Below are 72,089 nucleotides of genomic sequence, written 5' to 3'. Positions count from 1 at the left end.
TTGCTGCTGTTTAATTTGGGGAACCACCACCTTTTTAATGTTACCGGTCTTTCCTAACCACAAAAACAAGCCCTTAGAACAATCGCCAACGTTTCCCGAGATACTCCTACAGAACCGAGTTTTCATATACTGAATGTAATTCTTATCCAGCAGCTGTACAAATGTAAAGTCCATGCAGGAGTGCAGCTACAAATCCAGTATTTTCCGTCAAGGAAAAGTACTAACTTGAACAGAAGTCTCACAACTTTGGCACGGGTACTAAAAATCATATCATTCCGCGCACCGGAACAAATTAAGGAACTAGAAAGAGCAATAATTTTAACTTGCCACTACTCTTAAACAAAATTGATTATTTACAGTATAAAGATTACATTTGTATAGCCTGTAATGCACAACAGTGTTAAAAGTACGACCCACCAGAAAATTTAACGTCATAGTTTTCAGCGGTGCTATTGCCAGGTGAAAATCATCCCCGGTCAAGCGGGCACATTGTTGAACAATGGACGATCCGTGCGGTAGTAACAGCGCGCACTCAAAGAGGCTACAGATGACCTCCTTCGACTGAAGTCTCTCGATCATACTATCAAGGGGCTTTACCTTCGACGTGAGGGCGCGGTGATATCATCCCCTAGCAATGCGGCTGACGGATGGAGCTCGCGGTGGCTCTCGGAGCGCTACGCGCGCGCTCTCCATAGGTCTGCCGCGTTACTAAGGTGTGACGCACCTTGCGCGAAAAATCCTATCCGGAGTCTCCCCAGGGCCGCAGGTGACAGATTGGGCTATGAATGGCCTTTGGCTTTTATGACGTGATGAGGCGAGGCTCTTGGAACCCCAGTCAGACACCATAGAAGCCATAGTGCGTGTGGCTTTGCTAATGCGGGGCTTTGTATCTATGCCGAATGGTCTTGCGCATATGTTAGCGTGAGACAGTACGTGAATGAGCGTATGTGAGATAAAAATAATTACTGATTAAGCTAGTAGCAAAATTCGAGTATGATAACGAAGGTCAATTGAAGCTATGACGCACAGGAACCATTACCGCGATGCAAGATCGTACGCTTAAAGACTGAGCTTAAGCACTCCAGTTTTCTTTCACGTGTTGGCTGTTTTCGCACGAATATTCACGCGAAGAGTGAACATTGGTGCAAATATTCTATTCTATCGCTACTGGATGCGCATTCGATTCAGTTTTACTTGCGCTATTCGTATTCTGTTCTGGTTTTGGACAAAGCACCATTCGCTCAACGGTAGTGCAAAATGTTTCAGAGGCACAGCGTCATCTTTAGTAGCGCCCTTGTCCCGGAAGGCTCTATTCAACTACTTGGGGTCATTGGTTTAACGTTTATATAACGGCTTTCGCACGCGTTTGTTCATCGCAGACGTGCAGGTGACCGCGCTGCTGGTTAGCCCGACCTTCCGACAGCAGACCTTGCTCATCTTCGCATACTGGTTCATCACGTTCGGCGTTTTCAGCAGACTCGCAACGAACTCCAGCCCGGAAGCACGCATCGTGCTGGTACTGCTCAAGCTTCCCAGCGTCGTGGTGAACGTGCTCATCATCACGCATGTCGGGCGGCGCAAGACGCTCGTCCTCAGCATGATCGTCCTGGCCCTCGGGGCCGGTGTACTGGCCACAGCGCACGTTCTGCGCAATGCCAGCCATATCATAACGGGCCTCGTGATACTATGGGTGCAGTTCGACCTCTGCGTCCTCACTTTGTTCATACTGCCAGCCGAGCTGTATCCGACCGTGGTTCGTGGAACTGGCCTGTCCTTCTGCTACACCTGCGGGCGCATGGCCTCGTTCTTGAGTTCGTTCCTTAACGACACCCTCTCGGCAAACATGATGGGCATGCTGTACGCTGTGGCAGCGTCGCTGTTGCTCTCCTTAGCGCTGATGGCAATGGGGCTGCCGGAAACCACGGAGATGCAGCCGATCAAAACGATGAAGGGCTTTGTGGCGAAGAAGTGGGCTCTTCACTCTTCCTTGAGGGTCGCGCGAAGAGGGAGCAAGCGCAAGGTATCCGGATATTATGACAGCAGCCGCATTGTGTCCAAGCTGGCGGCTCGAAGAGAAATCTAAAATGCGCACTGACTGGTGGTGAGGGGGGGAGGGGTATCGTATGGCATTTTGGGAGTAACTGTGTACTCATGCCCCGTTTACTTTGGTTCCATTATTGACTATTTTGTGGCTTCCCTCAGTAAGCGAGTATCATTTCGTTCGCAGCGTCGATGAGTAATTATGCATGTCATATTTTCACGAACTGCTAACGATTCATTGTACGACAGATATTGGTTCGTGCTGCGCCCATAACTGGTTCACAACCACTGCCACTCAAAACCATTCATTAATTTTCTTGCTCGATTAAGGTTGTTCCAAAAATTCTCCTCTTAGTGTTCTGGCACGTAACGGCCTCCGATGCTGCGTGCCAAAAGCTATAATACAAAGAAAGGAAGGACACCCTATTTATATCATGCAAGAACTGCCTAACTTCTCTTTAGCCATGCACTAGCGATGCAGAGGGGCTCCTAGACCACGCCTTTTTAGCAGTGATCAATGCACAGAATGTGTTGTGGGTGCATCAGCTCCAGCTGTAGCAAACAGAAACTGTTAAATTGAGCAGTGCGTTAATTTCGGTAAGCGACCTGGGGCTTCCTTACCGAAGAACGCCTTTACAATTGGTGCCCACTTCATTTCAGCGACGCAGTGACCATATTTCATACTTGGGTGCCCGGCGTTAGCTTATTTTGTCCCGTACATATATGGGCACAGGAGAGGCCGTTAAAAGTGCATTGTCAATTCGGTTTCCCTATTTTTGTGGTGTGTTTCTCACGGAGGATCCCTATGCTTTGCGCATAATTTAAATAAATATGTATGTGTCGCGACAAGACTTGTCATGCCTTCACTGTTGATGCTATACCAACCAGGATGATGTCGACCAGCCCACCGCGGGCCTGGGCGTATGAAGTATCTGATGTAGGCCTTCTTGCCTTGAACAATGCTAGTGCTTGTTTTTTTCATGCTGACAAAAACGCCGAGACGCTTAAGTTATTTTGACTGAGCAGAACTGTCTCATTAAATAAGCGAAAACGTAATCCCACGTCGAAAATATTTTGCGCGAAAAACGAAACTTTAGTTCTTAAACAAGCACCAAAAACGTTCCACTGAATTAAAAAAGAAAAAAAAACTAGAATTCCATATAGACCATTTTATCAGTGGAGCTGTCATTTTGTGTAGGTGGCGCAATCTAGCGACTACGTTGAGAACAACTGCCATGCTAGTATGTGCGGTCGCATCAGCGGAACAGAAGACAATTAGCGCACATCGGCATTTTGGAGCTTTCACGTGGAAAAGTTTCTGACCTGAAAGTACCTTGCTGAAAGAAATAAGGCCTTTGAGCTGTATTAAAGCCGTTCTGCCATAAATGACCCAGTTTTGTGCCTCATTGGGTCGGTACAGGACTGCAAGTCTGAATAAAATTAATGTGTAACCTTCATGTGGTACAGAGAGGTGGCGGTGCACCACCGGCAACGAGGGCGGTGAAGCATGCAAGGCATGACAGCTTTCGATCTACTTAATGACTTCTAAAGATGGGCTACTGTTACCGTTTGAGCAGTGACAGCAAGCGAATTTAGTTGTTTCGTCATTTCAGGAGCAATGCTAATCGCTCTACATTTGTTGACTCGACCGATCATTCGTATACTGTTTACTGCTTGAGCGGCTACTGCGTGCAATTCTCATCCCTCCACTTGGGTTCTATTCATATGGACTCATTATCCATTTCGGATCCATTTACGCTGCGCTATATAGGTTACTTTTGTTGAGTGACAAAGCCAGGTCGTTCAAGCATCCACTACCTGGCGACAGGATTTCAGCATTGTCTGAAGAAGACAATTTTTCGGGGTAGTTGGTTTCCCATCGTTTCCGGTCAAAGCATGGAGGAACAAGTAGGACACACTGTCGCTGAACGGCAACTTTATTTTGGTAATCCGCAAACAACATCATAGATACCCACAGTAAAAACGCCCACGTCTAGATGCTGCAAAATTCTTGCAGAGCACGCTCAACCTGCTCCCAGTTAACGACTATTTTCAGGTGCAAAAACGCAGAGAAAGTAGTCAGGTTCTCGAGTGACAATAAAAGCAAGGCTTTTAGCAGATTCTCCATCAATGTAAAAGATTTATTCTACTCAATACCACAGGATGATCTTATAAGATACCTGCGTGATTTTATTAACATCCATGGCGCATAGCTTTTCTGAATGAGTGTGTCATTACTGTTGATGGTTTTTGGAATTGTTGTCGGTTTACCTCAAATAAACCCTGGCAGAGTGGAATGTGTCTCGTTTTTTTTTTTCAAAAGCGGGGGATTTGTACAGGACCATGCATTGCCAAGGGCCTCAGTGACCTTTACCTCTCCATGCATGACAGACTTCTTAAGGAACGCTTTGATAACTCACGCATTCTAAAAATCTTCCGGTTCTTGCATGATTACTTAGCGCTCTTAAATTGCAGTAGTGAAACCATATTACGTCAGGCACCGCAAGTTCTGACCATGTTTGAGAATAAAATGGCACCACTCGAATCGACCCATGAACTGCCAGACAATAATACCAGTCGTTTTCTCGAGCTAAGACTCTTCTTGTCTCCTAATCAGTGTTGCAGACGTTACCAAAAAAAGTAACAAAGTAGGTTACTCGTTACGCTTAATAAAAGGAACGCATGACCGCCATAAGTTACCTACAAAAAAAGGTAACGAGTTACCGAAAAAAAGAAACGCACGTTACTCAGCCGGTACTTCATGGACATCAATTATAATCGGTGCACCTTTGCTGCAAGAACTCACAATAATATTTTAATCAAGCTCACATTTCACATAAATCTCATGATAGCAATTTTATAAAGTTCATATTTAACATAAGACTTCTCGCGCAAACACTTTACCCGAAATCCTGATTTACCGAGAATACTTTGCATAAATGGGCAGGAATTCAGCAGTGCTATTATGTCCTAAAGTTGCCCGAACACTTCACCCTGATAGCTTCTAGCTATGTGGCACATGATGAAGCCATTTTCTGAATGTGACATCAAAAACGAAATGACTCTTCACTATCAATTCCAACTCTACCAAAAACAAGAATCGCTAAAATACTAACAAACACACAGTAATTCTATAAATTTTCGTGTTCTAAAATAATGTTAAATCAGGATTTCGGATAAAATCTGTTTGCGCGACAAGTCTTATGTGAAATATGAACTTTATAAAATTGCTATCATGAGATTTATGTGAAATATGAGCTTTATTACAATAATATTGTGAGTTCTTGCAGCAAAGGTGCACCGATTATAACTTATGTCCATGAAGTCACGGCTGAGTAACGTGCGTTACTTTTTTTCGGTAACACGCTACCTTTTTTTGTAGGTAACTTAGGGCGGTCATTAAGTGTGTAGCAACAAAAAAATGCTTAAAATGCATAATTCTGGAAAAATGTACTTCCAAAAATAAACAATCGTGTTTTATCTGAACCTGTAAATTAGCACAAAAATGCGATTGTTCGTATGAAGGTGTTCAAAGTCAACCTCACTTGTTTAAATGAATAAAGACACCAATTTTTGAAGCATCGGAAGTATTACGGTTGCTTTGCTGGTTATAGAGAAATGCTCCCCAAGTAATCCGAACTTCTCATTTTGCCCAGAACATACTTTAATTTGATTTTAAATACAAGGCAGGCAAAGACTTCATTTTTGAAACCAAATCGACAGTGACATCTCTGTGACTAAAACATCTACATAGGTAAACAACCGGACGTCTTCAAACAACCGTGACGTGGAGTCAGCAGAGCAAAGAGCAGTGACGACACAGGACAGCTCACCGTGTCTGTCCTGTCTGTATCGACTGGGCACCCCACAGAAAGCTCTGCGCTTCTGCTCGCTTGACACGATGGCTTTTCACACTGTCTTCGTTGCTGCGTTTTACAACACCTGGCGTCCATTTCACGGTCGGCGTGTTTTTCAAACGCGGGCACGGACACACAGATCGGACTCCGAAAAGGGGAAGCACAACATATTTACTCGTTTCATTGACGCCGCACTCGTGCATAATGAACCTGGTGTACATTCAGGCTCTGCCTGCTGAACTCGGGTCCCAACAGCATTCCTGCACAAGTGCACAGTTTTCGGCAATGGCACAACCCTCTGTCGTGCCGGGAGACGTGAACTGCACTGTCGCTCCTCGCCTGCTGACGTCGCTGGGCCAAGCTGGTTTCACATCAAAGCGGCAGCGGACGGTGCTTCGGAAAACGCTGTAATAAACGTTAGACTTTCGCGCCGCTTTACTGGAAGCCTATGACATAAAAAATACATTCTTGATTCGCACGACGGCCTCAGCAGCGGAGCTAGCAGACGCCAGACGAATCTCGCCGGGCGCCAGCAGCAAAGTGAATGTGGAAACAAGAAACTCGCTTGTACCGCTGTATTCACTCTACCAGCACCTCAGTATTGGTCAAACAATGATAACAATTTATTCGTCATTCATGGTCCTTTGTACGTAGTTAAGCGGTAACCGCATGAGGCGACAACCCCTAGCGATGCGTCGCGCGACACCGCCGCCAACGCCTGTCGTTGTACAAGAATGTTGAATTGGGCGAGTTGGTGCGTTTGAATTTTAGGAACGTAGCACAAAGAAGACAGGGACACAATATAAGGTTGTTGTGGCTGGTGCACACCTCACGAAGCGACGGGGCTCAACGACAGAGACGCGTGTTTTATGCGTTGCTATGTTACCGCCGCCTCCTCGTTCGGTCAAGGTGAGTGCAATCACGCTATATTTCATTTCTAACGCTAAACAGCATGAAGTATGATGAAACACTGATTAAAATTCTTGTAACGCATCGCCCTTTAAAGGGTCACAGCGCAGCGGTGCGCTACAACACTGCAATGCCGACTTGATTTGCAAACAGTGACCGCTCCCTTCGAAAATGTTTAATGTCTAGACGCACTATCCTTTTTTTTTCTTTTACTACCCTTCCAAGATTTTACTGAATTTCCTCGATGCGTTTGTATATACACGGATCAGACGAAGTGATCGTCTGCAGGTACCAGGTTCTTCGCCCAAACCTGACAAGACAAACAAACTTCACCCGCAAAACGAAAAGAACGGAAGTTGAGCATCCCAATGTCTTCTGCGACTGGATACCTCGCGCGTTGCCTCCGGCGACACGCGAAATTTTCTGAAAACTCCGAGCGACAATGCTTCGGCGGCCGCTTATCCCACCGCGCGACGCGCGGCGTGTCGCCGCGATTTGTCGCCACAGTGATCCGCGATAGATCCGCGATAGCAAGTCACTACTGCCATGACTACTGGCTGACGATATCTGATCGAGCCATGTTTTTTTTTTTTTTTTACTGCTAAAACAATTGTTTTCTTTTCCCCGACGTCAGTTTGGAGCTCACAGCGCCGGCAAACCGGGCTGAGAAAGCAGCATCTTAACAATAATCAGTACATATGTTCAACATGTCTAACCAGCTATTTCCCGTGCGCCAACCGCTGAGCTTTCGTGGCTGCTGTCGGTTCCTGCTTTTTCACTTGAGTCGCTGGCGAGCGGGTCGAAATCAAAGTGCTAGGCAATGTGAATAACACCCGCGCTTTCGGGCTAAACAACGTCGGAGAAATAATTATGTTACACTGAAACACAAAGACCGAAAACGCTACCAGTATGCGTTATTAGATTGTGTGTGTACGGGCGCCAAACCTGCCAGCAGGGGGCGCTCATGTAGCGCTCTCGCATCTCTGACGTCATTGCGCGCTCGTGCTCGAATAGCTCGAAGCCGAAACTAGTCCTGATAAATGCCCTGATAATTAATTGAGGCGCCTTGAGGCTTTTTGTGTCGCAGTCCTTCTCTTTTGGACCATCGTGGATCATTTAAAGCAAAACTCCGGAACAAGAATTGTACGTGTCAATGCTCTTTCCAGAATGCAATAACCAGAAACATAGCATCAGTTGCAGGTAGAAAGAAGCAAAATTTATTTTGAAAACAGAGTATGTAAACAGCGTTACAGTACTGCAGCGACAACTATAAAATAACTACAACTTGCTGCAGAATTTAAGCAACCGCATTTCAAAGCTGCCATCGGACATCTTGTCTCGCTTCTTGGTGAATGCGCCTGCACCTACGCTAAATAGGCGCTCGACAGACGCACTGGATGACACTGCTGTATTCTCTTCAAAGAGAGCTAATGAACGCGCGGGAAGCTTTCCTTGAGCACACTCAGCGCAAAACCAAAAAACCTGGGTGTAGAGGGGGACAGTTGGAATAAATAACTAGTAACGTGACACCTTACGTCATCGAACAATGTTAGCATAGGTACGTTACCATTACAGTTCCTAAAGATTTGGTATTCCACATTCCCTTCGCTCGCACGACACGTTAAACATCCTCTCTCACTCTTGGGGGGCTCTCAACTTTCCCCTCCTGGCCTCCTTCCCCCGGAGCTGTGGCAGAGAGGGTGGAGATGAGAGAACTGGCGTAGCATGCCGGGCGGCCCCTCCTTCCACCTCCCCTCTCATCTCGGCCGACAGCATCTGCATCCATAGAGACGACACCGCGAGGCCGAAGCGCGCGGATGCTGCTATGACTGAATATGTGAATTGGGAACTCCCAATAAACAGCTTGGCCCTGTTCCAGATTCCTGATCCGTGTGGTCGAATCTACCGTCCCGAACAAAGCTATAAAGGCTTGTGTCGGCGGGTTTGGACATAATCAAACATTAAAGACATTGCAGCGTTAGCCGCGCTTAAACAACAGCGGTTCAGTGTTTTAAAAGAAAAAGTGCTAAAACATACTGAGAATGGCATCACGAAGCGTCAACTAGGGCTTATATTGCTCAGACACACGACATAGAATACTCCTGGCTCGGTCGCGGCATTGCGAGGATGTGACTTCATCAGGAACGACTTCACAGTCCAGCTCAACTAGTCGACGAAGGCTATTGGGCGGGCAAGGAAGCTTCGCAAAAGCTTTTACTCAGTCTGCTGTGGGCAATGGGCGTCCACATTAGGATTCGATCTTCGGTCTTTTCTGTGTCGCGTCTTCGAATTTTCATCCGTAATGAGAATCCAGTAGCGCATTGCCGTCTCAGTCATTCACACGGTACATCGGTCACAGCTTATATAGCTTTTGCTAGCAAGGTCGAGGCTTATGCACCACACGATAAGTTCCTTTTTTTGCACACGTTCTTTGCAGTCCTCCTTCAAATGAGGGATTTGCATACGACATCACTCGAAATCACGCCCCCTACGTTCCCATGGAGACGGCAGGAAGGCTAGACATGAACATATCTCGCGGAATCTTGCGGACAGATCTCACGAACCGACCTGAATGTTACTTTAAGCCGCCTTTCTACGTTTTCGAGCAGTATGACCCTTTGTGTCAAATTCCAGAGTGTACCGCATAGTTAAACTTGATTGCGAATTCATTTTCGTCAAAACTGTGCAACAATGAAACCTGCTTTTGGAAATGCAAGTGAACTCTGCCAACCAAGATGCGTTTTGTAGCGAGAGCTACACTGCGACAACCGCTCCGCCTCATCGCCGTGGTCGCACTTTGGCCGTCGTCGCACTGACTTTGAACCGTTGCCTAACAACCGCAAAAAGAAGTCGTGGGAGGTGGTAGATAGCAGCTGACATGGTCGAGCACTACTTATTTATTTATTTATTTATTTATTTATTTATTTATTTATTTATTTATTTATTTATTTATTTACTTATTTATTTATTTATTTATTTATTTATTTATTTATTTATTTATTTATTTATTTATTTATGGCGCTGAGTTTGCCACACTGCATAAAAGGTGGTGGTAGAGTCACAGAAATGTTGGAGTGCAGCCATGTGCTAGAAGTCACATAAACTGCGTGCATATATGTTGTTTGTTATCCATAAGTGGGGAAATGAGAGTCATTAGTCGGTGAAAGTCCAGCTTTCTGTAGAATGGTCTTGCGTATATGAGAACTTCCTGGGCATGTCCTGATTAGATGCCGGACAGTGGTGTCGCAAGCAAGTTCTTCGCAGTGTGGCCGAGCACTAACTGGACGTAGGGCTTCCTGACATTACGTTCGGCAGGAACTGCCATTTCGGGCCTCTCGTTTCATATGGTAGGGTGACATAACAATCAACCTGCCAAACCCGTTGCAGTCCCGTTATCCCTAGAACAAGGAGGCACGTTCATCCGGCTCGGTTCAGGAGGGGCTTTGTATCCTGGCTGGTAGCTTACGCTATCGCTTCATCGCGAAGGTGGGAGCGAAAACCGCAAGGAAGAGGTGCCCTAGTGGAGGGATTCAGACTACCGCGGCACAGACGTTTTCGCCTCATTGCACTTTAGTGGTCAAAATTGCCCCCTATGACATAAATAAAGCTGAAGCCACAGAGTGAACTACAATGTGCAAAAACTGTCTTTACTTTCAAGACGAACCTTAGTGTAGCCATGCTGATTGCTTTCGTGTAAATCCAGGTTTACCCACACGCTAAACCGCAGCAAATAATTTTGCGAACGTGTAACCGCGCAGCTATAATCTCTTCGGATAATTTGGGCAATTCTTGAATAAAAAAGGATTGTAGAAAGCTTGAGCTATCGCCTTTAAGAGTTCAATGCGATAGCATTATCGGGATCCGTTCGCGTCGCCTTCTCATCTTTGCCGATCAGGAGTAGACGTTGATGCGCTATCGGCACTCGCAGATAACGACGACTCATTCGAGCACCCTTCATTAGTAGAGGGCACAGCCGGCACCGCATCCATCGTGCACACGTGGTGTGGATTGGTTTGGTTGCCGGGGCTCAACGTCCCAAAGGGACTCAGGCTATAAAAGGCGCCGTAGTGGAGGTCTCCGGGAATTTTGACCACATAGGGTTCTTTACCGAGCACTACCATCGCACAGCACATGGGCACCTAGCTTTTCGCCTCCACCGAGGAGCCGGCGCCGCGGCCAGGATTTGATCCCGCAACCTTGGGCACAGTAGTCGGGTGCCCTAACCACTGCACTACAATGGCGGAGCCCATCGCACAAACGTTGCAGAATGTAGAAGAACAAAGTGTGGAAGCTCGTCCGTCTACTTCCCGGCACAGCGTGAGCACGCCGGCTAACGCGACCTAGCCGACGTAAAGCACGGTATTTTGTATAACCGAGTGACGGCTCGCGCCATCTGTTGTGGTAGCGCCGTACGATCTAAGGAATTTTTCATTGAGTGCCGCATCTAAGGTAAGCAAAGCGGAAACGTTCTTTGTTACTCGCTTAACTAATACTTCCGACATAATGTTTTTCTTATCACACACCTAAACATTACATGAAAGTCATAAGGCAACGCATACATTAGTTCCACCTTTATTCGGAGGGAAGTAATGCGGTTCTGTGGCGGAATATAACAAAGAAAAACTTTATGTGGCGGAAAGGCTGCGTGCTCGCCTCGCACGGTGAAAGAACCCTGTGCGACTCTGCGGGTTTCCGCAAGACTTTTATTGTTCCTTTACTCTCTCCTGATTCTCACGTTACAATCACCAGGCCGACACCAGATTTGCTAAGACGCGGGAAACTTAACGCTATCGCATCAAAAATAGAACATCGAGGGATCATTGCAAGCTGTGGTTTCCATGGGCCGCATGTCAAAATGCTCCTTATCAATATTTCCAGTATAGCCTGCCACTGTTGGTTTAGGTAACGTGCTCAATGAATCATACAGGGCGTTGCTGACGAACGCTCATCCCACCTAAGTGAAGTTAAAAGGCCTGCTTGTTTCTACCCAAACTGTCACCGAATGGTGCCAGCTCTAAGCAGCCACTCTCAAACATTGTCACATGCCTTCAATTTTTCATTTTTCTCCGTCACTACCTAGTCGCAAAACTTCTATTCGCGACGTTGCGCGGCAGGAAGCATCCGCGGCACGTAATTGATTGATTGATTGAAAACATCTTTATTTATTCAGTATTCTCAGAACATGTGGGTGGGCCGCCTAGTCCGGTAGTCCATTGGCTGCTGCTGCTGCGCTGGCCCTCCCCACCAGCCAGTGCTGACGGTCAGGGTCATCGCTGAGCAGAATAGCCTCCCACTGCTCCTCCGAGGGGTTGGGAATGGGGTCAACTAAGGGATTAAATTGGCATGCCCACACCATATGGTAGAGGTTAGCTACCTCTCCACAGTGTGGGCACTGCGGAAAGTATAGTGTAGGGTACCACAGGTGTAATTTAGCTGGTGTTGGGTATGTGTTGGTTTGTAGTCTCCTAAGGATGTTCTCTTCTAACTTATTGAGGGATTTGTGTGGTGTTGGGTACTCTTTTCTGGCTGTTCTGTATGGCGCGAGATTGTCAGCATACACTGCTAAACCTATCAGGTCACGGCACCCTTTATGGTCATCAGGGGGAGACGCCCGGTATAGAAGAGCTCGGGCATGCCTGTGAGCGGCTTCGTTTCCTCCTGGTAGTTCCAGGTGACCGGGAAACCAGATGATTGATGCTTGGTTGGGTGGGTGCTTAGTTAGCAATGACAACCCTGACTTATGAATTAATCCGTAATTGAAGTTGCGACAGGCGTTTTGAGAATCAGTGAGCACAACGGCGTTGGGGTTAGATGCTACAGCTAATGCAATAGCTGCCTCCTCTGCGTGAGTGGGGTTAGATGTTTTCACCGAGGCGCAGTTCACCATCGACCCCGCAGGCGTTGAGACTACGATAGTCATGACTCCATTGTGTGGTCCTGCTGCGTCCACGTAAAGGGTGTTAGTCTGCTTGTCCCATTTCTTCTGCAGGGCTTCCCCTCTTGCTATCCTCCTCTCGATGTTATATGCGGGATGCATATTCCGCGGAATGGGGTACACGTTGATGCGTCTTCTCACATCGCGTGGGACCTCTTCCCTTTGGTCAATTGTATAGGGCTGATTAACATGGATCTTCTCGAGCAGTTCTCTGCCGGGTGTTGTAAGTGCGAGCCTATTGAGTTGTGAGAGCCATTGTGCTTCCCACATCTCTTCGAGGGTATTATGTACTCCTAGAGCCATGAGCTTGGCCGTTGGCGTGGAGTTTGGTAGCCCCAGGGCCGTCTTGTAGGCTTTCCTGATGAGTGTCTCCAACTTTTCAATTTCCGACCTGGAGAGGTTAAGGAATGCCGTCCCGTACATTATCCGCGAGATCACGAAAGCTTGCACCAAGCGGATGGTGTCTCTTTCCTTCATGCCATGGTGTTTATTTCGGATACGATGTATCATCCGGAGGATTTGCTCGGTGGATGTTGTAAGCTTCTTCATTGTGGTGGTGTTCTGTCGCCCCTGCGGGATATACTGCCCTAGGATCTTGATCTCCGTGGGTTTCTGTACTGGGTGGCTCTCTATATACACCGAGATGTTCTGTGCTAGGGGTGTCCTCGGGTTCTTCAGAATTAGCAACTCGGACTTTTCCGGCGCACACTGGAGGCCTCTCTCCCTGGCGTACCGGGCCACCGTGTCCGCTGCTGCTTGAAGACGCTCCTCGATCTCGGCGTCACTCCCCGAGTTGCACCAGACAGTGATATCATCCGCATACAATGTGTGTTTGATGCCGGGAATTTCGGAAAGAAGGCCTGGCAGATCTTTCATAGCTAAGTTGAACAAGAGGGGTGACAGTACCGCCCCTTGCGGAGTTCCCCTCGGGCCTAGAGTGATGAGATCTGATTTTATTCTACCGAAGTTTATAGTGGCTTGCCTGGCTGATAAGAAGTTTTTGATATAGTTGTAGGTTCTTGCGCCACAGTTGGTATCGGCGAGGCTTTGCAGGATATTTTTATGTAGAACGTTATCGAACGCTCCTTTCAAATCAAGTGCCAGGATGGCCCTTGTCTGTGACTTGGGAGGTGTCTCAAGGAGGTCTTTGTACAAGTACAACAGGGCGTCCTGTGTTGATAGGTGTGGGCGAAAGCCGAATTGAGTGTTAGGTAGGAGGTTGTTATCTTCTAAGTATCTACTCAGTCTCGTGTTGATGACCCTCTCTATGAGTTTCCCCAAACACGAGGTCAGCGATATCGGTCTTAGATTATCCAGTTTAAGGGGTTTGTTCGGCTTCGGAATGAACCGAACCTCTGCTGTCTTCCAGGATATTGGTAACGTTCCTGTAGCCCAATGCTGCTCGTTGAAGCATTCCACCAGCGAGGTAATGGTGTCATCGCTGAGGTTAAATAAGAGTTTCGCTGTTATCTGATCTGGACCTGGGGCTGCATTTTTTCTCATGGCCGCGATTTCTGCTTTTATTTCTTCTTTCGTGAGTGGGATGTCCAGCTCGGGATTCGGCAGCCCAGAATACTCCGGCTGTTCCACGACTTGGTCAGTGCACAGATACCTGGTCTTGAGCTTTTCCATCAACTCTGTGTCCGTACCCGGGGTGGCGTGTACGATCTTCGTGAGCCTGTCTTTAGTGGCCGACTTGCTGCTGCTGGGGTCGATTAGGACACGTAGGAGCTTCCAAGTCTTTGACACCCCTAGCTTCCCCTGAATACCATCACAGAGCGAATTCCAGTTCTGTCTGGCTAAGGATATGGCATAGGATTCTGCCTTTTTGTTTATCTCCTCTATTTTTTTCTTGAGTTTGCGGTTAAGCCGCTGTCTGCGCCATCTCTTTGTCAATGAGTGCCTCGCTTCCCATAAATGTAGAAGGTGCGTATCGACCGCTGGGCAGTCCTCTGTCGTGCAGACCTCTTTTGTAAAGGCTTTCAAAGTGTGCACCTCATCTTTAACCCATTCCTCTAGGTCGGTAATAGGGTTTGCAGGAGATGTCTGGGCCTTTCTCCACCTGTCCCAGTTCGTAACTCTTGCGATACCTATTTTGCGCTTGCACGCATTTGTGCTTATCTCCAGAGAGAGTATGAAGTGATCGCTTCCCAGGTGCTGTTCGGTATTCTTCCAAATGGCGCTTTGTATGTTCTTGGTGAACGTCAGGTCAGGACACGTATCTCTACTGACACTGTTTCCCAGCCTCGTAGGGTAAGTGGGATCGGTGAGGGTCGATAACCCTTCTTGCGTCACTACTTCTTCCAGTTTTCTGCCTTTTGGTGTCGCTGCCGGGTAGCCCCATGAAGGGTGTGGTGCGTTGAAGTCGCCCCCAATCACGCAGGGGGAATGGCCCACTGAGGTCAGAAATTTCTTTATGAGGGAACCCAATTTTGCGTGCCTGTCTTTAGGAGGGCTGTATACATTCAATACGTGCGTGCTTGCCGCTCCTCTTTGGAGAGGAAGAATAGTTATATAGCAGTGCGCAATATCCGGCTCGAAAGGGTCGTGCAATATGGCAGTGTATAATTTGTGCACTAACGTGGCAGTTAACTGGTCCTGCTGGTAAGTGACATAGTCTTGGAGTTTAATAGGCATTAGGTGGGGTTCTTGAATTAGGATAGCTGCCGGTGGGTCAGACTCCTGAGATATAAGTAGATTTAGAGCAGCCTGCTTTCTCCTGTATCCCCGGCAGTTCCACTGCCAGATCTTTACTCTAGGTTTGGCTGGCATGTTGAATCCGTATCGGATGGCTCGTCCACTTGCATTGTACGAGCGAATTTCGACTTATGTCTTTTATACGCATGTTCCTTCCGAAGTGCAGAAATTGCCGTCTCCGTGTATCGTCGGTTGTTTGCAATCTGCTCTCGAATTTCTTGGAATTGGGCGTTCACGTAAATTGGAAAAGCTTGAAACTCCTCCTTGAAGGACCTCAGTTCTTGGATAATTTGTTGATAGACCTCGCCTAAGGCGGGCTGGGAGCTAGGTACTACCTGCTGTTTTTGGTTTTGAGGAGTCGGCTGAGTTACCGGAGTTATTGCGCTAGTAGTAGCTCGCTTAAGCTCTTGGTTTTGGATTGTTAAAGCACTGACTTGTTTTTTCAGACTTTCTATCTCTTTTTTGAGTGCTGCCAACTCCGTGTTATTCTGAGGGGAGGACGAGGGGAGGGGAGGCCACTCTGCAAAGCTCACCTTCGAATCTGAAAGCTGACCCGAGGACGTCTTCTTTGGCGCCCCGGTGGTCTTGATGAGGTTCTCTTTCCCTTGTTCTTTACCCGCCTCCACGTGACTAGCGTTCTGGGTGGAGCCTGTTGCCCGGCGTCTTGAGCTGGAACGGCCGCGGGAGGCGGAACGAGAGCGGGAGACTGATGACGACGCTCCTCTGTGTCGCTGTGCAGGCTGCTTCTTCTGCCTTGGCCTGCTCCTATCTTCTTCATCTTCAAGTTTCGTTGTTTATGCCGCGTTTGATGACGCGGCACTAGCGTTCTTGTTCAGCGGTCTCTGGAATTTCTCCTTGCAGTCTCTTGCATAAGTCTTGTGCGGGCCCTTGCACAGCGCGCAAACGGGTGTGCACTCATGCGTCTCATCTGGACTCGGCGTTCCACAGGTTTGGCAAGCAGCCCCCTTGGGTTTCGGGCAGACATCTGCTCGGTGACCTGGCATTCCACAGTTGATACAAGCCGCCCTTGTTTTCCGGTAGATGTAGCAGCGGCGCTCTGACCACCCGTAGTTGACCGTGAAGGGAACCTTCTGCCCGGCGAAGACGATGACTGCCGACGTAGTCTTGCCCAGTCGGCGCGCTCCCAGGATGGAATGGCTGGGTGAGGACACGTCTTGGAAGATAGAGTCATCACTCACTTCAGGCTTGATATTATGTATGACACCCCTGCAGACATCATCTGGCAAGGCAACATAAGCGGTGACCGTTATACTCTTGCCGTCGAGGTGCAGACAATTAAGCTTGGCGAGGCGGAACGCGTCTTCCTCACAGTGAGTGCACACCATTATAATGTTCTGCTGGCTAACAACGCGCAGCGTTGGCTTTTCTTGTAGAGGGGTGTTGAGGGCAGCTTGGATCCCTAATTCGAGATCGTAGGAGCGTGGAGCCACAGATTGCAGATCCACCGTGGTTTTAGGTCGGATGATGACTTTGTATGGAAAATTCCTGAGACTCGGTAGACGCGGAGGTCTCGGTGCAGGAGGCTCTCGGTGTTCTTTGTTCCCCTGCTCTTTCTTGGGAGGCGTGGATTTAGCTTGCGCCGCTCTGTCGTTGTTGCGCCGGGACCATATGTTCCAGCCATGGCTGTTGTCTTCCTTCGGGAGATCCTGCGGGGGAATCAGCTGCTGCTGGGATGTTGGTACAAGAGTGAAGTCCATCTCCGTCGGGTCGTAGCCTCTTAGAGAATTCATCGTGGTCGTGGTAGTCATCAATGAAGCGGGAGCACTCACTGGCGAGCGTCGTTAGACCCGCGTTGCGCGAACGCTATGCCGCGCATCCGCGGGCGCACCGGCGTCTCCGCGGCGGTAAGGCACCCCAACCCCTTGGCCGTTAGGGTTAGCGCTCTTCACGGGGTAGCGAGAAGTCAGACAGCCGAAAATGTGGCACTCACAGGCTCACTGGTGGTATCAGGCGATGTCAGGTGTTGAAGGCAACCCGTGGATGCTAAATATATGGTGATCCAGTATTCTAATCCGCCGCAATCGAAGATTGTCAGCGGAGCCCATGAATCGCACGTCCGCTCCCAGTGGTGGAGGAACGCGCTCTCCCGCGGCACGTAAATCTGACGCACCATGCAAGGCGCAAGTAGACTGGCCATCAAACCTCAGCCTGCCGCGAAGAATGAGGCCAGCTAGCACGCGCCAGACGCACACTTCACCATCCTCAACTTTGTTCATTCGGCTCGTGGCCATTGCAAACTGCCTGTACTATATGAGCTAATCATCGCAATTTAGAATCTAGGAGTCACTACCTAATTGGTCATTGTTTTCCTCGTTGTCAATCTGCAATACTAAATGTTGAATTATTGGAGATTTATTTCCCTTTGGGCTTCAGCTGATTCGTCTTTTTTATGTTACGCTTGATATTTCGCGCCATCAGGCACGTTTGCTACATAGACCTCGTTTAAATGTGGCTTTCACGCGCAAGTACATACATTTAATTGGACAGGTGGACTCGCCGGAATGCTCAATTTGTGGCATCCCAAAGACTGTGGACCATATATTATTGGTGTGTCCAGCATAAGCGTGCGAAAGAAGTGTGCTAGCCGCTTCATTGAAGCGTTTGGACATGAGGAATCTGCCGGAAGAACTGCTGTTCGGCGATTGGCAGAGCAAGGGAAAGGGTGTCGACGCAGTGCGTGCTGTTTGCCGTTTTTTATGCGCCAGCGGACTTGATTCGCGCTTGTAAAGCAAGCCACTGTGCCTGTAGATATGTATTTCATATGCTTTCTCCCACATCGTCATTCATTACGATCTTCTTTCTTCTCTCCTTCCCCTTCCCCAGTGCAGAGTAGCAGGCCAGATTTCAATTATTCCGGCCAACCTCTCTGTCTTTTCCTTTCAATAAATCCATCTATCTATCTATCTGTCTTTCTCCCGCTACATGTTGTTAACGGAGAGAAGGAGCCCAAATCAGCAAGAGAGGACGTACAAGGATTCCTGGAAAGAAAACCTCGGCCCGAAGCTTGTGCGTACTCGTTTCCTTCAACTCCCTGGTGACGTAGCACCCATATTATCTCCGTCCGTGCAGCTGAAGTGCTGATTTAGGATCTCCCTCTCCGTTAACAACATATTCAGAAATATTACAGCATTTGCGCCTTGAAAGGCAGACATTCCCGAAGCCCGCTAAGGGTGTTAGAAAATCAGAAGAGTGACACCTTCGAAGGTTACAAACTATGTCATTTAATAATCCAGCAACACTTCATGTCATTGAGCCCAAGTCCATTTCGGCGCAGTGCATATTTTGTGGCCAGAAGGCAAACATATACCATATGGTATGGGCTTGTCAAGAAAATATCAGTATTGGCATATTAAATCGGCCAATGTGGGAAGGCTGGGAGGCGGCCCTGTCCAGCTCGGACCTCAAGGAACAACGAGCCCTCATGGAAAGAGCACGGGCAGCGGCTTTTAGCAACGGTGCCCGGACTAGGAACCCGATCAGCCTTCCTCTAATCTAAACCAATGTGGCTTTCAATAAACGTTTTCATCATCGTCATCATCTTGTTACATGCGGGTGCACGTGCCGGTAATGATTGCAGAAGAAGAAAATCCTTCGTGCTCACGAGGCGCTCCTATCGTGTCTGTCTCGGGCGCCCCCATCACGGCTTGGCACCACTTGTTTTCATCAGCGGACGTTCTCCTACTTCGAGATACATCTGTGGTACTGAGTTCCTTCTGCGTGGCGCGGTCTTCCTGCTGTCCACAGGACCGGTCCATATCGCACATCTCCTTTTCGGGTATGTGGCCAGGCGGTCTTCCTGAGGCCTTGAGATTTTCAAGGATAGCATTCCTTACTTCGATCCGCTGTACCGGTGACACTAATCCATTTTCTTGCTACGCAGAACGTTACAGCAATGGCTGCCGAGCAGAAACGAGATTTGGTGCGGTACGATCAACAGAGCAACCCCTACCTGGCTCTGTTTTCCTTCCTCACCATCATGGGTAAGTGCAGTAACCGCGCTTGGTGGCCCAGAGTCGTTGGTCAGCGTAAGCAAGGAATAGCGGTCTACCACGCAAATGGGATGCGCTATGCTATTCATTCCGGTTGCTCTTATTACTGTAGTCTACATTTTCGTAACGATATTTATTGCTTCAGGACGATACAGGATTTCTTGCTGAAAGGCCAGCTATCGTCAGTTGCCACATTCGTGTCAGTTTCAGTGCTAGAATGTCGACTTCAACTTTTTCGGTTTTATATATCGGACACCCAGAGGGAGTGTCGGAAGTGAGACCACATCCGAGTGACAGCGGGTGTGAGGGCAACACCGACCTGAATCCTCCTAAGCGCCACCTCCTCTGCACGGGTGAGACCGCGGGGGAGTGATACCGCAGAAGGAGGGATAAGAGCATGAGCGCGGCGCCGGGAATGTTACTTTCTTTATAAAAGAAAAGTAGAGTCGTCCCCTTTCAAGCAGCCGTGGCATTGATGAGTCCTGGGTAACGAGGAAGGGCGCTAAATCCCACTTCAAGAAGGCAGAAGGTCCCCACTTAATACGTACTGACTGCGGGATGTGCGCCGCAGCTGCTGGATGTCTTGACATATTATGGGACAACGGCTGACACGTCGGAGCAAACGTACTGTTGAAGTGCGTCAGTGCGGATAATAACGTGGGCCGCAGGAATGATGGTTATGGTAGCCACGGAGCAGAGTGCCTCCTGAACTGCCACGAGCGCAGCGCAGAGAATTGTAGGGGGTTCTGAATGTTGAAACGTAGATGCCTGGTTCAGGCTAGGTCTCCACAGACAGTAGATTGCCGTTTTTGCTTCACAGCTTTGTATGCTTGCATCTACGCGCCCTATATTGGACCCTTGAGGCAGGTGAGCATCTTGCTCTTCAAATCTCCGGAGAAGCGACGATGCCGAGTTGGCAGACATCGGTCAGTTTTGAAGAAACTTTGTATGTGCGACAAGTTCCTCAGAGTTTTGCGCACTCGTTCGCAAAATCTCCCTATTATTTCTATAACCTTGCGCAATTTTATTCACAAATTCTCCACGCCAAGTTCTATGAATCTACTTTTACAAAGAACGGAGTTACATTCGAAATATGGCTCTCACTGAGCTCTTTTCACTGAGTACATATGCAATCGTCCGCACGCACGAAGCTTTTGATCAGCTAGCAGCGTGGCTTGGACTCACTCCAGTGCCCCACGTTATAGCCTCTGTTGTGAGACCATGATCTCTATCTTTTGACGGCTCACGATAGCTAGTGCACTGTTCGGCTTGAGTGCTTTTGTGGCTGTGCCCTGTAGCCGCGAGTGGTGCAATGGGCATTCTTCGGCCTTTTGCTAGCAGTTGCAGCCTCACGGCTCCAGGCTACATGTTGCAGCTCTTCTTATAGGGAAAAAGATGCAACCTTCGAGAGTGCTTCGTCTTCGTGGTGATCGGACGTATAAGAAAAAGCAGTAAGATTAAACAGGGCAAGCACCAGCTGTGGGCCACCGCCGCAAACGTAGAGAGCATGGTCTTGCGCCTGGCGCCATCCACTACGGAGTCTCTCAAAGTCCGAGTCGCTTTGGGACGTTAAATCCCACAAACCAAACCAAAGTTCCATGGCGCTGGCGCTAGTCGAAGCCAGACCAGGGGCAAAAACTCTGGAAAGTTTCAATGTTGACTACACGGCGCACCTGGCGACTGAAGGAAATTGATGTTTATAAAGAAATGCCTCAGTTTGCACACATGTGGGCCAATAAGATGCAGCGGTGGCCGAGTTTTCGCATCGCGAAACACTCTTTTTAGCCGGTGGTGGCTCGATTTGCTCGCTACGAGAAAATTTGTTTTCACAGCGATTCACTAGACCTTCTTCCTGCCGCTTGGAAAGGAATTGGCGCTGGCTTTTTAAATGGAGGACAAATGAAGCGGGTTCCTTCCCTTGGTCACGCTCTCAATCGTTCGAGTGGCTGTACGCCTTAGTTTAAATATCTGTGTCCAAAAATTATGTAAAGCGAGTAGTTAAAAATGTACAACTTTGTCTTTCTGCTTGAGTGGGGTGAGCACTCGCTTATCAATTCATGCCGGATTTTAACCTTGTCATTAAGAAAACAAGATTACGAGCAAAGTTACTTTGTGCTTACTTCTCCTCCGTTATACATTTATAGAAACGTAGCTGCATTTTGCGTACGCCGTACCTAGATCGTGCGTGAAAATAATTGTAAAACATTAGGCTAACTGTACGCCTAACAAAACTCATACACCCAACCATTTCGGAATGAGTATTTATGATCCTCATTACGCTACTACCTGACATTACCAGCAGTCGTATTGCCCGTAAAAAGTGCAGTGTGCTGAGTGCAAGAGTTTGAGCTTCTAAAATTTTCGAAACTCTATTCAAATTAGAACTAATGCTGCAAAAGAAAAGCAAAATTTCTGCCTAGAACTATATTGGCGCTCAAGAAGCGCTTCAGTGCTCCTAGCGAAGTTATTACTCAAACTTCTCTTTGATCAATTCTTCCTCATCAAACATAACCAATATGTGGTACCTTGCTTTTCAATAATATGCACATGGAGTCCTAAACACGAGACCAGAATAATCATAACCAGACAGAAATTCTATGAGATTCTGTTAGCGAGCATGGCAGCTGACGTCCATCGTCAACCTTTGTTGCGTATTGGAGAAATCTTATATCACTGCGTTTTTGAAGCCTAGGATAGGCTTGTGAAAAATGCTCCTACTCAAACGAGTCTTGCTGGCGCTACATCCATGACAGCGGTGGTGAAGACCATGCAGAGGCACATCCGCATACCGTACACACTCGTGGTATTCCTGGCAGCGACGGTCAGCATCATGGCCTTCTTGTCGACCGAGACTACGAAGCCGACGGACTTCTTCTTCGGCTCCCTGGGTCTGCATGCCATAGCAGTCTTCATGCCGGCCTTCGTAGTTCACACCACGCAGGGCATCAACAGCTACATCCTTCGGAGATGCCAAATCGAGATCATGATCTTCTGCCTTGGAGTATTTGGTACGATGCCCTCAATGAGCAGGCATAGCACAAAAAGAACTAACCTAATTAATATGGCAGTTCGGCTTGTCCATACATGTCTTGGACAGATGACAGCGCAAAAGATACAGGTATTTAGACAAGGCAAGGAGGACGCTGGCCTTGCAACTTTTATTTCGAATGTTTCAGGTATACATTATACTCTGAACTATCCGGTTTTACCGCCAATGCAAGCGCAGCAAGGTCGGCTCTTTTTCAAATGTTGTGATAGATGTGGAACTGACGCATGTTTCCCCCAGGTTACATATCAGTACCGATTGCACGATTTTTCGGGTAACATGTTCTTTGATCATTTTTTTCTAATCAAGGTGCTCCCAAGGTGAGGGCAACGGTTTTCAGAAGGCAGCATTGAGTGACCAGAAAACTTCCAAATTTATTTTGTTCACGGCCATTTGTTTTTTACGTTCTTGCAGTTTTGTCTTAGCCTATCATACACGCATCTCCCAGTTTTGCCGAGATGTGCTTTTCCAAGGCTTAATAAAATTTATCAGTGATATACTCCGCTTTCCGAAAATTTAGCGAAAGGCCATATTGTGTACAGTGTTTTTAAGTATGGATGAATGATTCGCCATACACGTTGTTGCAAGTTCAGTGCCGTCATATCGTCGAACCCCCTGCCGTTTTTGTGCTGCCATCTGTTTAGGTACCTAACGTGGTTTTTCGCGCAATCGAGTCTTGTGCATAATTCAATAAGCAACTTAATAGCACTTAACAAAATAGAACATCAAAACCAAAATCTGATTGTAGGAATTTATTACTGTAATGCGGAATGTATGTCCCTAGAAAAACAAATAAACATCGTGGCACAAAATGAAAAATATCCTTGCCACACATTTATTATCATTAGATTTATCATAGCGTCAAGGAATTGCAGCGAGGCACGCAGACACCCAGAGGCAAGTTGCCATCTCTTGCAATTACACTCTTTTAACTATTTGCGGTGCTGGAGCACGCAATTGTCTTTGTGTCGCCTTTTCCGTACAGCGCTGAAATTCGTCGTTATGTCTATAAGTGCATTATGTTCACAAGTACCGGCTTCGTCAAACTCAATCAGGCTGTGTGGCGTTGCTTATCAGTCGTGTGATGAATGCCACTCAAAAACTCGAAGGAAAGGAGAGCCAGTCTTCCAATCTTTTGCGAGACCTTTTGATACCAGAAACCTGTAAACGCTCTGGGGTAAGATTAAAAAAGAAACCATGCTGCGTGATTACCTTTCTCACAGACGGTGCACTCGATTAACATCTTCAAGTGCAGCCGCTGTATGTCATTTAGATGCCTTTGAATTTAGATGCCCTCATCAAGTACTGGAGACACCTTGCTAGCTGTGGATAACGTTATGAGCTATCAGAATCCTTCCGAAAAAAATCTGGAGACCCGCAACAGAAGCAGGAAAACTGGGTGTACAATATTGTTTGGAATTTTCCCTTAAACCGAGGCAGTAGCTTCTTCCCTGAGTTAAGCCTTCAGGGCCATCGCCTTGCTTAGAAATGCTGAACATTTTGCTTTTGCCACGGTCATTGGAAAGCAGTAAAGGGACAATCCAGGTATTATTGGTTAAGAAAGTGTATAAAGAAACAAATAGAGCCTTATGATAAACAGGGACGCTGAACAAAATCAGCTCTGGAAACGAACAGCCCATTTAAGCAGCAAATAACCGAAGAAAGCACATACGGTATTTCTAGAGGCAGCTCATTGAAGTTTGAGATTAACGACATGTGTACTGCGGACTGAGGCGTACCAAGTCAAGTACACTATTACACACGTCATTGAGGGGAGGAGAAAAGGCTGAACACTTGGTAATTTTCTGTAAAGGCTTCCGCCATACAGCCCACGGCAACGGGGTTGCAATATTTACAGAACTGGGGTTTAAAGGTCAGGAGAAAAAATAATTTTATACGGATACAAATAAGTAAAAGAGATTTTTGTGACTGCTAACTAAAATCTACATGTTATATATGTCAAAAACTACAAGTTAGAAGTACATGTTATGTCACTATTAACGGCAAGGCCACTGCCCGTTTCAAAGCGTTCTGCCTTAACCATCCATATCTATTCAACCACCTCGCTTCTTCGCTGCAGGCATCTCGCTTCTAGCCATCTGCTCTCACACCGCGGTTATCACAGCAAAATTCGCATCATTTGCCCATATGAAAGCGTTACAATCATGCCAACAGAAAGAATGTATCGGTCTCAATCATTACTTCAGTACTCTAAGTGGCCCTCGTACGATATGATCACCACGATTTAGATATATACTTTCCTGTGCTCTCTCCCCTTCCTTTTTTAAAATGTTCGGGGTGCGGCCCACACACGCCACATACGAAAATTTTTTTTCCAAATAAAAGCGGACCGATCAGTGAACTTATTTAACATTGAATTGTCACTGGCGGAGTCTTCAGACTCCGAGCTGGTGCCTTGCTCTGGTGCACGTTCAACCCACAAGCCTCCGTCTTTAGTCCCGTCTAAACTGTTTCAAATCCTGGTCACTTTGCAACTATGGAATACAATGTCCGTAGACACGGAGTTCCACGCTTATAAAATTCAGCCAAGCAGAGTCGCGAGTGGTGCATTCTTAAGTCGCCCCTATCGCTTACTCGTCGTGATTGCCGTTTGCCATCCATTCTGTATACTACTTTAGGATTTCAGCATTAAAAAGCCAATTGATGCTGTCGTCAAGGGGTTGAAGCATGCCGATGAGGCCCCGAAATAACGGCCGTGTCGGTGCGGATACTGCGCAGGTGCTCTTTGACCCTATCAGTCAATTAACCACGGAAGCTGTCCAAGATGAGGAGTGATCGTTTCGCCAACATGATGCTGGGGCGATTCTACCAAACGCTGTTTATGCAGTCGAGCACAAGCTCATCATCCATCCAGCCCTTTTCTTGGGCCTGAACTATAACTTCCTTGGGGATAGCGTCGTTAGGAATCATTTCGCTTGTCAAGATGACATAGGGGGGCCGCTTCCGCCTGTCCGCGGTGGCGCATAACAAAACGGTGCACAGTTGGCGCTCCACGCCGGCTGTCCGCACGGAAACACTTTTGCTCCCTTTCATTTCAACTGCGCTGTTCCCAGGGCAATCGAACTACACGGGGGTAAGGTCGGCGTTGGCTATCTGAGAAAATATATAGTTGTGCTCATTGCGCACACCGATGACGTACATATGAAAGCTGAGCACCTTGCTGGTGTAGTCGGGGAGCAGTTGCTGGTAAAGCGTGGTCCTTCGCCGAAGGGATATGCGCTTCCTCTTTAGAAATCTTCGTAACCAGCCGGCACTGGCTTTGAAGTCCTCCCATGGTATGCTTCTGGCACGCGCCACAAAGCTTGTGTCTTCACGTGCAGCATGTCCGTTGTCAACGCGTAGCCATTGTTCCGCACTACCATTGCATAGTGGAACAACTCTTCTTCCTGGTCGGGATACTTGCACGGCTTGTCTCGAAAAGCACGCCTTTTGTAGCTGGTCTTCCTCAACGATCCTTCTGGTTGCGCCATCTTCGGACCCACTTCTCGTGCATGGCAAATTTTCTTTCTGCTCCATGCTTGCCACGTTCGAGGGCAAACTGCACTACTTTCAGTTTAAAGCCTGCCGTGTAGCTATCGATATGCTTTGCCCTTCGTGCTGGAATAGCAACGCTCAACGGTAATTGACGAAAAATGAAGCAGAGGGTACAAAAAAACCGCAACTATGGCGTGAGACCACGTCCACCACGCACCACTATTCACGTGCCTATGACAGTCGCAAAAAAAAAAAAAAAAAGCCGAGGTGGCCGGGGGCGCGTATTGCCAAACCATGTCTTGTAAGAGCACTCGAGCAGACGACGCTCTGGCGCGTGATTCCTCTGAGGAGCATGACCTAGCGACAAATAGTAGAAATATTGACAAAACGAATAAGACTGCATTTAAAGGCCGCTGGTCCCATCGTTTTTCAGCCCAACGGATTAACACTTCTCATCAATAACCTCAATGAAACACCTGTTCTAATCTAGTATTGCACTTTTTTCTGGATATTTTTTTTTTACATTCACATATTTTGTTTTCATTTACAATGTTAAAATAACTCAACATTATTCCTGGTGTGTTCCTCTTTAGGTTGCATTATGTGAAACTTTTGGTTCAGTGAGTGTATGTTACCTATAGGTTGTGTTCACAGACACCTTTCAGCAAGAATCGCCGCTTTCAGTTAGTATATTTTACCTTTAGGTTGCGTTCACAGACACCTTTCAGCAAGAATCGCCGGTTTCAGTGAGTGTATGTTACCTTTACGTTGCGTTCAGACACACCTTTCAGCAACAATCGCCGTTGAACTCGCTGAGTGCGCCGTCTGCTAGAGTGCTTCTACGGGATATGGTTGGGCAATACGCGGCTAGCGGCCGAAGCTACCGATACCAATGGCAATTGCGAATTTGTATTGTGGAGACTGGCGGCAGAGGGAAAATACGACAACGATGATGACCTGCGACTTCGGGTGCCATCTGAGGGCGGCATCTGGAAGCTGCAGTAAGCGTGCATTTTGAGGGCTATTCGCGCGTGGGTCGTGCAATGTATTAGTGCAGCCCTCACATTTTTGTTTTACGTTTCATGAGGGAAATTGGCTGCTGCCCGTAAACGGATGCGGCCCTTAAACGCGTTCATATCATATTTACGTCCAATAGATGCCGTTAATTGTAAGTGTAGGTGTCCACATAGAAGAAAGACATGCTGATGCTGCGTGTTTCCTTTCCCCAGACATTAGCTGTGGCTTAGGTCTCTTTAAGCATAGTGATTGCGAAAGCAGCACCTCCCTGGCTGCGCTTGGCTCTGCTGGTGGTTTGGCATGGCTTCGCCTTTTGTGCTCCTAAACGATTTACTCTGGACACAACATGGTTTCTACTGTTTGTTTATTCCAATGAACTTGCTTTGGTGGTCCGTAAAGTAGTGACCCTTGGTCTGAACACTGGCTCGCTCACTGAACTTGTAGAACACCGCCGGGCGCCCTATTCTGCGGCATAGGCGCGTTGCTTAGGCAACCGCTCTTGCCTTTCTTCATCTGTCTCCTCGCCACGTCGCCGGCTTTTGCGCGCAGCACATCGCTCCAGCGACGCCTTGTACAACTCTTCAGACATAACTAAGCAGAGCGCGCCTGTGGCGCCCCATTTATACCTAGCGAGCGCCCTCACGCGGCGGGCCGAGGAGGCCGTCACGTGGTAGCTGCCGTGCCGAGCGAAGGAACGACTACGGCCGAAGAGACGAGTTGGGGCCCCTGCTCTCCTCTGTTGGTGACTTCACGCTGTCACGTGGTAGCCGGAGCGAAGGAACGAGCTCCACCGACGGCAGAAAAGCGCTAGCAGTATTGCTTTGGCAATAAAACCGAACCACATAAAGGCGTTCAGCCCCGCTGGGTGGTGCAGTGGTAAGACGCCCGAGTACTGTGCCGGAGTTCCCGGGTTCGAACCCGACCACGGCGGCTGCGTTTCAATGGAGGCGAAACGAAGTGGCGTCCATGTGCTGTGCGATGTCAGCGCACGTTAAAGATCCCTAGGTGGTCGAAATTACTCCGTAGCCCTCCACTACGGCTCCCCTTTCTATGTTTCCACTTTCATTCCCACCTTCCTTCCCTTACGGTGCGGTTCAGGTGTTCACAAAGCAACTATGACAGATACTGCGCCTTCCCTTCCTGTGAACCAATTACTAAAGGCGTTCAGTACTTTGACAAACTCTGTGCAGCCGCTCAGTGCTAAGCCGTCAAGCAAACTATGCCAAACCATACCTAACAGTGTTTTTGCACGTCTTAATTAGTTTAAGATGAAGTTAATCATGGCGAAGTTTACCTTTGCGCACAGCGTAAAAGCCTCTCGTTTCATTCGCGATGAAGTCATGCTGTCTACGCAAAGCGCCCGCAAAAAGTGTGGTCCTTCCATTGCTCAGCATAGCCTCACACCATCTCTAACTCGGCCGATATAACACTATACATAACCTTTCTGCCCAAGGACAACAGGGCTGAGCTGTGTTGATCGCTGACAAAGCCGAAGGGTGTATCATGAGCATCGAGTGTGTGCATTTTTTGCGCAGGCATCACGCTGGCCGTTTCCATCATGTACGTAACGAACAAAGTCGCCGACGACACGTGGCCATTCCGCGAGACCTTGCTGTTCAGTCTATACATGGCCTGCGTCGAGCGACTGCCCATGACCGATGAACTCTTCGAAAAAGGTTGGCAGTCACCAACATCCGCTTCTTCCCTCTCATGTAATACATATTTCTTCAATCACCACTACAGTTCTTAAAAAGTTAAAGCACGATGATGTAGGCGCATTAAATGGGAGAATTAGCTCAGGGTCTCGGAGGACCGTTCCATCAAATCGTTGTTCTCATTCAAATTTCCCCTGGCCACTTCCTATGTAGTAAAAGCAGAAAAATGGCTAGTTGGTGTGTCATCATAAATAAAAAGACTAGTGCAAGTAACACAGACACAGACAAGCGTTTGTGTTATTCGCTGATGTGTTTTGCAAAAAACATATCGGCGGCTAATAAAAAGGACTTGAAAATTTTCTTCACAGCTCGGTTTAAACTCATGTCGTTTATACTGTCGACGCCAGGTTTCCGCCGTTTTGAATTGAATGGTGTTTTTACATGGCCTCCGAGATCCGTCCGAGATGTTCGGCGTCGACCATACCATTTACTTGCAAAATGCCCCACGTCTGGCGACACGCGTATTTCGAAATATTTTCCTTCTCTGTTTTACAAAAACTTCGTTTTCAATTGGAGAGCTTAACTTCACTTCGTCTTCAAGGTTCTTCTAGGTACCTTACGCCAATGCGTGAGTTTTCTCAGAACACAAACGAAGCAAGAATAATGTGGTTAAAGCGCTTGAACCCTGAACGAATATATGCGGTTTCGATCTTCACCGCGGCGTCGAGTTTTGCATGGCGGCGAAACGCAAAGCGTCCACGCGCTGTGCGATGGAAGTACAAGTATAAAGCTCCGTGGTAGTCTAAACTATCCTGAGCCCTCCAATGCGGCCTCTCTCATAGTCTTAGTCGTTCTGGGACGCTATACCCTATCGACCAAAACAAACTGCGTAACGATTACAGATAAGGTAAAGGTTGCAAAGGTTCACTGCATGGCACGTATTCTAAGCATTCCTGAGGAACTTTCCAGAACGGTTTGAAATCATTTCGGAAAAATAAGAAACGTGAAATGGTGTACAGGAGTGGCGGAAGCAAAGTTTTGGAGGGAAAGCAGCCCTGCAGCTTACTTGTAGTCACCTAAGGCAAAACATTAACTATTGAAATGGGACAAGATTATGAATCTTGATATAGATAGTGAAGCCTAATTTCGACGTTATCAGTGGCCAGGATGAGCACCAGTTAGAGGAGAAACTAAGACTTTTCGTACACAGGTAAAAGCTGAGACAAAACACCAAGACCTAGAATTAACATTCTCCTGATAAATAAGCAAATGAAGCTCAAAGCGCACAGCTTGAAGCAATGAATTGAACGTTAGGAAAATTATACGCAGTTACTAGGGGGATATAGTAGCAAAAGTCTGCTGTACAGTAACCAAGACGATAGATGGCAGAAATTTTAGATGCCTTTAGCAGTAACCTCAGTTTTCTGTTGATAGAAATGCAATCTTTGAAGAACATACTGAGAGGTTATGAGGAGGAGCCTGAAGTACTAGGTAAATTGCAAAACTTCTTCATGAAGCGTATTAGGTTAAATTTTCTCCGACTGTTTTTAGTCCTAGCTGGAATCGTTAGGGAGGAGAGGGTGCATTTCTAGACATTTAATAGAGGTGTGACAACACTAAAAGCTCCCAGTGATGCCAAATTTTCGCAGAAAGCATTGTGGCTGGCGAAAATGTATTATCTTAGAGCACAGCTTTATGGCACCCGTTCCTGCGTTTCTTGGCGTCACCGTCGGCGTAGTCCCTCGTAACCAGGTTCCGCGCTGCACATGCACGTGCTACAGCGGAGAGCTGACCGAGTGGAGCAGGAAAGCCCGATATAGCATTATGTTGTTGTTGCAACTGTAGGAAGATGGAAACGAAAATGCACGGGCCTGCTACTGGCTCTGCCGCTGAGCCACCTTACCTGCCTCATGCGGACAGAGGAGAAAATAAAAAGAAGAAGGAGAGAGACAGACAAGCTTCTCAACAGCCGTCGTCCGCCACCGCAGTGGCGCAAGTGCAATGACGGCCTACGACAGGTACAAGCACCGGGGGCAGGCGAGCCATTCCCAGCCCCGTAGGGACAGGAGCAGGCATAAAAGTGGATTCTGCCTAGAACGCCGATGAACTTTGATGCGTTCAACTGAACGCTAGTTTTGTTCGATGCAACGCTAGGATAGCCCGCACCGCCCGAGCAAAACGCGTAGCCGCCGCCGTTCGCCACTGCGAACCGTCTGCTTACATACATAGTTTATTCTCTGCCAGTTTTTTCTAAGCAATAGCGAGGCAGCCGGCTGAAGTCCTTCATCTGCCGTGGCGTGCACAATTACTCCGCCCAGCGCCACCGCCGCCTTTCCTGTTGTAGTGCAGGCCACATATGCGTTTCGATCAAGAATTGTTAGTGGAGTGTTTCTTGAAGAACCAATATGTGCGAAAAATAAGAAGTTGTCTGTAATTGTGTATAGATATGTTGCTCGAATTCTTTGCTTCGATCTATCGAAAACCTGAAAAATCTGATGAGCTGCGCTCAAATTTCGCATTAGAAAGTAACGTAATCGTCGGCAATTTTTTAATGGTTTTCAAAACGACTTTAGTTATTTAATGGAAACAGAATGTCGCCAAGGACAGTGTTCTGTAATTCTGTAAAGGCATGCCTTCACTAAATGAATGTATAAGTTCGAGAGCAGGCAGTTCTCAACGTTTGCGTATTTTGTTAGTTCTCTGGGGAATCGAGCGTAATCTGCAGTTGTCTGCACCTCCAACAGCTGACGTTATTGCTCGCAGGTCGATACCCCGTGATGACCACCATGGTGCAATCCGAGTCGCTTATCAACGCAGTCTTGACATGGGGCATCTTCGGCTACTACCGCTGTCACGAAGGTATGGGCAAAGTATAGAATTACTTTATTCAACAAGCGCTAACCTTGTAAAGGTCGATTGCCAGTGCTATGGCCTGCTCCTAAAGGGGAAATAATAATGTCTGAGAATGGAGTGCAATTCGTTGTTCTTTAACGCTCATTTTGTTGCAGCTTTCTCGAAGCGTCGAAGCAAGTGAATTTTATTCGGGTGTATCAGATTGTTTTGTGGTTATGAAGTCGTCATTGTAAAGAAGTATATTTTGCTATATCTGTCCGGTAGTGTGTCAGAAGATATAACAACAAAAATGTCCGCGGTGTTCAAATTGTGCCTTGCGTTTTTCCTGACTTCAGGAGGCTATATCGACCTGATGTTTCCCTTGCACAACCAATACTCGGCGATAGCCGTGGGTTTCTTCACGGGCGCGGTCACCATCTTCCTCCTGGACAACATGTCGGTCATCGGTGGAAACTCTGCTGTCACCGTAGTCGTAGCAGGCACCTACCTTACCTACTAAATCCTGGAGAACATGAGCAGCTCTGGCGTTACCGGCGTTGTCGTCTACACCATGGCGGTCAACTTACACCGTTCCGTCGCCTGTACCGAACTGGCCCGTGCCCTGGAGGAGTGAGCCCCCTTGTTATTTCCGCTTAGAATTGCATTTCAGTTATCCTCTGCTCGGCTCGGAACTGGCCGCGAAAATTCGCTTGAAAAATAGTTTCATCGCAAAATCTTCTGATATGTTCTGATGTGATAGCTTCTGATGCAGCTCACGAGCACTTAACTGTTTGCCGAAGGGAGACGCACTATGACGTGGAATAAACTCTGCATGCTTTAGGGCACTAGTTAAAGGGTGCATTGGTATGTTGGTCAAAATATATTGTCCTCTCTTGCTTTCATTATCAGAATTCACGCACCGATAGATTGAGTAATATTGGACAGAAGGGAGCGCGGGGTTAGCTACATAGTCACACCGATAAACTAAGCTTGAGATAGGGGCAGCAGAACCAAACTAGCAATTGTCGCAGTTTGCAGTTCATAAATAAATGTTTTATCAAGCACAGTCATTGAAGCATCAATTTTGCCAGTGTAATTTATTTTCAAACAACAAACGCATCCTGGTATTTTTCTCAGTCTTTCGCTCCTTGGAACTATTAATATGTCATCTTAATATTACAAACCACAGAGGGCTATCCCAATAAAGCACTGTCCTTGCATCTGACCGCCCTATTGGGTTTCTTATTTCCCTTCGTTTCGCAGGTACTGGGACTTGATGTACGACGTGACGGAAACCTTGGCTTCTTGCCTGTCGGCCGCGTACACTGCTTTCCTCCTCATCCAGTACGCTTCCACGCTTGACTGGAATCTCTTGTGGAACTGCTTCGTCGTCGAATGCGCCATAAGATAAATGCACTTTGTTTGCTATGGCGCCGCTGAAACGCGTTTGCAATTTCGTATCGCTCGTGTTGTGTCACTGCCAAAACATACGACAAAATCCTTACCTGGTTACCTGTATAAGAAAGTAGCTAATGCTTCAAAGCATCTTACTATATTGGGGTCCATTTTCCCTATATACGAGCCTGCTGCAAGCCAAACTATGTTTAAAAACCTCTCTGTGCGGGATGGGAGCGCTCCTTGTTAGGCGCACATTTCGGAGACTCCTTCCACCGCGTTATTCTTATGGTAGCACAAACCATCCTCCCAGTATCGGTACTGAATTGGCAATGTCTGACCCTGCATAGGTCAACACACTTAAAATTAATTGAATTGCGTTTGACTTAGTTCGGCTAAGACCGGTTATACTTGGTAACGCTGCGTTAAGCGAGGTTAGACTCATAGGCCTGAACTTAATTTAGAGAGTGGAAGCTCTTTTAAGCATGGTCAGGTACTTTTTGATGTGGTTTTTACTCCTCCATGATGGTCCGCGAAGCTGAAGGACACCACAGCCGGATCCAGACGACAAAAAGCTGTCGAGGGCATTTCGAAGGGTTAGGTAGCAGCAGGTGAGTCAGATGGGCAGCGATGACGGTTGAGTGTAAGGGTAGGGAGAAGTCTGGAAGGCTGTGTGCCACTGCGTCATTCAATGTTCTATTTTTGTGAAGATATGTATCGGTACGAAAAACGTTGGTCAAGTGTTTGAAGAATAAACAACGTGTGTGCGAAGTAGAAGCGAAGCAGAGGAAAAAGAAGCCAGTACAGCCAAAGACCTTCAATCAACGAGACAATATTCAAGATTTCGTTTTAAATAGTATGGTGTTTTCTTAAGCCTGGGTCACTTTTCGTTCGGACGCCTATTGAAAAGCGGTAGCTTCAAAGCTCTATACGAAGTGCTGTATTGATTTTAGTTTTTCAGCTTGGTCGCTTTTGAACCTCGTCTCTGTTCTCCGACCACAGGTGTATGGCGGTGGTGCTTCTATATCCGGCGATCGGACACTTCGGCTACCAGGTCACTGTGCGCCAGGCAATGGTGCTCTCTTGGGCGGGCATTAAGGGAACCTACCTGAGTTCCCTCGCCACTGCTCAGTTCCTGAGGAACGAGAACATCTACACGGAGAGCATCACGAAGGTCTCCTTCTCGACCACTGAAGTGCTTAAAAAATTAAAGGGTTCTGAATTTTTTTTTTTTGCTGCTGAAGCCTGTATTGAATCGCTTCCTCTAAGAACTCGTAGAGATTACGCGGGCAACCTTTGCAATAAACACAACTAAAAAAACACAGCATTTTGTAACGAGACGCGCTTGCCACAATAGTTTTGTATTTTTTAACAAAGCAATGGAAATGTTTCATTCTCGAATAAAAGTTAAATTCATTTTCATCTTGCGCTTAATAATTTCTTTTGGCCAGCTTTTCATTTTAATAACAAGGAAGGCTTTGAAGGCATGATTTTTTCATCATCGGCTAAAACTAAGCGGCAGTCATGAATGTAGTCAGAGCTTTAAGAGAACAAAAGTTGTATTCCACAAACAATTCATAGTGCGGCTTGCAGAATATAATTCCCAAGAAAGCGCTGATTTCACGCTACGAAGACGAAGCGAGAATTACTAGTATGCATCGCACAAAGGAAAGCCGAAAGCTCGTCTGAATGTGTAATAATGGCTTCGATCACGTATGTATAAGCGGCAGTGATCCTACAATATCAGCCTATAATACGAAAAGTTTGACGCTTATTTTTTTTTTCATTCCAGTCGTACCTGTACGTCGTCGGCGACATGGTTCTCACGCAACTCATCAACGTCACCCTCTTGCAGGTGGTCCTCGGCAGCCTAGGTGCGTCCAGCAGAAGGCCTCTCCTTGTTAGCTCCTCCTAACCCTCACCCTGTGCGCAGGCATGCTCGAGGTGTCGGACGTGGAGCTACGCGCCATGCGTGACGCGGTGCATCACCTCAAGGAGGCTGCGGACTCGGCTCGTGCCCTCTACATGAGGTATGACTCGTTCTTGCTGGCAGACTGGTACTGGGTGGCGCGGAACACGCTCATTCGGAACCCGCTCGAGGCCAACTTCCGACTACAGACAGCCTTCGTGAGCCCTTTCCTTTCCCGCAAGACGCTGACAATTTTGTTTTTGAATCTGCTACCCTAATTGTAAATGATTGCAATTCTAGACGCCTCTTATGATTCTGGTTATACCGAGAACGCGCAAACGTACTATCGTAAGTGCCATTCAGCTTCCTACAGTACAGTAGCCTTGTCCCAGTAGTCTTGTAACAGTAGTCTTGTCACAGTAGCCTTATCACAGCATTGAAAGGAGCTATAATCACGTATTTGCGCTTTTACCTGGTTTGGTAGGTTATTATGCTCTTCAGCTTACACCAGCACCACCTTGATGGTAGCTTCTTTCTTTTTGCAGAGGGCTGGATGCATTGTGCGACTTCGAAAGTTTCCCAGGCACATCGACACATTGGCAGTCGAAAATGTGCTCAGAATTGAGCAGGTACGTTACCGGGTCTTCAGTAATCACAAGCCAATTGACTTAGCCAGTTTTCAGAAACACAGGCATGGAAACTAGCTTTCCTACTTAAAACTACGAAAGAAATCAAGATATATAAAGAGACCACAGCGAATTATATTGGCACAAAATATTGACGATTTTTTGACTGGTATAACTAAAGTGTCCGTTTCGTTCATGTTCTCGGCCTTACTGCTGACACAGTAGGACGCAGAAAAGTCAGTTTGTCTCTCAGTCACGAAGTCTCTATGATAAAAACTTAATATCCTCATAATTATGGTTATACACGAAAATTATATCTCTCGCGTGCTCTCCCGCAGGATCGGTTGTCTTGCGAAAGCAAGTTAAGTCACTATATAATAGAACAAGTAAATACACATCTCCAAGTTATGCTAATCACGCCATAACGACATCAGAAATAGACTGCGGTGAGAGCTAGGTCTCCTGCACACTTTTTGTTTACTATTACTATGCGGAGGGAGCTTTTAGCCCTTTGTAAAGCCGCGGTAGAGCTCTTTGTTAATATCACAAGAACACTATAAGAAGCTTTTTAAAAATCTTCTTTTTTCAAGGTCAGCTATGCTCGTCAGTACCGCCAAGGAATAATTCAGCAAAGGACCAAAATGACGTTAATTGCAGCGCTTCAGTACCCATTTGACAAGAAAGTGTAAGTGGAACTTTCTGTTTCTTTCCAGACACGCTGTATATGTTTAAAGGACACTAAACGGGAATGCGAATTTTAGCTAGAAAATGACATTTATGTCCAAATCTGTTAAATTCGGCATTTCTTCTCAAAACTGATTTTGTGAACCAAAACTGTCTGCATATGTTTAAGGCACACAGCTATGCCCCCGCGTATTTCGGCTAGCTGACTTTGACACAACTTGCTATCGGTAAGATACCGGTTAACCCTAATTGAAAAAAGGAATAATTCCTATTACACAGCTTGAGCTTAAGCATGCTTAGGGTACCCGTAATCCTCAGGAGAAAGCGCCTGTTTCGTGTGCGGAAAAAACTTTGAGGTTCGACGTGCCTGTTCGTTATTTCAATTAACTTGCACTGAGGTGGTTCACCCGGTTGGATAAAAGTGAGCTCCTTAGTCAGTGCTTCCATGGCGTAGATTGTTTCTTCCGGTCCACCGGGAGAGTCTTGTTTGGTACTCTTCATGTGTCAGAAGCTCGTTGATATAGGCCAAAGCTCTGCCACACAATGCATTTGACTGACTCGACAGCAGCTCCGTAAAGTTTGCACTTCATGTCGTATTAGGTTATCTTCATCTTCTGCAACACTATTTCGCCTGGCAGCTATCACCTATACAGGATGAAGGCTGTGCGGCGAATCCTGACTGTTTGCGAAGTAATGCTCCCTCCGCATGCAGTCCGCTTTGTCTGTTCAAAGGCGACACGAGCAGCAATTCAGGAGCATTACAAAGCGTAAGCTGTCAGTTCAGGCCGAAAAATATGTGAAAAACAAAAATACACGGACTATTAAACAGTAGCTATATCTTTGCTAAATCGACGCACCTTACATAAAGCTATTTGATCAGCGGTCAGGGGCAGTTTTTCCCCTCACGACCCGCCTAATCTGTCTCGGCCTTCCTGTAAGAGCAGTAAAAACCATGCTGTAAAACCCAAACGCAAATGAGGAAACAAATTGACATCTATTCCGCTTTTTCAGAAGCACGGTCATGATTTCAGCGTTGAAATTGACCAAATTGTTAACAGTCCCCGGAAGTGTAATTTTCCTCTCAGATAGCCTTGCATTACAGTTTCTCTTTAAAGTATCGTGTAAGCCCTTGGCAATATAAGTTTCTAAGTCACTCAGCTGAACCAACCTCAATCATAAGGTATTCCTTAATCTTCGAAGTCACATTCCAGCCTGCACAGCGGAATATCAGCAGCTAATGCGTTTATTTTATTTTCCTACCGCGCAACTTGTATTTCATATGTACGCAAGAAATTGCAGACAGACGTACTCAGATCGCTATGACGAGTTTCTTTTTAGAATATATTACCACCTAAGGGCTGCTTCGGTGGTACAAAAAAAATACACCAGGCCGGCCCAGCTAGAAGCACATATTTTATCTATGCACGCATTTGATGCGACGATAGTGAGACTGAAAAACAAGATGAAGACAAATTGTGAGAAGTGACCAGTGGCTAGAGGATGAGAGAGGTGTCGGTGCAGACGCTCGCGGTCTGGTGGACAAGATCGGCGAGGTAAGCCCAGTGTCGAGGTGAATCTGGGTAAGTCCAGCATGTGGCTAGAGCGCTGGAGAGGGCCCGGTTCAGGCGAGAGGCCTCAAGCTGCCGTCCAACGACAGTAGAGCCAGGCTTCCTGGGCGTCTGAGTCCAGCACGGCGCCGAATGCGTGCGTCGACTATATGCCCCAATTAAGGAGCAATGCACGAGTCGGCCACTCGCAGGGTTGGAGACAGCAGACAGGCCCCAGATCTGATAACTCGGGTAGTAGGTCTGGTGGAACACAATTTACCTTAGCTATGTGGCCGTCCGTCCTCCAGCTACACTGCTCCCTCGTTCTGATTTCCTCGTTTCTCACTCCTAGCGCCGTTCGAGCAGCCGGCCTGCACTTTCTCTTCCAATTCCTCTTTTTCAAAACGTAGCTTTTTTCCTCCTGGTTGCTTGGATGTTGGTTCTTGCACGCACTAGTTTTTCAATCATGCCATTCAACTGTGTTTTCGAGAGGCACCTTGCTGAAGATTATCCCAAATGGAAACGTATTTCGAGTTTCAATTGGTCACCTAGAGCAAGGAATTTTGATCAACAACCGAGTAGCTGTTTCAATGCGAGATCTGAATTTGTATCTTGAATTCTGATTGGACCATGCCGGTATGGTCCTTATACTTCCAAGATTATTGCTGATACGCTGATATGGAGAGCCCTCAGGATAGCCGACAGAAGTAAGCATGATTACGTTAGGTAGGTGCAAGCAATCTCAACCAGTTCAATCGGCGACCCAGAGCGCTCTCCCAATACGCAATAGTGCAAAATATTGAGGAGAGAAATAGCTCACGATGAGATAGAACTCATACATTGAAGTAGTTCTCCGGTGTCGTGAAATAACTAAAGTTGGTACAAGCCACCGGTTGTGGTCGGCCTTTAGTAGTGTAATAGTGCAACCGAGCAAAGCAGGACGCCGCCACCATTACCACCGTTCATCACGAAAGACAAAAATACGAAAATTTAGTTTTATTATTCTCTCCGCAGCAGTCGTGCTAGGTTGACGCCATCTGTACAGTAATTTTGTTTCCACAAACGTTCATTCTTAAAGCAGCGGACAATGAATAACCTTGGATGAAAAGCTACCGTTCGCCAAATATTTACTTAAAGCTAATCGTAGTGCATGTAAAAAATAACAAAAATGATAAATTAAAACGCAAAAATAGTCTGCGGAGTACCTCTAAAACATTGGTCTAAATAAGCCCCAGAATACATCTGAAGAGAATTCAGCGTGTGCCTTGTAAAACACGGAAAAAGTTAGGTAGGGAGATTTAATACTTCTTATTGTGAAAACACGAAAGCATGAGCAATACCGTTAAAGCCACAGAAGTATCATCGCAGTAAAACCCACTGCGCCGCTGCCGCGACTCTCGTGCTCATGCAAGCACTCATGCTCTGGAATCCACTCACACCCGTCGCGGTCGCGCCGATGTTAGAGCGCTCGACTACTGTGCCCAAGGATGCGGGATTGAATTCCGACCACGGAGGCCGCATTTCGATGGAGGCGATAAGCAAGGTATCAGTGGGCTGTGTGTGCGATTGGTGCAAGTTAAAGAACCTCAGGTGGTGAAATTTCTGAAGCTCTCCACTACTGCGCATCTCATAATCTCAGTCGCTTTGGGACCAAACCAATCCCCTCACAAAGCTTTTTCGCCGGCGCGTAACTCTGGCGTCACGTACTGCGAGCTGCCTCTAACTGAACACCCGCGGTTGCTGTCGCGTTGCCGACGGAATTCAGACTTGCTCTAAGAACGGACACGTTTCTTCAAAACACACGTGTCGACCCGGCGTTGAGATTGTAGAGGACGCGTGCTCCGCGCGTGAAGAAACGCCACGGCCTCCAGAGAACGCGAGGGAAAGACGCCCGTCCACAAGCCTAGCAAATATGAGTGGACCATTCTCTATTTATATACTGAAGCGTGAATGCGAGGAGAAACAAGTAAGCGCATAAAGGGTTCCTTGGCGCGACCTCCGGACAAAGCCCTTACACTCGTCACTAATCCCCTCACACGCGTGTTTTTCATGGCCGCATTTCTACCTTTCTGCATGCTCCTGCTCTGTTCATACTGATGCCGACAAACATGTGGGTATTGGTGCCGATCAATTTGGCTGGTAATAACAATTTAGCATTATATTCCAGCCCTCCTTATCTGTACTTCGGCGTGTAATACTCGCCTGCATTCTGTCCGTCGTAAAGCCTCAATGCACTGACTTTCAGTTCCAGATTCTAGTAAACTTAATTTTATTCTACGCAGCGCCTGTAGGGAGGTGCAGCGGCGAAGTAAACGCGTGTCCCTACGTTATCATTACCAACGCCCGCATTGGATATTTTCAGATACTTGGACATGGACACCATTGGGTCGATACTGGCAATACCACAGTGGGTTATTTGGCTGGTAAGTTAGACCTTTTGACCCTTTAACACATTCTTAAATACAAGCGGTGTATATACGACGGCTGGTTCGCAACCAGTGAAGAAGTTGGTAACTCTGCTTCTACGTCCTCTCCAGAAGGAGAACGTCGGCAGCGCTCACGAGGAGGGACTCACGGAGGACAGCGCCATAGACGTGATCCAGAGGCCTTTACGCGAGCGTGTGGTCGAGCTGTTCGAGCACTCCTACTACGAGGCGGTCGTCACAAGCTCTACTCTAGCCATAGTGTTCGTGCTGGCCGGGCTCTTGCGTATCTTATTGGTGGCGGCTCGCAACAGCGCCTTCGTCACCGCAATCAGCGTCGAAGCCATCAACCTCACCATGTTCACCACAGAGGTTACCGTCATGGTAAGTCAAATTTCTTTGATTTAACCTCAGCTGTCGCAGGTAGGCGTCCTTCAAAGTAATACTGTGAACTTTATTCATTGTTCAACGGTGGACTACAGTACTGCTTTTTCCTTAATAAAACATACTATACGAACAATTATATACTGGTTTCTGGTATCGCGCATATATTAGCCTGATAGAATGTATTTGTACATATGCGCACACACACCCAAACTACACGTCTTCTACTAAACTTCATATTCTGTTCTGAAAATTGGTGCTTTTTACTAAATCTTCCGTACACCCAAGCGGCTGTCTGAATTTCTTACAGATCGAGCACCGCCGTTTTCATTTCAATTTCAGATATCGGCGTATGGCCAGCGCATCGTGAATATGGACAACTACAACCGCCTAGACTTGGTGCTAGTGGCCGTGTGTATGCTAATATTCACCCTGCAGTGCGGCCTCTTCTTCATGCAGCAGAACGACCTTGCCAACAGCGCCCTCATCGTGTGCTTCATCGCCGCCATCTCGCTGCGCTTCCTGCACGCCACAAAGTACGCCGAGGTGGGCTTCCCTTTCTTTATTCACAGCCATGTCGTGTGCATAGTACGATAAATACTAACCGTAGAATAGGTATCATCCTGGTTACTATTAAGGTACAGGAGGTATCCTGTGCCGCATTTGAAAAGCAATTTAACTGGTGACAGCCAGCCCTAGGTACATTGGTTGAAGGAGACATATATCTTCACTGTAATTCCGTAAGTACACCGGAGCACACTCATCACTCATTGGCACGACCACCGCATGGTGAGATTTTTGCGCGTGCAGAAATTACAGAGCATAGAGTGAGGCATAAAGAGAAAATCCCACACCACTGATGTATGTCTACCAGAGTTGCAGGCAAACCCGATATGTTTTAACGAACATTCTAGCAGCTTTGTGTAAATATTGACAGTCTCCATATATATTAGCGAGCTTCGCAGCTATGTCGGAATCCACTATCCCAATTGTCAGATGCGCGTTGACTGCTCGAAATAACCCAGGGATGCTATATATCGAAGTGGCGTGACAGTGCGTAGCACTCCGATGTAACACGGCAAACAAGTACTGCATGCAGACTGCCAAAGTGTCTTAGTGTGAAGCGGGGCAAACAGCGAATGGGTGCTTTAATTTCCCAGACAACAGAAAAGATCCAGGATTTTATCTAAATTGAACACACTCGTAGGACTTTTCAGCACGGTTTCCACTTTTGCAGCTATAAAATTATTTCTATGTACACATCTGGGCGTCAACATCTGTGAGTCGTCGTCACTACATATGCGCTGTATATTTGCGTTTTATGCGAAGCATATTAACGTAGGTTTCGGGCCTTCGCGCGACGCCCGGCGGTGGCCACCATTGACCCTGAAGTGGGGTCACGTGACATGACGTCACGTGATGACGTCACACCGGCTGCTGATGGGGCCTCATATCGCGCCGTCGGACGTCGCCCGGCGGAGGCCTCCACGCTTCGGTTCGCGCCGTCGCACGCGACGCGGCGGCGGCGACACCATCGCTCCATCACGTGATATGTGACGTCACGCCAGGGATGAAGCGGCGCGCGCCCGCCGTCGCGTCAGTCTCTGTGCCCGCAACCAAACCAGCGTCTTTGCGCCGGGCGTGTATGCGGTCAAGATGCCTCCAAACGCTAAGGACGTTAATAATAGGAATGCAAAACGAAGGCTGCAGCGTGGTGTTGTGTAGAAATGCTCGAAGACAATACAGAATAAGTGACGTGCAAACCAAGAGTCATGCATTTACGGAGCATAAGAGTGTGTTTGTCGGGCTGCAAAGAATAAAGTACGACGATTAACCTAAAACCACGTCTCCGTTACTTAGCCCCATCCACACTGAGGCAGCTGCTTAACATGCTTCGCATCCACTGGTCTTAACCTTGATAAGCCTCCAATTTTTGTCTCCTCCAGTCATCATTTCTTCGGCTGTGATAACTGTTGCAAATAACTACCTATTTTCCCATTCTGTCTTCTGGTTTCTGTTGTTACAGGTCATCAGAACGAACTCCTTCGCAAATTAAGAATTTTCGTGAAGGAAAACGTTCAACTTAGCCAGAAACCGTCTTTTCTAAGATTCTGCTTCGATCGTAGCCTCACGCTCTTTATACTTCTCGCATTTTCACAGCATGTACTGGAACGGGTGGCCGCATACGTGCATCGCTACCTAGACGCTAAGATTTACGACGCTTACCAGATCGGCCATGCCATCGTTACCGGCGAGGAAGAAGTTCAGCAGAATGTCTGGAAGTTCGTCAGCAACAGCAACACCATTGCAGAGATCCGTGGTCGAGCCACGCTGAACCGCCTGCTCCTGTTGCGACGACTCGTCGAGATTCAGGTGTGCCTGGGCTGCCTCCTTGAAACGCGGCATTACGTTCTCTTCCCAGAAGGGCAGATGAGTGGCGGGTCGGGCTGGTTGGTGCAGGTCTGACATTTTTCGAAAGCGCTAAAACAACATGAACGGAGAATAAACAGACAAGGATGAGCGCTCGTCCCTGTCTCGTTCTTCTCCGTCCATATTGTTTCAGCGCTTTCGAAAAATTTCAACCCAGAAGTGCAGGTCGGTGACAGCAGTAATTTCCGTAAACATGACCTAGGGAGTGAAGGGGAGTTTGCACACCACCTTGTTTTTCCTGAATGCACTTCATTCATAACGAACATTTGTGTTTTGCACATTGCCGGGAGTTCCGCCTAATACCGCCGGAAGACGGGCATGTATACGCGAAGGGACACATTATCCATAGCTTGCTTGTGGTGGAACATCACCCCGACACCCACTTCAATGTACCAATTCTTGCGTAGCAGCCGTAAATACACATCTAGAAGTGGCGTAATGGAATCGAATTTCTATGCTGTCTGTGTGTTGTTCTAGTACGTCATTGTGCAAAGTCGCACATGTTTTACAGCATTGTTTCCAAGTTTACGTACGCATGGGGTGTTCAACAGCAACTTTTTGTATGAGGTTTATTGCTAGTAGCCGGAAGTGTAATGTAGTTTGCCGACAACTTATATAGTCTTGTTGTTTCTTGTTCTTAAATACGCATTTTGTCTTTGTGTAAAGTGAAGTAACTGCTCGCAATTTTTCGCATGAGTGTTAATCCTTGGCATCACATCGACGACAAATTAAAAATTTTGAGAGCACATTGGAATATATACTGCACAAATGCAAAAGCCAGGCCTTTTCTGCTGCACACGGTGCGTAATATTTGCTCTCATTACCATTATCAAAGAAATGCACGGTCATTATCATTGCAAATGTCATCGTTGTCATTATCACTAACTGCAGTGTCTTTCATTGCTACTATCATTCTCAACGTAGACAGAGGGAATTAATATGTCCGTTCCACAATCCCGGGTGTGGCGTAATTGTTTAAAGCTCTCGGCAGGAGATCTGAGAGAGACAGGAGTTTTATTTTTGTGATGGCGTCATCGGGATGATTGGCAATTGACTATCAGCGCACAGATAAGGTGCACCGATCTGACGCACAGATACCACTTACGGAATTTCGTTCCATAAGCCTAGAAAGGTTTTCGCCTTAAAAAATATTTGACCAACTCTCCTCATCTGCCAGCCCCCCACCCGCGTCCCCTAAAAATAAGGCACCCCATGCTAATTTGAATTCTTGAGGAAACCCCTGGTGGGCCGCATTTCGTGAAATTATCCACATATACGGTTGTAGCAGTTGTTTAAATGAAACACACATCGGCTTTATTCCTAAACCGCACGCGCATTAGCAGCAGAGTGTTCGTTTCACAATGTTTTTCAAGTGAAGCATTTTTTTCCCTTAGGGCACATAAAGTTCGTTTTAGCCATGTTCTGATTAGGCGGAGAGTACAAAGCTCATAATAAAAGGGCGATCCTTAAAACAACCTCAAATTTTCTATAGTACGTTGTAATTATGCCGCACGGGGTTCTATTCTTCATATGTTATATCCTGCCGCCATTCAGAGGTGGGCATCGAGGCAAACATCCCCAAATTACACGTAATATGGCCCCATACTTATATTGTGCACGAAAAAACAGTGCGCAAATTTTCTTTTTTTTACAAGCGAAGCTGAAAAGCAATAAATATTTACTGCTAAATAAGTGAGCAATATTTGAACGCCTTTCAGCTATTTGTTCATATGAGGGAGGCAAAATTGAAAGCATTGCTGTGTGTTGGAGCTAACAAAATTCATCACGGTCAATGAGATGAAAGCAGCAGTACATATGTGGCTCCGAGGTCAGCATAAAGAATTTATTTTACGCATGCGGGCTCTGTTGAAACGTTCGAGCTCCCACAGCAGTCGTTGTATTTCTTATGCCCAAGAAGGAAAAATTACATTTTTCATCGCACTAAAGTTTTTGACAAAGATTATTAACTCAACTGCCTCACTAATATTACCCAGGACTTACGGAGATTGATGACGTGGCATTTGACGCTCGATTTCTGCGATGCTTGAAAATTGCACCAGCTTGACTTCATTGCAATGGCACTCTGTTTATTTCAGTCTCGGTTCCCGGGAGTGATGGTAGCCTTTCGTAGTCGCCAGGCGAGCACTGCTATCTTGGACGACGTCGCCAGGAACATTGACGACCACCAGTCTGAGGGACTATTAGACGCGGAAGCTGCTCAGGAGCTCTGCGTGGTGAGGCCACGGTTGGGGGCGATAACATGTACACGCACGTTATCCGCGCAGCCGCTGTCTGCTCTGAAAGAACCCACAGTTAAAAACCTATTCACTATTCTGGGAAAGAAAAATTGTGCCATAGACGCCTGCGATGGGTTCGAGGAAGACCTGCAAAGAACGAGCGAAGGTTGCCTATTTTTCAAAAACATTGAGAGCACTGCCGACACCTACATAGGAGAAAAGGGAAAGCGTCTGTGTTGGATGCTCTTTGGTGTATCCTAGAGCGTCATGACTCAATACTTTTAGCACTTTTCATTGTCATAAAATGTGCAGTTTTGAGTGACATCACTAAGCACTTTTGAGAATCATGACTAGACACTAGTAATGATCATTATTAGTCATTATTACTCTAATAATGGTCACCATTATTAGAGTTACGAAAGTCATGGACTCCATTGGATCTTCGATCTGATTGCCTCATGACAACTGACTATGATACATGGCTAAACTATAATGACTCACATGGCATAAGTAGACATGACATGACATTTTATACCACTTGTCTTTACATACACGTTCATGAACACCAGTCTCATTTTAATGCAACTTGTTATCACACGTTACATTCTGCTTCCACGTTTTGCGGATACGTTTTTAAAAACGTAACCAAGGAAGGCTTTCGCCTTAATAAAAATGCCTACCGAAGTGTAAGTATTATTACGGGGATGTACTTAATGTAACGGCACTGCGATGGGTTGAACTCGACGCTAAGACTTCAGTAGCCGTGCAGTATCCACTTTGTTAGCGTCGTCCTCTTTCTCAACGCTTCGTCGTGCCCGCGTTCCTCGGTCGTCGTCTTTGTCAGTGAGCACATCACTTTGGTCCCGCGTTTCCCGGTAACACTACCCCCCTCGGCAAAAGGCAACGTCCCGGTGCGTATTAGGCGTGCGGTGCGGAGAGGGAGTAATATGGCTTGAGGCGGGCGACATGTACAATTTCGGAAGTGGGTGTAGCATTTGGTGACTTTGGGTGGAGCGGTGCAATCTCATAGGTCACGTCGGTCACTGGGCGTAGTACACGGTAGTACCTGTGTAGTGGGGCTGAAGTTTTTGACACAACCCCACACGACGGCACGGAAGCCAGAGCAACACCAGAGATCCGGGAGGATAGTGCACATCACGGTGGTGAGCTTCGCAGCGGCATTTTTGAACTTCTTGAGAGATGGTGAGATTGTGACGAGCAATCTGGCGAGCAGCGTCGGCTCGGGCGATGGTATCGCGGGCTTAGGTTGTGACGGGGCCAGCGGCGGGAAGCCAAGTGTCGAAGGGCCGTAAGGGGTCTCTTCCAAAGAGAAGATAGAATGGAGAGTACTCAGCAGTGTCATGACGCGAGGAATTATATGCAAAGGTGACAAATGGCAGACCAGTATCCCAGTCGCGATGACTGTCGGAAACGTACATTGCGAGCATGTCGGTGAGTGTGCGATTAATACGCTCCGTAAGGCCGTTCGTCTGAGGGTGATACGCAGTGGTGAATTTTTGCTGAACGGATCAAGAACGAAATATTTCCTCAACAACTCGGGCAAGGAAACAGCGGCCACGGTCGCTAAGTAGTTGACGGGGAGCACCATGGTGAAGTATGACGTCGTACAAAAGGAAGTCAGCAACGTCTGTGGCGCAGCTGGTTGGAATGGCGCGAGTGATCACGTGCCGCGTGGCATAATCGGTGGCCACAGCGATCCATTTGTTTCCTGACAAGGACTCGCGGAAGGGCCCTAGGAGGTCAAGGCCAACACGAGAAAATGGCTCAGTCGGGATAGGAAGCGGCTGCAGGTGTCCAGGTGGTAGCACAGGGGGTTTCTTCCAGCGTTTACAGAAGTCGCAAGCGGCTACATAACGTTGGGCAGCGCGGTAGAGTCCAGGCCAGAAGAAACGCCGGCGCACGCGGTCGTATGTGCGTGAGAGGCCAAGATGACCAGCTGTAGGGGCGTCGTAGGTGTTGGGGAACAACCAGCAAGTGCTCAGCGCCATGAGGTCGCATGTTGCGACGGTATAGCGTATTCCCATGAAGGAAGAACAGGGCGAGGGAAGAGTCACGGCTGTGTGTACGGAGGCGGTCGATAAGAGAACTGAGGGTTGGGTCCAAGCGCTGTTCGTCGGCTATGAGGGAAAAGTCCGTTATAGAGAAGACACAGGGGTCCGACTCATGGTCAGTAGATGGAGGGGGATCGACGGGATAACGGGACAGACAGTCTGCATCCTGGTGGAGCCGACCGGATTTGTATACAAAGGAAAAGGTATACTCCTGCAAGCGCAGTGCCCAGCGGCCGAGGCGGCCAGCAGGATCCTTGAGGGAAGAGAGCCAACATAAGGCGTGGTGATCGGTAATTACAGCGAAGGGTCGGCCAAACAAGTAGGGTCTGAATTTTCCAACGTCCCAAACGAGAGCCAGGCACTCCCGTTCCATAATAGAATGGTTCTGTTCCGCTGATGACAGGAGACGACTGGCGTAGGCAATCACGCAGTGTTGGCCGCGTTGTCGCTGTGCAAGAATGGCACCAATCCCGTGGCACTGGCGTCGGTGCGAAGTTCCGTCGGGGCAGACGGGTTGAAATGGTTCAACACAGGCGGACTGGTGACAACAGCGATGAGGGTGGAGAATGCGTTAGCCTGCTCTGGTCCCCATTAGAAAGGAATGCCTTTCTTCAGCAGATTGGTGAGAGGACGAGCAACAGCGGCAAAGTTTGGGACGAACCGGCGAAAATAAGCGCACAGTCCTATACAGCTGCGGACATCAAGGGGTGAAAGAAGAGAGGGAAAAGCACTGACAGCGCGAACTTTGTCGGGATCGGGCTGCACGCCGGTGGCATTCAACAAATGCTAAAGCACTTTAAGTTCGCGGCGACCAAAACTGCACTTCTTTGAGTTCAGTTGCAGTCCGGCACGGCGGAAAAGTGCCAAGATGGAAGGAAGGCGACGAAGATGGCTTTAGAACGAGGCTGAGAAGACAATCACGTCATTCAAGTAACATAGACAAGTCGTCCATTTGAAGACGCGGAGTAAGGAGTCCATCATTCGTTCAAACGTAGCAGGGCCGTTGCAAAGTCCAAACGGCATAACCTTAAACTGGTAAAGTCCATCGGGTGTGACAAAAGCTGTCTTCTCGCGGTCTTGTTCGTCAACAGAGATCTGCCAGTAGCCGCTACGAAGGTCGATGGAGGAAAAGTAGCGGGCTCAATGTAAACAGTCCATGGCATCGTCTATTCGCGGCAGCGGTTAAACATCTTTCCTTGTAATCTTGTTCAGATGTCGATAGTCGACGCAAAAGCGCCAACTGTTGTCTTTCTTTCGAACGAGCACGACAGGAGATGTCCAGGGGCTGTTCGAAGGTTCGGTGATATCGTTTTCAAACATCTTGTCGACCTCCTGCTGGATGACTTGGTGCTCAGAAAGGGACACACGATAAGGCCTCCGATGTACAGGTTTTGCATCGCCGGTGTCAATGCTGTGAGTCACAACTGACGTTTGGCCCAGACAACCCGCAGCAAAGTCAAGCATGTCGGAGAAGGATAACAAAAGTTTGTACAGGTCCTGAGCGTGTTCGGGGCTGAGGTCAGAGGCAATCATTGCGGTAATAGGGTCGGTAATTGTGGTGGGGAGTGCGGTTGTTGGAAAGACGCTTGAATGTGGGCCAGGAGTGAGTGCACAAATGGTACAGTCTGTGAGAGGGGACAAGGCAGCAAGGGATATTCCTTCGGGGAGAACTTGGGGTGACAGACTGGAGTTCAGGATAGGAAGGTAGGTGCTGCTCTGTGTAACGCGTACGATGAGATGAGGAAGAACGACGTTGCGGTCAAGAAAGACTTCGGTGATAGGGCAAGCAACATGGTCACCGTCAGGTAAAGGCAAGAAAGGTGACAGAGATATGTAAACAGCAGATTCAGGGGGCAGGCGAGCGAACTCGGTGGAGCGAAGGCGGGGTGTAGATGGCGGGCAGACAGGTAGGTTCAAACGAAGAAGGCCGCTGGAGCAGTCAATAAGGGCAGAGTGGGCCGTTAAAAAGTGAAGGCCGAGGATCACATCGCGAGGGCACGGGTTGAGGACGGTGAACAAAACAGGGATGTGATGACCGGCAACGGTGGCTCGGGCAGTGCACAGCCCAGTGACGGCAGCAGTACTGCCATCGGCAACACGAACAGTGGGCGAAGCGGCGGGGGTCTGTACTTTCTAAGAGGCGGCGGCAAAACGATGAGCTTATGATCGAGACTTGGGCACCAGTGTCAATGAGGGCAGAGACGTGAACACCATCCACGAACAGGAAGAGGAGGTTACAGGGCGAAGAAATGGGCACTAGAGGATTTCCAGGTCGGGGTACCAATGCAGCGTCACCTCCAGGAGCTGCATTGGCTAGTTTCCCGTGAAGCGGCCGGCAGAGGACGGCGAGGAACTGCGGCTAGGACGAGGTGAACGGGAACGGCAGGCTGGCGGGGAAGGAGAGCGACTGGACACAGGAGGAGGCGGAGTAGTATCGGTGCGGGGTGGCTCATAACGAGGCGTGAAACAGCGGTGACCGTAATCGGAGTAGCGGTCAACATTAGGAAAACGTCGAGGTGGTGATGTCCAGCGGCTGCGGCAGTGGCGAGAGATGTGGCCAATACGCGAGCACGTGAAACAGATCGGCCTTTCGTCAGGCGTGCGCCACTCATCAGGATTGCGGTATGGGTAGCGTGGCGTGTAGGTGTTGCGGGGCGTAGAGGTGGCGACCATGGGAGGGACCAGGCTCGAACTGTGGTGTTCCACGGTGTGGCTATAGGGGACGCCCAAGTTGGAAACCTCTTGACGAACGACGGGTTTGAATAAGGGATATCGTCGCTAGGTTGCTGTTCGAGGAGGGTGGGTTGGATGCAGCAGGAGCGAGCGCTTCCAGTTCACGACGCACGATGCGGGTCACATTTTCAGTGTTGGAAGGTTGCCTTTGGGTCGGCAGATCCTCGCACGTGGCGCTAGGGGCAGTGTTGGGGAACCGATCGAAGCGATGTGCAACGCGTCTTTGTTTGGCCTGTTCGAAATGTCGACAAACCTGCAGAACGGAGTCAACCGTAGAACAGTCAACCGACACAGTAGAAGATTGAAGGCATCGTCGGCTATGCCTTTGAGGATGTGCCCCACCTTATCAGGTTCTGTCATGTCTTTCTCAAATTTTCGACAGAGGGCCAGAACGTCTTGTATATACGTAATATAAGCCTCGGTAGATGTCTGGGCACGTGTGGCGAGGTCCCTCTTGGCGGCGAGTTGACGGCCAACCAGTTTTCCGAACAGATCACGGAGCTTTTGTTTGCAAACATCCCAGGAGGGTATATATGCTTTATGTGATTTGAACCACACGCGTGCCGTGCCAGTAAGGTAGAAGATGACATTGGCCAGCATCAGCGTGGCGTCCCACCTGTTGTGCTGGCTAACACGCTCATAAAGCGAAAGCCAGTCCTCGACATCGACCTAATCTGTTCCGCAGAATGGACCAGGGTCACGGGGGTGCGCTACGACGACAGTTGGAGTTGCGGAGGTAGATGGAGCCGCGTCGGTTGTCATCGTGACGGTTCCAAGGTGACGACCACTGCGGAGATCCAGCATCAGATTGTGTCGAATCCGCGACCTCCATCAAGATGTTACGGGGATGTACTTAATGTAACGGCACTGCGATGGGCTGAACTCGACGCTAAGATATCAGTAGCCGTGTAGTATCCACTCTGTTAGCGTCGTCCTCTTTCTCAACGCTTCGTCGTGCCCGCGTTCCTCGGTCGTCGTTTTTGTCAGTGAGCACATCACTTTGGTCCCGCGTTTCCCGGTAACAATATGAATCGCTGGGCGTTATTCGTCCGAAAGGCAACAGCTCCGCTAAACATTAGATGCGGCCATAGTACCTAACCTACTCGCAGTGACTTCACATTGTGCACTTCCGTGGCTCGCAGACACTAAAGGCTCGCCGCATGCGTGTCATCGGCGGACCCTGCAGTCTTCCGACCAGCTACAAGCCCATCGCCATGCTCCGCGTCATCCCCTGGATAGACTCCGACAGTGTGCGGCAGTTCCTCGCTGTAAGTTAGCTGCTGTTTATGCTCGGACACACGAAAAGCACAAAAAAACACTGTACACGTGTCACATTATGTGGCTGTCTTAGAGATTTGAGTACCTTGGTAAGCGCAGGTTGGTGAAGGGAATGTTGTTTACGAAATCTATACAGTGTACCGAGATGGGAAGAAGTATAGAGTCCGGTTGACTCTGCCTGCAATCTGTATGCCAAGCTGATTTAGACAGTGGTCTACTCTTGCCATTCGGTAAGAAATGGAAAACATTAGTGTACCCAATATCTCCTTGACGATCAACGCGCCCAGAAAAACAGCTTTATGTTATTTCGCTCTAGAAATCCGTATTGTCAGCATTGTTAGTCTACTGCCTAAATATAATTGCAGCAATAATGATTTGACTCAGCTATTCCTATTACGCAACAACACTGGGCTGATGCAGTGTAGTTTTTTTTTCAGATTCAGGGCTGATTCAGCGCACATTTCTGCTTTTAGCACCATTATAACAAAACATGCCTTTTTATGATCGCTACAGTAGTCTGAATTCTCGAAGTCACTATAGGCCGCGAAGTATACAGGCAGTCATGCTTGTCCAGAACAGCCACACGTGTTCATTGTTATGCGACGAGCATAAACACAATGTCAGGTTTCTTGTACATATGTGTGGTCCTTGCACATACAGTGCGGTTCGTGTACATATTTCACGTTCTAAATGACTGAGGATAGTCTCAGACACTCTAGGCAATCTCGACTCGAGGAGTAATCGCATAACGCATAACTCTTCTCTTTATCAGATACAAATCCTTCCCATTGTCTTCTCGCCCGAGGACGTCATCGTGGAGCGAGGGCAAGAGAATCCGATTTTGCTCACCTACTCCGGAATTCTCAAGGTAGGTGCCATGTTAGCGTCGGTCTCCGACGTCAGCGGCCTTGAAACTCTGAGCCCAGAATGCGAGAACACACTGCATTACACGGAACAAAGGGTTGGGCTCCGCAGTACTGCTTTTATTTATTGGCTGCGTGCAGATCGAAGGCGAGTTCGAGAACCCTGGCGACGGATAGCTTCCCAACTCGGCGTCGCATCTGTTCTTCTACAACGAGGGCTATTACCTGGACTACGTGAGCGCACCCGCCTGTATCGGAGTGTTGGGACTCGTCACCGACGAGCCTTCCATCACTCGAGTGGTAGCCGAAACGCAGATAAATGTGAGACCTGCAATTCGCACTTCGATAGCGTTCACCTCAATGTTTTTTTTTCCTTTTTTTGAGTGAGAACAAGAAAGGGATGGAAGAGAAGTCAGAGGGACAGCTTAGCCAGTTCATGCCTTGTGACCAATTTCTGTTGAGAGCTTGTGCAAATTATTGGCTGTCTGGCTCTTTGTCGCACAAGTGTCAAATGGCAGAATATAGTCGTTTATAAGAGCTTTTCCATTCTTTCCGTGGGCTGCGCAGGCGTACGTGGTTCCAAGGGAACGCGTCATGGACGCCATTCAAATATTCACTCGGCCTCCAAGCCTTCTTTACCAGATTTGGTCCTACATCGCCAGGATCATTGGCTTCATGGTACTACAGGCACACCCGAAATACCAGGTGAGAGGTTTTGCGGTATAGTCTGTTTTCCCGGCGAGGAGGAAAATAGCCTCGAACCGGAGTGCACGGCACCGTTCCTCCTCTCTGGTATGTAAGGACGCATTGATAGCAGCGGGGGCTCCAGGACATTCTACGGAGAAAGCTCATGCGGTCCTAGTCTTTTGCACACAAAGTGTCTTTAATAGACGAAAAGTGTCTAAGCTGGTTAGATGATGCGAGCGATGCACTATCTTTAGGCTTCTTTATAGTTTGTACCCTTTTACATACCCCATCCCTGTTTTTGTTTTGGTCCTTTATTCCGCCGGTCGCAGTTCAGCTGCTAAGAGGTGCCGCGGCTAACAAAATCTTTTTCTCTATTCAGTTGTTCGAATTAACAAGAAAATTACAGCCAAAAGGAAATGAGTAACAGAACTAAAATGTTAACAGCGATGGTATGCGCATACGTCGTTCTACGCTGTTCCAGTTGCAACTCTTTCATTTTGTATGAAGAGAGCAGCCTCTGATTTTCAACGCCCAATCGACTGTTTTTTGCCTTAGCAGCCTTTCGTGCGCGTTCGGAACACTGTGTTTGTAGAGAAGGGACCGGAAAAACTGAATATCACTGCAGCAACGGTAGCCTTTGGGGAGGTATTCCTTGCGGCAAGCATTTACGAGATGTCACCTGGGAAAGATAAACTATTTCGATGCAGCCACCTGAGGTTCATGATAGTATGAAAGAACGTGTCCCACTTGAAGAGAACGATGCTTAATAAATTGGTTGTCAACATTATTTATTGAAACAGCGCAAAATGTTTTAAAATACGCATTTCGTAAACTTTTGCTGCGGATAACTAATCGAAATATAGTCATAGGAACAGCAGTGATTTCTTGAAATAAGCAAATTTCTCGACGACAAATGGGATATAATTGTTGATAAAAGCAATTTTTGCTGAGGTCATTAAGGGCATAATTTAACGTCACTATTTTATAAGTATTCCAGCTTCCCTTTCATCTGGATGACAGCATGACGACCGCCTCAGACAAACCCAGCTAGCGGCCAGTCAAAGAAATTGCAGGATAGCAGGTCCCCCGCCATCGACAATTCATCGCCATTCTACGCACATACTGGCAAAAAGGTGGTTGAGTCATGTAGTACCGCTGAAATCCGATTTATTTATTTTAGTTATTCTACCTTCAGGGCCAATGGCATTACGGAAGGGAGTAGGCTACATAGCATACAGCAGTACATAAAATACAGTGAATGTTATAAGAGCGCAAACTCAATTTATTTCAGAATAAACAAAATTAGCTAGCGCATCGCGAAAACGCTGCTTATCTTCAATGGCTGCAATGTTAGATAGAAGACGGTACCACTTAACAATGTCCGGGGAAGGTAAGACTGAAAAAACGCTTTGGTACAGCATTAGCGGTTCCAACCTTGTAACGGCGATCGCTGCGACGGGAAACGTATTCAGGTGGTCAGATTAAGTCGTCATGTCAGGAGCATAAAGTCGTCAGGAGCATAAATATTGGTAATTTCTGACCGAATGACTTTGCTGCTGCTGAAAAACATAGATGCGAAAGCTCCGAGATGCCGATGTGCGCAACTTGATGCGTGTTCCGCAGATGGGACCGCACATACCAGCATGGCGGTTGTACTCAACTTGGCTGCTAGATGGCGCCAGATACACAAAGCGGCATACATTGGAAACCATGAGCAATCACTAAAGGCCAAAGGGCGAAGAAATGCCGGGATAATGAAGCATAAGGCATTGTGGGGATAAAATAGATATCAAGTTTTGAGGGGTATTTGGAAAGGAATTATGCTGCCCGGACTTGCTTTCGGAAATGCCGTTTTGTGCCTGCAATCAGAGGTACAGTCGATATTAGAAATAAATTGGAGATCCGTTGGACGATTAGCACTAGATGCCCACGGCAAAACCACAAATGAGGCGGTACAGGGATATATGGGCTGGGTATCGTTCGAAGTACGGGAAGCTCAGAGTAAAATATTATATGAGGAACGCCTGAGGAAATTGGACAGCAACAGATGGGCAGCTAAAGGATTTAAATACCTGTACTTAAAAAACGTTGACTCACAATGGAGGAAAAAAACTAGGAAGCTAACTAGTAAGTATTCTAGTCACAAAGACGGAGAAATAACGAGCGTTAAGCAACAGGCGAAAAACACAGAAGGTAAAAATTGGATAAATTCGTTGGAAAAGAAACAGTGTGGAATTATACCAAAAGTGGAAAAGGCAGATCAGGAAGGAAGTTTTCGTTGATAACTCAAGAGGCAGTGCCCTACTTTTTAAAGCTAGATCAGGGTGCCTTAGAACACGCAGCTACAAAAAGAAATTTAACAATGAAGATGACGCATGTGCTGTATGTGGTAACTCCAGTGAAACAATTGATCATATTATACTCCAATGTAATGGTATCCATCCTGATGTTGATGCAGGCGCAGTCACTGTTCCTGAAGCTCTGGGGTTTAGAGATGCCAGTGGCCGGGTGAACAAACCGGCGGTGGAAACTAGCAAAAAACGACTGCAAGATTGGTGGCTTAAAAGCAGAGAAGTGACATAATGTTAGTAATGTAGAAACAAAAATTTAATAAGTAGAATGATGGCTTAGTTACCCAATCTAAATCAATAATTAAGATATAGGTAGAAAAATGAGCATGATAGCTACTGCTACCACCCCGTTTCAAAGGGGACGCTCATATAGGCACCGTGCAGAAACCCAGGGGGCAGCACTCGCGGCGAACAGGCAGCGCCACGAGTGAGCGCCGGAACAGTTTGATAGGGAGACGCGCGGCCGCCTGGGCAGGGCGCGCGCTTGAAAAAGGCGGCCTGCGCAGCGAAATGGTAGCAGTTTTAGCCAGCTCGAGCGACGTAGCGAAGCACAAACAATGCGAGAGCCACACAACACAAGACGCAGAGACAGGGACGAGCCCTGGCCGCCCGTTGGGTGTTTATTTCTAGGCTAGAAACACGCGAAACGGAAGACGACGGGAGAAGCGCGCGCAGTTGGAAAAGGCCGAGCAAAAAACGAAGGGGGTAGGAGGGTGGCGGGCGTAAAAAACACGGTAAAAATGTAGAAAAATACAAAAAACATTTGTGGTGAACGCCCCTCCTCCCAAGTGTGGTAGAGCTTCACAAAGGCCAGCTTGAATGCCCCAGGCGGGGGTGGGTGAGAAAAAAAAAAAGCTGCTGGGAATCGAGCGGCCGAGAAGGACGGAACGAGTATGGAAGAAGAATAGGAATGAATGAAGCTGTAGTCGGAGAAGAGAACAAAGCCTAAAAAATAAAAAGCGACAAGCCTGAAAACTCTAGAACGCGATTACGGGGGCCTGAAAATGCCGCAGGCACTTATATTACGCAGACGGGTTTTGAAGAGCTTTAGTTGTTTTCTGGTGAGGCGGTTGCCACTTTTCTCGACGATTAAGGAAAGGATGGCAGATAGCACGCGGTCGCTGATACAGCGACAAAGCTATGAGAATGAAAACTCCCTTACAGCACTGCACAAAAGCTCTACAGTTTACAATACACATGCATGTCTTCCTCTCTGTCACATGTCAGAATTGTAGCATGCTTAATTTTCTTTTTCGTCAAAAGAACGTCCTGCCTCATCCCGACTTGAATGCTAGTTTTCTTTCGTTTGTTTTTTTTAACGATCCTTCATGCCTCTTTAACGGTACTTTCAAGTCCTCTGCCACAAAATTAAGTTTTGACAGGGGAAGGTAACAGATGGCAGTCAGCCGCTCGACAACTTGTTTGGAGCAGGATGGCATGTAATGAATGCCAGATCTGTTCAGAGCGTCCACAAATAAGTAAAAAAAAAAAGATTCATTTTTTTTTTACTTATTTACTACTACAGTCTCGATTGAGCAGTATCGCACGAGAAACAGCTTATCATTCGAGGTTCAACAGCTCAGTAGACATCGAAATGTCATTAACACAACTAAATGAATAAAGCGTATGGAATGACATCTCCTGAATCACATCTACAGAGGAGGACGAAGCGGACAGCGAAGGAACAGAAAAAAAGGAACGAGCTGAGAGGGAGGAAAAAAATAATGAAAGCAAGCAAGCAAGCAAAAAAAAAAAAGTTGGCAAGGTAAATTCGCGAAACTAATGCGCAAGACATAGTAAATGCGCATTGGAACGCCCCATTCCTGTTGATTACTCTCTGCATTGTACTGGTGCTTATGCAAGCTATCGTAGACAGGGAAATATAGACCACAGGACAGCATACATAAAAATTATGCAATGAACAACTGCATTCACGAGCGCGGCCCACTGGGCGCGCACGGCGGTCCCAGTAGCGCTGATGCGAGTTGCCCAATTTCTTTAAATATTATTATTATTTTTTTTGCGGGTTGAGAAAGGATGCTAATGCAGGTGAAGGTATAGTGTGTCCTCTTTCGAAAAAAAATGCTTCGCGGTAAATCTGGACGCGGCAATATCCGGGCATGATTGCCAGCTCACTGCTCGTTGGAAGGCAGCGATTCGCACTTAGGGTCTCTTCTCGTCGTAAAGCTTATTCGGTGACGCGAAAAATATTTTATCAGGCCAGTGAAAATGTGTGCAACAGCAGCAATGCAAGGACTGCAACCTAGCAATTTATTTGTAACCATAGAATGCCGCGAATCGAAAGAAAGAACGGCGAATGCGCCCCACGCACAGCAGATCCGCCGCGTCTCCGCTGCATGGCCGGGCGCACGTCTCCCTACCAAACTGTTCTTCCCGCCGCGAGGGGCGCGCGCGTCGCACCGCGCCATCCCGGCCGTTGGCAAGCTTGCCTCGCTGCCCGACAGATGAGGCACCATGACAAAACAGCTTTTTGACTCTCTTCTGCGAAAATTGTGCACGCCACCGAGATCAGTTTTCCCGCGATTTCGGAACATCTGGGCAAGTAGAGATGTTGAATCACTTATCAGATAACGTAGACTATGTTTTGCTACTTTGTGAATGTTATTTCAACTCGAATGGGGTAGGAGATTTTACATAGGAATTTTTCTAAACCTGGCCCTCAAATATTCATGACCGTGTATATATGAATTAGCACGCACTCATTAGGTTTAATGAAGCAGAGAAAATTTCAAGCGTCCGAATGGTTCTCTAAGCGCTTTGAAACATTAGAATTTTCGCGCCATATTAGTATAAGCATGTTCCGGAATATGCACATTCCGTACAAAGCAGTAAATGTGTACTGCATTTTCGAGCTCATTCTTGCCAACAATTTAAACTGGAAACTTAATTTGTTTGGGGGTTATGTCATATTTTGATGTAGATATATAATGTTAGGCAAAACAAGAGCTTCAAACTTCTATTGAAGCATTACTACCCACGTTTTGGATATTACTTTGTTCATTTCTCCGAATACAAATTCTTCTTGAGTCAGAGGTAAGTGCGCTAGACAGTACTTCCGGTTAGTGCAAAATAGACAAACCAGCAGCATTGTCATTCAAATATCAGACTAAATTCTCAAAACTCCTTCTCAAAATCTCCAAATTCTTTCAAACTTCTTTTTCACTGCCTTCAAAAATGTTTAAGTCAGGAATCTCCCTAAAAGCCGTGTAACAAAACGAACCTTTGAAGTAATGTTTTATCAATCGATATTAAACTGTACCAAGTATGCGTGTCGTGTGCTATGCGATTGGGATATTCTTATTGATAGCTGTAGCCGTAGCGGCCTTTGCCACGGCGAAGGTTGAAGTGTGTTTTGGGGGATATGAGTGTCCACCAATGCACGTGCCAGTCATAAAGAACTGCTGCGCAGTATATTATACCTGAAATTCTAAGTTTATGCGTTTCATTCTTACGTTGCTAGCTCTATCGGGGAGCAGCACCTGCAAAAAGGGAAATGGTACCTTCTGCAACTGAGCCGAATCGTATTCCCTATTTGCTTGCATTGCGCACCAGACATGGCCGCTGGATAAAATCAACCAACGGCTTGAATCCTTCCTACTTCCCGACTTGGAACGTTGCTCGAAGTTCAACCTGACGGCGGACATAGAAGACACCATTCTGATACATGGCACCGCCTCGGATGCGGAAACGCAAGAATACTTCGTCGCTCCAGCCTACCTGCCGCCGCAGACGATGAAGATTGCCTTCCCGGTAAAATACCTCCTCCACATATACTCACATATAGCTTTTATCGAAATTTAGCTTACAACGGAAGACCTATAGCCGAATTTTAAATACGACGTGTTTTAACGAGAAAACCTACAACACGGACAGAGGAAACGAAAAATTTACACTACGATGAGTAACTGTGAGGTCGTGGGCAACCTGTAAATGTACACTATGAGCATCTGTTGTACCCTTTGACACCTGTGTCACCTAGCTGTGCTTCACCCGGAGAAGTGGTCGTCTCCCGCGTCCATTCGTCTCCGATGTAGCGCCGCTTAAGTGCGTCAGCGTTGACAGCGCGGATGTTCAGAGCAGACCAGACTTAATAAAAAAAAAAAAAGAAACATGCGTAGCACAAGACTACGGGTAAATTGACAGAGCAAAAGCTAGAGGAACAGAGGACGTCTGATAAACTTAACCTATGGACCCGTAATCTAAATCAGGCTGGCGTTGGTCGGAACGCTTCAGGGATGCGAGGCGTGTATCTTACTAAAATTCGCAGGTGGGTCGCACGAAAATCTGTAACGCACGTGGAGTAGCCGTCCTTTGCTATGACCTGAGAAGGGCCTGCTACAAGTATGCAGCACAAACTGGCTCCCTTCTTGGCTTTAAGAGAACTAAGACTTGAGCTTGTCGACAGCTTATCATTGTCATGTCGTTATAACAGGAAACCTTCAGAGATAAATTCTTACTGATGGTAATCCGCTTGTTTCTGTTGATGCCAGAGAAAGCATAATCTGACCAGACTTTATTCGTCCAGAATGACCAGAAACGTTCCATGAGAATGGGATATCAATCCATGTATGCCGTACACGTTCACCACGAGTTCAATTTCCGTCTGTTTTGCGGGCTTTTTTCTAACATTGCATCTGCACGTTTCGTTGGAATTCGTAGCTCCGGCTAATTGTGTGCTCATTGTTTCTAAATTCATTTAAAGCTTAACTGTTTCGAATTCGGAGTCGCGCCGTTTCCACAATTTTCTCGGCACTTGTGATGCGTGTGTTGCTGTATTATGTTTGTACCGCGGTCAGCACGGGCTTTAAAAAAAACATTCGCCAACGAGACTAGCACTTACGCTAGTGCCCATCAGCTTCGTTTGCTGGGGCTCAGTGTGTCAGCATCTGTTTTTACTGCAGTTCAATTTCGCTTCTTCCACCTGGGTCTAATCGACTGGGAGAGCGCGCGCTTTGGGCGGCCTTGTTTGCCGCATTTCGATCGTGTGTCGATCTCATACGCGCACAGGGGACCCGACATAACTTGCTGCAGCTCGCACGCCTCACGTGTTGCACCTGACAGCTGCAGCTTCGAAGAGACCAAGATTAAAAAAGCAGAGCCTACACCAGCTCCGGATGTTTGTATGGAAAATAAATAAGTTATTCCGATTCTTGGTTTCGCCACTGACAGTGGGCATTTGGGTGTCTTCCTGAGTTATGTACAACGTATTGCTTTGTCCACGCTGCTCTGAATTTCATTGTCATACACTTTGATGGGCCGGGCAGAAAATCGTCTGCTAAGCAAGAAACACGCGTGGATTCGATTATAATTTTCAACCAGGTTTTTATTATCTTGTTAACATGCAGAAGCGCTATAGATGTGTCCTCTTCAATAAGAAACTGGCTTCTGGAGTCTGGCCTTATATCCAAGCTATCGGGAGTTAGCTGCTGAAGAGACCATATGTTAACAACTCGACACTTTTTTAGACTCTTGGTGACTTAAACATCTAGTTGCTGATTTCATTCTCAATAGAATATTTGAGACTTGACGAGCGGCAAGGTGAAGAGGGCGAAGATACATGCACAAAGTGCAAAAAGGTTGTCCCATATTAAAGTCTACATTGAGAATACAACGCACACATCACGAGTACAGCGCAGAGCGTGTTCAGTGTAAAAACCTGTCTCCACGATGAAACGTGTGAAAACTTGGAAACGAAAACTTCGAAACCCTACTCGCGTTAGTGTTTAGTAATGTTCAAAATATCCAGAAATCCGCACAGCTCCTTGTAGACCACCCAGATTCAGTTTCTTTCCAGCTTTCTTAAAATTTAATCTGATTCATTTTCAGCCTGACTATACCCACTGCAAGGCGAAGGCCTCTCTTATATTTCTTATAACCCGGTCCTGTGCTATTTGCATCCACTTGACCCTGCGAAGGTACTTTGTTGGGCGAGTTGGTACTTATTCATTATTGATATAAACAGCGCGAACACGAAAACAAGGGACAAGAAACACGAAAGCCACAGTACATGCGCATGTACTGTGGCTTTCGTGTTTCTTGTCCCTTGTTTTCGTGTTCGCGCTGTTTATATCAATAATGAATTGACCCTGCGAACTTCTTAACCTCATCTGCCAACCTAACTTTCTGCCGCACCCTGCTGCGCTTTCCTTCCCTTGAAATCTAGTTTGTTACCATAAGCGACCGTCGGTTATCCTCTCGTCGCACTACATGTCCTGTCCATGCCCATTCCTTCTTGATTTCCACTAGAATGTCAGAAACTTGAGTTATTTCTCTGACCCACTATGCCATCTTCCCATCTCCTAATGCTACAGTTGTCATTTTTCGTTCCATAGCCCTCTGCGTTGTCTTCAACTTAAGCAGAACCCTCATTTTAATTAGCATCCACGTTTCAGCCCCATAGGTGAGTACAGAGAGGATGCAACGTTTGTATAGATGTCGTTAAGCTGCTAGTCGCAGTCTTCGAGTGTTTGCCAAATGCGCTCCATGCCAATAGCATTCTCCTTGGTATTTCTCTTTAATGGTCCGGATCTGCGGCTACTACCAGTCCGAAGTAAACATTTTCGCCTACTACTTCCAGTGTTTCGCTACCTAACGTAAACTGCTGTTCTTTCCCAAGGCTGCTGAACATTACCTTAGTCTTCTGTATATTCATTTTCAAGCCAACCTTTCTACCTTTCCTTTCTAGGACATCAATCATTCTTTACAGTTCACCCCCGGGTTACTTCTTCATCATCATCATCATCATCATCATCAGCCTGACTATACCCACTGCAGGGCGAAGGCCGCTCCCATATTTTTTCAATTAACCCGGTTCTGTGCTAGCTGCATCCACTTGACTCCTGCGAACGTCTTAACCTCATCCGCTCACCCAAATTTCTGCCGTCCCCTGCTACGCTTTCTTTCAATTGGAAGCCAGTTTGTTACCCTAAGCGACTATCGGTTATCCTCTCTTCGCACAACATGTCCTGCCCATGCCCATTTCTTCCTGAATTCCTATAGAATGTCAGTAACTTGAGTTATTTCTCTAAACAACCTGCACGCTTCCTATCTTTTAATGTTACCCCTACCATTTTTCGTTCCATGGCCCTCTGCGCTGTCCTCAACTTAAATAGAACCTTCTTGGTTAGGCTCCACGTTTCAGCCCCATAGGTGAGTGCAGGTAAGGTGCAACTGCTGTATACTTTCCTCTTGAGCGGTACCGGTAAGCTACTAGTCATAATCGGCGAGTGCTTGCCAAATGCGCTCCATCCCAATCTTATTCTTCTTGTTATTTCTTTTTCATGGTCCGGATCTGCAGGTACTACCTGTCCTAAGCAGACATATTCGCCTACTACTTCCAGTGCTTCGCTCCCTAACGTAAACTGCTGTTCCTTTCCGAGGCTGTTGAACATTACTTTAGTCTCGTGCATATTGATTTTCAAGCCTACCTTTCTTCTTTTTCTGTCTTGGACACCAATCATTCTTTGCAGTTCATCTCCTGATTTACTTAGCAAGGCAATGTCATCAGCAAATCACAGGTTACTGAGGTATTCTTCATCTACCCTTATTCCTACCTCCTCCCATTCCAAGTCTCTGAATACTTGTCCTAAGCAAGCTGTGAATAGTTCTGGGGAGATCGTGTCTCTTTGCCTAACATTTTTCTTTAGAGGAATTTTTTACTTTCTTTACGCATAACTATGGTTGATGTGCAGCCAATATATATATATATATATATATATATATATATATATATATATATATATATATATATATATGTGTGTATATATCTATATCTTCCAGCACTTTCCCATACGGCTTGTCTACTCTCGTCAGATTTGCTTCGTTATAATTTCATTCTTCAGTTACTTTTCAGGGTTTGTAACTGAATATTGTGATCGGCAGAATTTCGTATAGGAGAATTGAAATTGTTGTCTGTTACTTATACTTTGTAACGTGTAAAAGACTGCTACAAAACAGGCGAAAGACAAATCAAATCAAACTCCGACACAGCCATGCATTCCGCCATAATTATCTCGGTGCCAGAGCCGAACGCTTCGCTGGCGCTAGTCCAGAGACAGGCTGTCCAGCGTTGGTACTTAGCGCGCACGGTGCATGCCGGGCTTACGGTCGCCATGTGATTTCATCCCATTTTTCTACCAACGTTATGTGGTCATTCGCAATGCTGAACGCCGATTAGAGAACTACAGTAAAAACAGCTATGCTTCGACAATACGCTAGGCTTTACCATACTTCTTTAAGAAGTAGCGCACTCGGAAAGCACAGACAGTAACAAAACAATAAGTTGCGCATATTGGTTCGTGTGTAGCGCTTGTTTTGAGGGATTTGTGTTTAGGAGAGGGTGATGATGCGTTGACTACACGTATGGAGGGCCGCAATGTTATAAGGTCGTAAGATATGTAGATGATTATCTACTTGAAAGGACAACGCGTTCATGTGGCGAAACTGTCGGTTGAGTTCTAGACGGTTTTGAAGACTGCTTGGCCCCTTTGATTTTGACCCATTAGGTGCCTCTCGGTAACAGCGTACGGTTCCTAGACTTAAGCCTCCGTTTCTCTGATAAACACGCTTGCTGGACTTGTGAACCTAGAACAAAACACTTTCCGTTCGATTCGGCACTCCAAATTTAGGGCAAAGAGGCGTTGCCAGGCTTTCCCTTACGGAAATCCCATATCTGCTCCAGATATGGAACATATGCTGCCAGATACAAATATATAAGGCAGCAAATAAGACCTTATCTGGGCCAGATAAGGTCATATATGTGCAAAATGTTGCCCTTATATGGCTCAGATTTGGCCATATCATGCAACATATAATCCATATCTGAACGGGTAACGAGACCTTATATGGCTTGATCAGGGGCATATATGGTATCCTCGCGACCTTATGTGGCCTGATAAATGGCATATATGGCATCTCATGACCTTATATAGACAGACCAGGGCCATATGCCTGGCGTCAACAGGACTTTATATAACCTCATCGGGGCCTTAATTATGTAGGCACCATATTTTTGTATATTAGCAATATATGGCCTTCGTCTACCTTCTGCAAATATCCAATATTGGCATCATGTGGTCGAGCTTCGGTTTTTCTACACTCAGCATGGCCTGCATGCTTAGTGTTAATTGTATCCAATTTAGGAAATAGCTGCGACTCCTAATATTTCAAATATTCTGCAGATTTCGCTGCACTATAATTATTACACCATGTGTTCCTTAATCCAGGAGGGCGCTGGGTTATAGCTACATGCTCCTCTTTCCGCCTACTAACTCGCATTTTCATTTAAAATGCGGCCGCAGTCCGGTGCACAAAAGCATGGTCGGTTAAGTTGAGCGATTCAAAATATTAAGAAAATGATGGCAGTTCAGTATACGGCCCCCTCCGCGCTATCAGACGGTCACTCACCCTCAGAGACAGCTGGCGGTTGCTTCGTCGAGGGCCGCAGTGGCTAGACAGTGACTCCTCCTCTCCCGCGTTCCCCTGTTCCCTCTCAGACAGCGGCGGCCCGGCCCCTGCGTCGCTGGCTCGCATTTCATCTCTCCTCCTCGCTGCCACTCTCTATACCGCGTAGGCCTCGCGCTCTCCGTTTTGTGTGTGCTTGCTTCTTTCCCCTCCCCCTTTCAACTCCGTGCGCCTAAGTACTTGGTATCTCATTCCTTTTCGGTGGCAGACATCGGAGTTAGGTGCGGCTGGCGGGCGTGCTGCATGTTGTGTATGCTGGTGTGTGTGTGTGTGTGTGCCAGCGCCTGTTCGCTGCGTGAATGTAACAAAAATGCGGCAGCAAACCTACAAGAGCTTCAGTCTGACCGTCGGCACAGAGAAAATTACTGTGTCCCAGTGCGGGTGGAAGCTGCCTCCCTAGCCTTGGCAGCGAACCTGATGGTCGATTGAGCTTTTCGGGGCTTCTGCCCTGGGTAGCCCGGCCAAATCTTCACCATTGTGTCTGATCGCACCCTCATCGTGCCGCCTCATCTTCACGCCCGATCACCAAAACCGGGAGCGTGAGACTTCTTGTCGGGAACTAGTACTTGCCAGCCTCAGGATATTGTTCATTTTATTTTTTTGACGGAAATTAATTTTCCATTCAGTAAATTGGATGGTAATTGCCAGTATGTGATATTTTTCCGTACATTTCCTTTCTAATTTGTCTTTCGCTCCAGCAATTTTGACAAATTTCAGTGGGTGGATAGGGTCCTTCGTTGTTTATTATTATTATTATTTGCACTACCTAGTAGCTTCATGCTTGATTTGTTTAGGGGCAGAGCTGTCGCTGTCTTGACAAACGCCATCGGAGATGCTTTTTTTTTGTTTTCTCTCCTAATTTGAAAACCAACCCCGAGTCAGGCGCGTTCGCTCATTCTGCACTGCAGTCTCTGCTTAAGGTAACACCAGTACTTCCTGACAGCCTATATGTACTTTGCTAAGATTTAGGTATTATCAGCAGTCCTAGCAGTGTGTGTTTTATTGCCCTACGGTTTAGCGGTACCTTTTCCGGGTGTCGACAAACATTTAAATTCCATTTGAATAGTCTAGTTCGATTATTAGCCATTTATTTTATTTAGCTTCGCAAGTAAACCAGCTCGAACTAAAAGCATTTACTGGTTAAAGCTCTGTGTGTAAAAGAGTAGAATAAAAATGTAATATCTAATTTAATAAGTTAAGGTATTTCAGTTTAGCTTCTCGTGTAGACATTATTCTGTTCAGGTATCTCATTAGTTTGTTACAGTATCGCGCGTAAATGAGTAGAATCCCAATATTTGCTAACGGATGAGCATGTCTATGACCCTTGGTATACACACGTAATTCAGGACCGTCTTTGAGTGATTTCATATAGGCAGGAAAAAAAGAAAACCTGTGGTTTCAAAGCTATTTTCCTGTAAGGTTTGAAATAAAAGAGGAAATTCAGGTTTCCCTTGGCAAACTTGATTGAGCGTGCATTTAGCTGGAATACTGAAATTGTTTTGTGTGTGTTGTAATAAAGTGTTATGTTGATATGCAGATATATAGATCTATTGTTCAAAACCTACCTGCCATGCGGGCTAGATCTTTAAATCAGGAATTGGGTTGATAAGGCATATCTGACCAGATATGCCTTATCTGGTACTCGAAATCAGGAATTGGGCAGATCATCATCATCATTTCATCATTTATTATACCCTTAAAGGCCCCGGGTGGAGTATTACATAAGGGGGGGAGGTAACACATAAAGATAACAACCGTTCATGGTCTAAACATAGGTACAAAAAGTCAAAATGCTCAAATACAACAATTCAAATGAAGGAGGCACTGCAAATAAAAAGGAAGAGGAAACAATCGGTTATGAAGCGAAATGACATGTCAAGCGTTCTTTAAATCTAGTAGGGTCACGTTCGGTTACAATGTGTTCGGGAAGCTGGTTCCATTCTTGGATTGCGGCTGGTAGAAAAGACTTATTAAAGGCGTTAGTAGATCCATGTAAGCGCTGGATGCTCATGAAGTTGAAAAGACGAGATGATGTGCGCAATGGTGGAACTAACAGAGAATCACGGAGATGGTGGAAGTTGTGGTACAGGTTATGAAACAGAATAGGCGAGAAAAGTTGCGTCTTAGGGCTAAAGGGCTGATACCGAGAGATGTCTTAATACTGCTGATGCTGAAACGAAAGTCATAATTTGAAGATATAAAACGGGCAGCGAGATTCTGGATGGATTCAATTTCGTTAATTAAGTACATTTGATGAGGGGACCAAATTGCAGATGCGTATTCCAGCTTCGGGCGAATGAAATTTTCGTACGCAAGTTTGCGGATTGATATGCGATATGCCTTATCTGGCCTAGATCTGTCTTAATATACCATATCTGCCCAATTCCTGATATAACTGATCTGGATATTTTTTTATAAGTCCAGATATGGCATTTCCGTAAGGGTTGTTTTCGTAATGCGTAAACAAGTCCTGCTAATGCACAGTTCAGTATAGCCTCATAAAGCAGTCAGCCCGTCTGGGTGGCGCCGGCTACCCTTTTTGTTTCAGTGGCGGAATGCATTTTAAAGGACAAAAAGGCGCAGCGTACAGTATTGGGTGCCTTTGTGGAAAGGAGAGGCAGAGACAATGAAACGCAATAGGTTGGGGTGATACCCTGTTCACATAAGGATCGCCAGAAAGCCAGCATAAAACTGGTTTTTTTAGCCCCGGTAAAACTCATGAAGTTGTGTCGAGTGACGAATCTAAAAAAACAACGCCGAGTTTCAGATAAAAAATAAAATATCAGAACACATTTTTAGCATGCCAGCAGGGCATTGTGTACGAGATAAGGTAGCTCTGTTGAAAAACAGCCGATGTCTCAATGCACGGCTGTACGACCAGAATTATAATGTGTGTTACACCACATCAGGTTTCCAGGCGTAGCACTGCCAAGAATGCAAACAAGCCTGCCTTGAAATCCGACTTTTCCGGTTGCAGAATTCTAGCCAAATATGCACGCAAAATATCAAGGCGAAGGCAATAGCTTATGCGGGGACATGCGTCAGCACATAATCCATTCGCTATCTGAAAAGCAGTCGCAATTCCTTGATGTTCAACGGTAAACGTGACTAAGGATGTCTGGGGTACGCACCTTATCTTGTTTGTGTTTCTTATGTTGAATTGTTTCGTATTTATTCTGGCGCTTTTATGAATAAAATTGTAAGTTTTTCGCTTGTCCCGTCTTCCTGTCTGTGTGTTTTGCTTGTGCGCTGCTTTTACTTGAATGGCAACCCAACTAGCCCAATTATCCGCTTTAATTTTACATACGACGTAATAAGTGAATATCTTTGCAACAACGCCCAGACGTGGGTCGTTCGTCCAGCGATGAGCTACTTGAACTTGAAAAAGCTGAACTTCTTGTGAACAGCGAAGCTCCTGGGACGAATAGTTGCCTCATTCCATCCTCATTTTGAATGCTGTTTTAGGCTCATGCATGGCCCAGCATAACATTACCTGTATGCCGTCGATGATTTCAGATAATACAGCATTACACTGTCAAGATCACATTCACCACGTTGCGGGATCACCATTCAACTCCAACCATCATTGATAATTGATAATAAATTGTAAATTGGCGTTGATAATAAGTAACAACCAAGTTTTTACTTGTGCCGGAAAGCTAACCCTTTGTGATGCTGCGGCCGAAATTGTCCCAGTTTTGATTCATAGCGGCAGCGAAAGAAGGAAGCTGCCGTCATGAATCAACGGTGTAACCAACTTACCCAAAACCTTGTTATACTGAAGCCTGTCCCACTTCCTTCAAGAAACAACGCACAACATGCACCTACGTACCATATCGTTGCATGTTCAATAGTACAAAACTATCAAACAAACCGTTCAACTCTTTTCATCTTTCGCTAATAGGCCTTCACGATGTGGGGTTGTCTTTACATTCATTGGGGCGCAGTGGGACGAGATTCATTTGGTCGCGAAAAAAATTGTAACTATTGAGTTTGTGATATTTTTCAGCTATGTAACTGCCCCTTAATACTTCTCAAAGTAATGTAATTCCAATGCAAATTTGAGTTGACATATAACTCACTTAGTTACTGACAGGTACCCTGTATTAGGTATTTTACCAAGAGATTATTGGTACAAATCTGTAAGCGTTTTCCTACAAATCCATATCTTTAAATTAAAAAAATGTAACATTCAAATTTTAGAGGCAATTTGAGTGCAATTTTTTACCACAGAATACTGCCTCCGCCTCAATATGCCGTTTTCCTACCGTGCAGCTTCACCAGAACCGACTGCGTCCGGTCATGGTGATAATCGCCAGCAAGACGTACAGGCTACAGCCGGAGGTCGACTGGCTGCAGACAAGGGTAGATGACGAGAAACAGGCCGAATACGAGGACAATTTCAAAATGGTGGGAATCCGCGGCCGCGCCAGCATAGAATTCGAGATTGGCAGTTTCTAGATCGCATTTTGTGCTCAGTAGTTCCCTTTTTTTTCAGGAACGAGTTGACGATTTAGCCGACAGGGTCATGTCGCATCGTCAGAGTGTGGATCTGTACTGAGAGCGGCTGTGGTCCGTACAAGATAGCGCTCCGTTCTTTTCGCTGCGAGCGCCAAATCCCGTTCGTTAATGAAATTTAAATAAACAAGACTGTTTCGCCGTCGGCATGGTTTTTTGTTTTCCATGGCAGCATCGCGCGCTCTTGATGGAGCGGTGCATCCTAACAGAAGCGGAGACTCTTATTAAGGCGCCATGCCATTGTCGCTCGCACGTCGGATGCCACTAAGAAAAGGTGATAGGCGGCACCAATGGGTAGTATGGACCTAAGCAAAAGACCTGGGTGGTCACGTATCGGAAGTCTCAGCTTTAGCGTTCTCTGCAAACTTCACTGCTGGAACTTTCCCTGCGAACTTCTGCATGGCGCACAGCTAACTACATTTTTTGTCCACAAGGTGATGCATCTGTCAGACGCTGTAACTTTCCAGTCTAACAGCATGCTCACTGACAAAGAAGCGAAAGTACAAAGAAGCGAAAGAAGCAACCAAACGAACGGCTGCGATTGAATATGCACAAAACAATATCTTAAAAAAAGGTCACCTTTCCTTTTTCCAGTAGCGCTCGACTTGATTATTATTTGCCTACGGACAATAATTATGTTAAATGCCACTTCTTACACGCTTAATGATATTGATATTGCAAAGTTCTGAAAAGAGCAACAGCCGTTATTTATGTCTTGAAGATCGATATCGGTCCAAAAAAGGAGTATTGGCCTCTCCTTCTGTGTGGCCAATTTTTCCTTATGCGCGTGTCAGCGCAAAAACAAAAATCAAAAACCTTGAGAATATGCCAGCGGCTGACCGCTGCTGATATGCAGTGGGCCAAATAATATACCCTCTACAAATGCGTGAAGCAGCCCGACAACGGTGGGTCCACGAACCGCCAAGCAACACAAGGTGTATCGAAATGATGCGCGCGATCCGACCACGATTATATAAGGCCCCAGTTAGGCACTGCCGTGCGGCTTAGTCATTGCAGGAGTAGCGTGAAAAGCTTCAGAAACTCATCATCTGAACAAATGTATCTACACTGAAACCCAAAACTTTTTACTGATCGCAATGCATTGCACCTGGAAAGGTATCTTTAAATAAATAAAAAGTGTAAACTGAGTTTAGAATCCATGCTCTGCCTTCAGCATTCGATGGCATTCCGTGTTGTCGGCGACGGTTCGCAAGGAACCTGTGACGTCCCCGTAAGCTGCCGGCTGCCATTGAGAATGTGGTCCAGTTGAGAATACGGGCCAAATAATCTGGCCCATATGTCAAGTCGGCTAGCGGATTTGACATTGAACTCGCCCAACTTTCTGCTTTAGGATGTCTGAGGATTGGATCGACTATTGACAACTGTGGCTCAACATAAGACATTGTGGTGGCTCAAACGTATTTAAAGGGGGTATCCTTAATATTAACAAATATAACATATGGAATGTCAGTTGTTAAGAAATTTTTCAAAGGATGGGGTCCTATATCACGTTACTGACGGCCTAGACTAGAGAAGCCGTAGTTGCGTAAATAGGATACACAGTTGTTGTTCCATCTGGCGGATGAACCTCGATTAAAAATAAGGAACATCTGTCGTTACAATTACGAATAACCAAAATTTTTTTTTCACAGTTACAAGTTCCTGGGAAATATCAACAGCCCAGATATACACTGTAATGACCAAAGCAGGAAATAATAACTTGATACTTAGGCAGATGGTTTGGGAGGTCCGGCTAACAAATGAGTTTATGCAACTTGCTTCACGCCCATGCTAGGTTACTCGGCTAGAATAATACTAGAATATAAAAGCTGGACACACAACTCAATTGGGTCATTTATGACGTTAACATCAAACAAACATGAACTTCAATATTCCCAGAAAGGTTACAACCTTCCAATTCGAGAATTCAAGCATAACTGAAAAATCATAATTGAAGTTTTCGTTAAAAAATAATAGATTTGATCTTCCAGTAAAAGCTTCTGTTATTGTTTCACGTTTAGCACATTAGCCTAGGAATGAAGACTGGTCTATTGAAGATGTGAATTGCCTAATAAATAGGTAACACCATAGGGAGAATAAATTGAGGGGAAATGCTTGAAAACATCTACTTTCGAAATGTTATTCTCTCCTCATACAGAGCTCAGTAGAAACGCGCTTCCCGCTTAAACTGTTTATCTCCCAAACTTTCTTCATTCGTCAAAGCGATATCCAGCTTGTTTTTTTGTTGTTGTTGTTTTTTTGGCAAGCCGCAGATACTAAATTCCTTCTCAGGCGCTACTTTAATATTTGCCATTTTGCATCGCTTGCACTTCGATTAGCATACACTACATTTTTATGTGAAGACTTGTGCTGTGCTTTCCCGTCTCCGCGCTCTTGCGCTCCTCCCCCGCTTTGGCTCCATCTAATCGTTTTAATGTAAAGCGATTAAAGGCCTAGACCTCTCTACAAAAATTTGCGTCAGCGTTATCGGCGACGCGGGCCAAAAGTGGCAATCTTGTCTCTATCAGGTCGTGGTTGGCAGATTACACAACCCGGCGCTGAGTGCTCAGCTTATTGTCACCTCACCAGAATACTTTACCTGGCCCAAGTAGCAGTCCTTAGTTGCCAAATTGAGTAGAGCGTATTGACACTGAAGCGCGAGATGGGAATTGAACTGGGGAGCTTCCCATTGCGAGGCAGACGCCGTTCTTGTATACCACGAAAGCTGTGCTCGTATGGCTGTACTAAAGCTGGTCTTTATATCACTGTTGCGTGGTCTTTCGCATAAACTGGTAGCTTGAAACTGCACGCTAATGAGTATGTTTGAAATAATCGAGCAAAAAAGTTAATTTACCAGTTAGCGTCTGTTCGAGTGACAATGTGTATGTGTGCGAATGAAGATTCACAAGGTTATCCACAAATCGAAGCTGCCAACGCTCTCGCGTCGTACTTTAAGTGTATAAAGATTATTTCCAT

The 72,089-nt window shown here is 46.7% G+C and overlaps 1 pseudogene; it reads left to right on the top strand.

Moving 5' to 3' along the window:
• The first annotated feature begins 28,633 nt into the window (after nt 1–28,633).
• Nucleotides 28,634–69,156, top strand: LOC146186854 (sperm-specific sodium:proton exchanger-like; annotated as a pseudogene).
• Nucleotides 69,157–72,089: the final 2,933 nt, after the last annotated feature.

The sequence above is a fragment of the Amblyomma maculatum genome, chromosome 6 (genome assembly GCF_055883805.1).
Source record: "Amblyomma maculatum isolate TAMU_Amacu chromosome 6, ASM5588380v1, whole genome shotgun sequence".
Classification (NCBI taxonomy): domain Eukaryota; kingdom Metazoa; phylum Arthropoda; class Arachnida; order Ixodida; family Ixodidae; genus Amblyomma; species Amblyomma maculatum.
The sequence above is the reverse complement of the archived record's forward strand: the minus strand, read 5'-3'. Positions and strand labels throughout refer to the sequence as shown.